The 62,003-nt window shown below is 33.8% G+C and overlaps 3 protein-coding genes across 4 annotated transcripts; 1 reads left to right on the forward strand and 2 right to left on the reverse strand.

Annotated features, from left to right (window-relative positions):
* Positions 1 to 18,588: 18,588 nt before the first annotated feature.
* Positions 18,589 to 29,540, reverse strand: LOC129002545 (homeobox protein bagpipe-like). The gene is made up of 4 exons (XM_054430426.1): positions 29,384 to 29,540; positions 21,365 to 21,518; positions 20,064 to 20,270; positions 18,589 to 18,749 (listed from the first exon to the last, which is right to left on the reverse strand). Exons 1-4 carry the CDS (start codon positions 29,538 to 29,540, stop codon positions 18,590 to 18,592), a joined length of 678 nt encoding a protein of 225 aa, XP_054286401.1. The 3' UTR covers position 18,589.
* A 9,004-nt stretch (positions 29,541 to 38,544) lies between these two features.
* On the forward strand, positions 38,545 to 52,955 carry LOC128989912 (sideroflexin-1-like). Of its 2 annotated transcripts, none has more exons than XM_054412054.1 (9): positions 38,545 to 38,613; positions 45,279 to 45,436; positions 46,461 to 46,631; positions 47,497 to 47,595; positions 48,392 to 48,467; positions 49,340 to 49,425; positions 49,995 to 50,122; positions 50,730 to 50,914; positions 52,309 to 52,955. In XM_054412054.1, exons 2-9 carry the CDS (start codon positions 45,282 to 45,284, stop codon positions 52,366 to 52,368), a joined length of 960 nt encoding a protein of 319 aa, XP_054268029.1. In that variant the 5' UTR covers positions 38,545 to 38,613; positions 45,279 to 45,281; the 3' UTR covers positions 52,369 to 52,955. The 2 variants fall into 2 exon arrangements, with proteins under 2 accessions (XP_054268029.1, XP_054268020.1); XM_054412045.1 differs by lacking the exon at positions 38,545 to 38,613 and adding an exon at positions 41,659 to 41,796.
* A 100-nt stretch (positions 52,956 to 53,055) lies between these two features.
* LOC128989904 (uncharacterized) lies at positions 53,056 to 56,738 on the reverse strand. The gene is made up of 2 exons (XM_054412033.1): positions 56,557 to 56,738; positions 53,056 to 55,329 (listed from the first exon to the last, which is right to left on the reverse strand). Exon 2 carries the CDS (start codon positions 55,318 to 55,320, stop codon positions 53,854 to 53,856), a length of 1,467 nt encoding a protein of 488 aa, XP_054268008.1. The 5' UTR covers positions 55,321 to 55,329; positions 56,557 to 56,738; the 3' UTR covers positions 53,056 to 53,853.
* Positions 56,739 to 62,003: the final 5,265 nt, after the last annotated feature.

Here is a 62,003-nt window from a genome sequence, read left to right on the forward strand (position 1 = left end):
TGTATGAATAAAAGTTCTGTATTTCAAACGGTTAGTGAAATATGAAGAAAGTGAACATTTGGCTGCCATTTTCCAATACGGCAGCCGTAGCACACGATTACTTACCGTCGTCATACTAATATTGTTACGTACGTATTTCTATTATAGTTTTGCTGTCTCATTGCTTTATTTCAGAAACATTGTTTTAATTTTTTTACTTCTATATTTTTCTGTGAGTGGTTTTATTGAAATTTCCCAGCTTCAGTTTGTGTTGTATTTTACCTACATTCTTACCAGAATACAGATCCCGAAACGTTGTAAATACTTGGTTCTGGTTGTGATTGAAAAAATGCTCAATATTCTTTTATATAACAAAAACTATTCTTATTTTCGTTGATTAACAATATTGTGTTTTTATCCATACATAAATTTTCAAATAAGTTCCTACACCTTTTTTATCTTTTCAAACACAATAAACTCATTCAACCGCTGAATATTGCAGCGTTTTCGTTGAATCCAACCCGCAAAGTTAAAAAATACAACACAATATGTCACAGATCCAGATGATGGTATTGTTGAATGTATAATGTTTCACTATTGACGGGGGTTGCGAACAGATGAGGGCTGCACGGATAGTTGACCCTGTATTGTCAACATATGCTAATGTGACAGAGGGTGTTCAAATATCCCTCTTTTAGCATTAAATGAAGGGGGGTCAAAATATCTCTTTTTCATCAACATCGGTTAAATATGTCCTGACCCATATTAGTGTTGTCATAAACTTCATAAGTAGATTATTTCATGTTGTTGTTAATTACTTTTTCTGAATACCCTACTGGAAAAATTGATGTAAATTTTTTCTTATAAGACTTCTCAAAATTCAAACCTGAGTATTAGTTGAATATCATGTTTCGCGTTTATGTTTAGATAAAAATTAATAAAACTACTATGAATTATATACTTGCAAGTTATACATACTGTATATGCAAGTTCACTGCAAAAGGGGTTAACAGTAACTATACAAGTCTGTTTGTAGACTACCTAAATAATAAAAATGTTATTTTGTTCAGAATACAGGTAAACTGCTACGGGATACAGTATAAAGTTTTTGTCTACCCAATTCCATGCACGGTGGTAAGAGCACGAGACTTTGGTCCAAGAGGTCCTGGGTTCAAATCGCATAAAATCACCATTTTTTTCTTTTTTGTCCTAGGACGCTAGGCACGAGCCCGGAATTGTTTTTCACATTACGTCAGGCTAGACCTAGGGGTTACGGCACTATCACTTAGATACAATCCATTGGTGATTTGCGGGATTTGAACCTGGGACCCCAGGAACCGAAGTCCCGCGCTCCCACCACTAGACCAGCTCGCTCCCCACCAAATCACCAATGGATTTTATCTAAGTGATAATGTCGCAACCCCTAGGTATAGCCTAAGTAAAACAATCCCAGGCTTGTGCCTAGCGTCCTAAGACAAAGAAATTCCATACAGGCTGTAAAATTATAACTATAGTCCTAGATGTCGAAATTGAAATATTCCTTTTTAGCTTGTCAACTGTTATCATTATTTGATTTGTACGTTTTCTGTAGCATGTAATGGTTATTTATATGTGTTGTCTTCCGTTTTCGTCTATTTAGACGTAATGATTGTTCCGTGTTGCGATTGATGTACTTCAATGAAAATATTCTAGTTTTAGAACATTTCTTTAGAACATTCGGTTATTGGGTCTGTCGATGATTGGAGTGTCCAATCGGAATCGATCACCACTTACCATCTTTTATATTTATTTGCCATCTTGTGAGTCAACAGTATAAGTGTAAATATATTATTACAAGTGTTATTTGACGTAGGCCTATTTTTTGTGCTTGCAGGTAATTTAATAACACGTCTATGCTGATCAAGAAGTTATTTAACATTTTTTCCTAAATACAAAAATATTGGAAGTTTTATAATTTTTCATTTTTGTCCATTTGAGAAGGTCAATAATCATTATACTGTAGACATTAAAATAACGAAGAAAATAAGACAGATGTTAATAAATGGTAACAACTTGGGATTGACCCCATCGGGTTGGATAAAATTTAAAAATAAAACATTTCCATGATGTGTCTGACAAAACAACATGGCTGGCGAAAGGCCTCGCGAAATTAAAAATAATTTATTATTGGTGATGTTTTTATTTTTAATTTTAAAGAATCTAAATATTATTTTTTACGAATTTATTAAACTACAATACATATAACTAAGCAAATAACCTAAATAAGTATAAATAAGATTTAACTAAACAACTTATAACTGTGCCAAAATTGGTATCTCAGAAACTATTACATTTTGAGAAAACACTAAATGGGGAACTAATTATTTTTTTATGACATTCAAAAATATATATTCAACTTTCTAAAAAAAACTCTTATGGGAACCCTTATACACTATACAGTATTTTTTTAGAATGTAGAGGTTATTTTAAAACTTGTTTATTCCTTACATTTTTTTTTCTAAAGCTACTCGTTTAGGAATACAGCGTGTTATATTTGTTTTTAAAGTTGCTTTTTCAGTACATTCTGCATCCTGTAGCTCATAAATGAGTAAGTTTAGAGAGGAAATGCAACGAATAAATTAGTCTTATAAAATTGCATCTATTTTTTTAAATACAGTCAGTTATCAGAAAATACGTTAAAAATGTCGATTTCACTTTTTTCAAAAATTACCGCCAATAATGGTGACTAACTTTGGAATTTCTTAAAAAGTCCCATGTATTTTATGATGTTTTTAGAATTTCGATGTAACTAATTTATTCTTTGCATTTCCTCTGTAAACTTACTCGTTTAGGAGCTACAGGATGCAGAATGTACAGAAAAAGCCCCCTTTTTTCGAAATGTAACATGCTGTAGCTCCTAAACGAGTAGCTTTAGAGAAAACATGTAAAGGTTTAAAAAGTTTAAAAATTACATCTACATTCTTCACCATTGAAGAAAATGGTGGCCATTTTTTAAAAAGTAGAATTTATATTTTTGAATGTCATGAAAAAATAATTTAAGTTCACCATTTAATGTTTTTTTTTTCAAAACCTAATAGTTTCTCCAATGGTGGCACAGTTAAGTTGTTCAACCTGCTAACAAATATAATAATCAGTAGAAAAAAATCACACAAATTGACAAACTAGCACTAATTTAACACTAAAATAACACTCTTCTACAAGTATAAAAATTCAACTACTGCGACAATTCACCAAAAGAACTCGTTGCTAATCCAATATAATTCAACCTCGAACCCCTCAAATTACCGAATTCGTTTAAAGAATTACCAAATAAAATCCACGAAATTATAACAAGTTCTTTAACTCGATAAAGGCAATTGGTGCAAAAAGATCGAGAAAGTTAGAAAAAGGTTAATCCGGAAGGCATCGTTTTAAATTCGATTCGCGGGCGAGGGCGCTTTTCTTGTGTAAATTCGAAAGTAAGGTTTAAGTAAGGAGCTGATTACAATTGGAGATAATTGAGGAGGAGTTGAAGGGGGGACGATGGTCCTTAATTGGAAAGAAATCAAGTGAACATTTACAGTAACCGCCCTTACGCAGTACGACCCCCTCTCCCCCCCCCATTGGTGGGGCGGTGGTCACTTTGGAGAAGGAGAGTGAAGAGATTGTAGTAGTGCTATAGATTAAACATAGTTGTGGGTTTATAATCTATCAGATTTAGAAAATTTTAAGCTTACTTCCGTCCGTTGTAGAATTTTGTTGTAATTTTGCATTTATCGTAATTTAACCGACTTTCAAATGGTTTTAACAAAATAAAACTATATAATTAGAAACAAATGGTGTTCTCCCCAAAAATAACACGAATGCTACAACATAACATTTGCCATACAGTAAGATATACATTTAGTCTACGTATGTTAGCGCATTCAATAGTAATCGACATAAACACAACCTCAGATATTGCAACCTGCTGATGTTGAGATGTTTAGTACTAAATAAATGTATGGTAAACTAGCTTGTGGGCTATACAGGGTGAGTCTTGTAAGCTGTCCTAAACAGATTACAGACGAACGGCTTACAGAGATGAAACCTTTCCAACTAATTCATTCCCAAGGAACAACGTTAAAATATTTTTACCACTTTTAAAATACAGGGTGTTCGAGGATTAAGAATTTTCAAACAGAACGAAAATAAGTTTAGTGGTTTCCAAGATACATGGTATTTTGTAAATATAAATATTTTCCATTCAAATGGCTGCTATTTTAAAACAGATTAAGATAAAGGAGTTCTGTTTTTATTAACTTGTTCGTCTAGTCTAGAGCTTTAAAATGATGCATAACATGACATATGTTTACTTTTGAAAACTCTGAGATTCGCACCCAAGACTCCTAATTTCTCGAACATGTATTTAAAAAATTGTAAAAATATGTTTACGTGATTCCTTGGGTATGAATTAGTGGGAAAAGTTTTATTTCATCTCTGTATGTCAAGCCGTTTGTCTGTAATCTGTTTAGGACAGCTTAGAAGACCCTGTACAATGAATGTATATTATGTTGTTTACTTTTGAAACATTACAATGAATTGTATGAATTAAATTAATTTTTGGTCTCCATAGCCTTTACTAAATTATACTATTTTGCGATATTATAAGTACTAGTCCAATCAAAATAGAGCCTTAAAGATATAATATTCTTATTTAATTTTTATTTGCTCCAAATCTAAACAATTTTTTTTGTTTTTTTTTAAGGGAGAGGAGGGAAAATGCTTTTACGCACACAGGTAGCCAGCCTGTAGTGTGAGACTCCTGAATCTATCGCAGACTACTCACTAAAAAACCCCCTCTACTCTGTTGGACACAGACCTGGAATTGTTTGTCACATTACTTCAAGTCAGGCCAACATGTTACCTAAGCCCTCATGGCTCTCACCGTTTATGGCATTTGGATACTTTATGACCTACACCGCATCCCGGTCAAGGTCGAGCTTCTTGGCGCGGAGAATACCCTGGATGTAATGTGACACACAGGTCCAATTGTCCTCACCCTCCGTCATCATCGGTATGACCGTGTCCACCGACAGCAGTCCTACTAACTGTTGAGCCTCCAGGCGGGGCCTTTCCCAACGCTGGCAGTGGAAAAAGGTATGTTCCACGTCATCGGGAATGCCTGGGCAGTATATGCAATCGGGTGACACGGCTTTGCCCATCCTGAACAGGTACGACCGGAAAAAGCCGTGACCCGTCAGAAATTGGGTGAGGTAGAAGTCCACCTCTCCGCACCGCCAATCAAAACAATATAGTCCAGTCATATTTGAGAGATTACCTAAAACAAACTCTTATAAGTGTAAAACTTGGTACGTATATTGAATTTTACTTCCGGAATAACATAGTAAAAGTACTCGAAAAAAACTTGTGCTATGGCCGCCATCTTGGAAAATGGCATCCAAAGACCAGTTTTCCCCAGTTACTAAAAAACTATTCATCCTATAAAAACATTAAATGTAAAAATGTTCGCCAAAGAAAGAGCCACAACTTTTGTCATAAGAATATTTCAATATAATTAACCGTTTAGCCATAAAATGCAATATTTAGAAAATGAATTTGAATATATAATATGGTATTGTAACAAATGTTTTGATCAAAACCATTAGTAACGGATAATTAATAACGAATCAGCGATTATTGAGCAATAGATTAAACAGTAAACCAAAATGTTATAGGTCTTTTACCTAGTTTAATTTGTATATAGGGATGTTTAAAGTGCTGTTAATTGTATCTGTTAACAAATACACCACTCCGGAAATAAAGATTCCGAAATGAATACTAAACATTACTCCACAAATGAAAAACGTATGACTGAATACATAAAAATTGTACCTGATATAATTACAGGTAATTATTTATACTAATTTATAAAAAATCTTCCAAAACTGTTTTAACAACAAATTAAAAACGAGCTAGGCAAAACAAAATAGTGTAGTGTCACAATCAGTGCTAAAATAGCCATGATATCTGATGATGCAACAGCTGTACCAAAAGATGAGAATGACCAAACAAAGATCTACTGAGATGAGGTATACAGCCTATAAAAGTTATAAAATGTGTATACTGTAAATTAGTATTTTCCTAGTCGAGTTAGGAAAAGAAAAACTTCATCACTTTCCTCTTGATACTAAACACTCTCAAGTCTACAAGCCTATAGACTATCCAGAAGGGCCCTTGGGAATATTTTTTGGTTGTTGCGTATAACATAAATCCCTCAACGCCGTCAAGTGATCAATACAAACAAGGGCCCAAAACAAACATTAACACTACGAGTCTGGGACTACCGACTACCGCTATCCCCTCCGCTGCGGAGGTTTTAATACTTCCCGACCATGCATCTATATAGGCATCTCTCAGAAAACAACTTTTTTGTTCATAGGGACCCAAAATAGACATTTCCACCCAAAACTTAAACTTGATCAATTTTAAGGAAAACAATAATTTCCCCATATAATATAAAAAAAGGGGGAGAAAGTAAACATTTGTACCACTTTGGGAAAGGGTACAGATAAAAATTCGGATGTTGGCCAAACAAAAACAACCCAACACTATCCCAAAAGTAATGGACTGGTCAAAAGACTGATTCGCAAGTTTAATAAACGGTATCAGCAATCTGACACATACTTTCTCCCATCGAATCAGCTTGGCGGAAACTATGGAAAGGAACTATGAAGAGGACCAGTTTGTTACGCTAAAATTTAGCGTAACAAACTGGTCCTCTTCATAGTTCCTCTTCATAGGATTGTACAGCTCCAATTTAATTGGAGCTGTACAATCTTCGTAAAACAATAAATAAAAATGTTAAAAACAACATTGCTTGGAAGAAAAGTGCTTTAGTACAATTTAAATGATTGTTTAAGCAACAGCTGTTTTATTACTGGTATTTTTACTTTATGTTTGTGATGTTATGTTTTAAATTGCCAAATAATAGTACCTATATTTCATCACATGGACCTAAAGTGACTCTTTTTCACCCAAGGATCGAGGCGAAGCCGAGGTTGGAAAATGAGCGAGAGTTAAAAAGACACTTTTTGCCCGTTTGGTGAACTATATTTTTGTCGTCATATTGCATCATTAATAAACAGACTAAGCTAGAAAACAAAATAATTTGTATGTAAAGATGACCTCTCTAAACGACTTCCAGCTTGTTTACAATTCTGCTCATGCAAATAAGCAGCTGTTTCGTAAAATCAATCATTTCGTCTATTACGATTGTGTTACAGTACAATATACTCTCGATATGTCGAGCGATCGACAACAATAGGCTAAAACCTTACCTAATAAATCAATCGATAAATAATTTCGATCGATACGATTTCCAAAAAATTTACAACTGTTTACAACAGCTCCCAACTTTTTTACTCCCAATAGAGTAAAAATGCTACTTTAGACCCGCAACGCATGCATTAAAAACGACTGTTTTTGCTGCAGTATGACGCAAAGAATTATTTATATTGAAAACTATTAAAAATGCAATATACTTATACTTAGTCTAGTAGTGGTGTCCTTAAGAATTATGTCTCAGCATTTCAATTAAATTTTGTAACGCACATTATTTTTAAACAAAATAATCCACACAACCCATGTTTTCACCTCCAATTACGTTCGTGTGAATCAACATGTAAACGGTCCATTAACACAAATTGAATAAAGTCAAGAGGCAAGACGTCCTCACACGGAGGCGACAAGAAGTCGAGCAATTTGCATTCAGAAGTCGAATAAGAGAGCAGAAGTCAGGAGCCACAAGTCGGGGAGTTGAAGCATTCAAAGAACCGAAATGTGTGACGAGTTAGGCAAATCGGGGCGAATAGAAATTGAAATTATCCTCGGGCAGTTTTAACACTTGAACGTCGGTGAGGGGGGATGGTTGTGCTCCATCTTACCTCCTTTGCCAACTCTTTCTCTGGGGACTATTTCTTTTGGTATATATGTATATATATATATTTTAGTAAATTGTTGATGATAGTGAGTTTGTGTTATTTAGACAGCTTAGAAGTGATTCAGGACATTTTGACGATACAATGCTTACACAACTGTAAAAATTTTGATTTGTCTTATACTAATTTCTTTTGTCCTAGGACGCTAGGCACGAGGGGTTGCGGCATTATCACTTAGATACTTTCAATTGGTGATTTGGCGGGATTTGAACCCGGGACCTCTTGGACCGAAGTCCCGCGCTCTAACCACTAGACCAGCAATGTCGGGGAATGGAAAGTATCCTAAATAATTTGAAAACAACAAATATTTTGTGATTTAAAGAGGTTTTCAAATAGCTTCTGTAATGAGTGAAATAGCTTTAAGCGAAAATGTACGTTGTGATATTCCTATGGTTAGTACCTACACAAATTACAACTGTAAGCAAAGCAATTGTAAAATATATGAATGGTTAATGTGCACCATAAGTAATGGGAAGGCCGCTGGTTCAATCCTGTGTTATGTCTGCAGCTTGTGATAGTTCGAAACTGCTTCAATTGCAATTGATAATTAAGGTTGAAATAAGTTACCAGGTTAAAACTGCTGAACATAGTCGGTGATAAGGCTTTGCGGACCAACATAATAAAGAAAAAATACACTTCGATATTAAATGTATAGCTCTTTTTGGTACTTTGAATAAATTACGACAACCTTTATAGGTCCTTATTTATTTGACGGTAACAACCATTTACAATCCTTATATATAATACGTGAAGGCGATTTCTACAAAACACTACTCCTCCGTTAATAATGGACGGATTTTTACAAACGACGTGTCAAAATAAAGTATTTTTTGTGTAGACGCCCCCTTTCACCAATTCACGTAGTAAAAATCCTCGGGCTTTGCCCCACAGACCATCAAAGTTGGAGTTTCTCCCATAAGATTAACATGGGGAAATCTGAATATTTAATTGGAAACTTTGTCCCCACTAATTTGAGAGAACGGCTGGGCGTAGAAACTTAGTAGAGGTGTCAAAAGAAAGGTCTTGGTCTGTAGATGAGTTATCAAAAGAAAAACTAATCAAAATCCTTTAGGACTCTACCCCAGAAGCCTTTAAAGATCCCTCCACAGAGTTGTTTACATTTTGGCCATGTGAATAATACTTTTTAATAAAACAGCTGTTGATTTTAAAATTGTATTTCAAACAACACACATTTATTGGGAGTTAGTGAATTCTACCAAATAGGTATTTGCAATGTTATTTTACGATTTGACTTTCTTCTTTATCATGGCATGTTTTGCAATATAACTTTCCTTTACGAAATCTGTGGAAAATCCTTTTATCACAGCAATTCTTAATTTATTTATTATTGAACTATGTTATATCTATTGTACGGGTTGGTGTCTGCCTTTTTTTACCACTTTTGCCTACATTTTATCATATTATTCTACACACATCAAATATTTATGTAGAAATATCTGCTCTTATCATGCCTAATAAAATCCAAACATAGAAACTTAGTCTAAAATGGTACCCATCTTGACAAATTATTTGCACCTGCCTATATTACGGACTTTGGCGCACTGGGTTGGTAACATTATTGAAAATAACACTACATTTTGGCTGCAAAATATGGTACAAAGAGAAAATATGATTTAAGCAGCTACTGTCATGACAGAAAGTTCATATTCCTTTAAACTAGATCACATAATCCTTTATAAGATGCGTTGATTACCAATATGTAAACGTCAATATATACGTAACAGCCAATTTACAGTATTTTTGTTTTTTCGAAATGTCCCTTTTGCATTATATGTTGCCTATGAAGCCGCACGATCATATGAACGAGGAGGCCCCTAACAGTACAAGAATAAAAGCCAACTTCACTTCAAGTATTCCACTACACCTAACATTCCGTAGAGAGATTATATTGACAAATTTATGTTATTGATAAGGCTGAGACAACTAACTGACATCTCCCATGTCAAGAAATTCCAGCTTTAACAGTAACCCCACAATCAATAATTTCTCAAAACTAAGCTAAGGGTTCATTCATTGGCACAGAAGTACGGTATGAACTGACGCGACGTGACGAAGGAACAATCAAACTTACGCTGTAGTGGATATACCCCACTCCCTTTGAAGTTAGAATATATGTCTTCCCAAAAAATATTTTCTTTTGAAATAAATCATATTACACTAATGAAATCACGAAAGTGTTTAACTACAAAAGATCCATCAATACCATTTTAATACTATTCAAACGTACTTCCAAAGGAAGATACCAAATAACATAGGCTACTAATAATAACTCCGATGACGTACGGTATGGGGAATATTTTATTCATTGAATGATCAACCAAATTTGGCAACTAACGCAATTAATATCATTATTATTTTTACACTTATTACTCTTTAAACAATGTTAAATGCTCAAAATATGTATATTTCACCCAATTTATCGCAGTTAGATGAATTAACGTAAGCCTTGAAAGTAACCGTCGATTTCGACGGGTTTCACCTAGTAATATGCTAATATGCTATAAATTCTAACAAGACAATACGTATGAAAAATTTGATGGCTAACATTGGTTTTGTGCGTTAACATCATGACATATTTTTACAATAGATAATAATAAATGTATGTATAGTGTTAGTACATGCTTAACTACACAAAATATAGATATTTGCTTAATGGCTACAATATGAAAATTGAACATAGTGATGATTGCAATACATATAACAAGACAGACAAAATAATTGAGAATTGACTACAATGACATTAATACATGCAATAGTGTTGAACAAAACAAAAGAGAAAACCATTGAGAAAGCAACTGACATTAACTAATTACATGTCTCCAGTAACTAGGATTTCCACAATAGCTCATTTACAGTGACTTTGAAAGACTTATGACTAGAATTGAAGAAGTCTACTTGTGGTGCAACTACATTCCCTAGTCTTTGGATGCGGACCATAGTGAAGTTCTGCGCATAGTTTGTACTGGAGTGCTGTCTACCAAAGAGGTCCCTGGATCTAGTTGCTTTTGGGACGTGGAAGTTTATCCTGCCAAGCAGTTCACTACAATCCACCAGTCCATTTAAAATCTTGTTAAGGAACAATAAATCCTGAGTTTCACGTCTGGACAACAAAGTTGGTAGATTCATCTGAACAGCTAAAACATCCAAAGAAACATCCATGAAGGCAAATCCAAGTCTGAGTCCAGTTGCAAGAATCCCTATGTCCAGTAATTTCTTTAATACGTTTTGTTAAGTTGGGATAGGTTTTAGGATTCCTTTAAATGATGTCTTCTAATTGATCACATCTTTTCTTTTCCTCCTGGAACAAATAGTCCCAACTATTGTATCCTGTAATGGATATAAGAGACAATTATATAAATTAAATTAAATCAAGATGGACAGTAATATTCTTCATTCAAGAAACTTGAAAAAAGGAACTGTAGCTCCAGATGCAATGTGATGTTCCCTAAACCCAGTTTAAAGACTTTAATTGCCCTTTCAAAGCTCTGCAAATTTGTACTCACTACTTTTTTTAATGTTTGAGTTCTCATTATTTGTCATTGTATTCTGATTTCTTTTTAATCATTGATCGGACTGCTTTAGTTTTATTAGCTGTATGTGTAATTAGTCATTTACCCTATAAAACTATATTTACCAGCTTAAATTCAATTTGAAAATTCAAAATTGCGATAAATATTAACGGTACTCCATGAATATAAAAAAACGTTTATTTTAAACACAAATATTTCACATTATTCACATTTATTTCACACCTTACATCTTCATACATTGCCGTAGGCCTGTCTAAAATCATACTACCCTATTCTATAAACGGGTCGCTTAGACTTGTACAGATTGCCCTATTCAAAGAAGCGACAAAGAATCTTCCTTCTCTCTCACTACTGAGAGCATGGTGGAAGGAAAAAACATGTACTGAGAGTTCCCTCACCGTCTCTCTCTAGTCAATTAAACTCGTAGTTTAGTACTCGTGATCTCTTTGCTGCGATTGTTTTAATTGTTCGTACGCCATTTTGTTTAGACCCACTTCAATGTTAATGACGCATTCAACATTTCAACACACTTCGTGGATAATTTGGATGACTTATGTTTCATTTTAGTGTTTAGTGTAAAATTTGCAAATGTTTAGCTTAAATTATTTACTGTGTGCAATAGCCTATACTTGCATAAACATTGTTTTGACAGTTTGTTAAGATTCTAAAATAGCATAAATGTAATATTATTAAATATTTATTTCACTCAAGATTAAGATTTGATAGGAGAGAACCAAGTAAAATAAATAGTATCTTATCGGAGCTATTTTCACCTTTATACATTAATCTTCGGTCTGATATTTGCTCAATACTAACAACTGATGTTTTCCTTTGTACTGTATTTTGTAGTTTTTTAGTTTGCTATGGATGGCTTGTTATAAACACATTCTACAAGTATTCTGTTTACCTTTTCCTTGTTATTTTGTTACAACCAACATGGTTACCAAGCAACCCATAAGGCCAATATATTCTTTATTTTCAAATTAGTTGTGTAGTGAAATAAGAATTTCCTGGAGGTAGTGGCAGTGGTCAATTACGTTTATGGGCTAGAAATAAATTATTTACAGCATTTGAAGAAATTAGTCGAAGCCGTTTTTAAGATATTGGTGCAAGCAAGCAAGTATATTTGCATACAAACAAACATTGCTCATATAAGAGTATGATAGGATACGTGGTTAGGATTTTTTTTTAGTTTTAAAGGTCAAAAGACTAGTCATTTGCCAACCTGAAGCAATTATTAAAGTTGTAATTTTTTATATAGATAGTTTTATATTTCCTAAAATGCAGTTTATTTTTATCAAAACCTAAAAATAAAAAAAGTTAATTCTTAAAAAGAAGTAGAAAGGAAATAATATCTATCTAGGAGGATTCGTTATCAACAATTAGGCATATATTCAGAGGTAACACTTTGAATATAGCTAATAAAGTAAACTTTAATGAAAGTAAGATATTAATTGAAATATGGGTAGAAAGTAACCAATCTTATTTACTTTCTAAATGTAAATAACATTTTTATGAATTTCTGATCAGTTATTTATCATTAAAAGGTATTTTCATATTTTCTGTTCGACAACTTCGCATTTCATGGCACAAGATATCTATTTCCCTAACGTTGTTCAATATATTTTAAACGATTGCATGTTAACTAAACGTTGTATTTACTCTCAAAAATTGGATGTTGTTTTACTAGGTTAAAGCTATTACTGTATACACAAAATTATTAGCTATTTCAAATCGTTTCCTATCAGTATCTAAAAAGTTTCTGAGAAGTCAAAACAGTTTTCATATACCCACCCGAACACCGTAGAAGGTACTTTTGAAGTGAAAATTGGGAGGTGGTAAGATTGGTGAAGAGTCAATCATTATTGATGTAACTCGAAAGGAAAGCAGAAGAAGAAGATCTGATTGGGAGCCATTTTGTCGCCGCAATTGGCCAATCTGCGGTAGCGGCTGCAATACTTGATCAGATGGCTCTTCCTTCTTCTTCTCTCCATTATCTCTGCCAATTTCTTTCCACACACGTACATTCTCTAATGGAACTAGCGAGTTCGATTAGCTTGTTAAACTTTGAGAGTCTACAGCTTAGGGCATTTCGATTGACGTCATCAAATGATCTAGATTAGTGAAATGCGGCAAAAACTACCAGAGCTTGATTTATACAAATAGGGTTTCCCTATGGTCTTCTGTGAAGAATTTGGGTAATTTTAATAAACTACGAAATTTTAAGTTGAATTGCCAGAGGGAGTGGGTCTAATTCTTCTTGTAGTTTAAGCGATTTTAGGTCAATTTTATTTTGTATCTTAAATCTATTTTTGTACGAAAAAGATATTCGATAAACCTAAAAAAAATCCCTTCTAAAGTTCAGTAAGTATTGTAAGAAGATCATGAATTTTTATTACTAATTTACAATTAGTTTTTCTTTAAAGTTTCTTTAAACTAGAAAACGATAGACACAACGGCCTCAAGAAGCCAAGCTTTAAACTTTAAAATATCTTATAGCTTGGAAAAATGATTTGTCTTTCTTAACCTCAAAATTCTACTTTGCTAAAAAACTTAGATCCAAATAGTTTTTAAGCTAAAGTCATACTTTTCTCTACAGTTTATCAATCTTTTCAAGCCCCGCATTTCCCACGAACTCTAGACCCCTACTTTATTTAAGTATCGGAGGAATTCCAACAAAAACAAGAGCTATAGCCATCGCGGAATGTGTCGTCGTCACTTCATCAAGTGGCAGTGGTGCGGCCTGCTGTATATCGGCGACACTCGACTATTAGCCACTGCCTGCTTGATCACGTGTTGACACACACGCCACGGCCATGCTAATAGCCTCTCCACACTTCTTCACTTCTAGACCAAAACATATCTGCACTCTTTATAAATAACATTAAAGTGGGAGTAATATAAGTCGCAGTAAATAAATAATGAACGCTAAGTTTTGTGGCTCTACAGTGTACCGTAATCCGTTTTAGCGAATTCCCCATATAGGGAATAAGCTATTACCGTAGGTCTCATGGTAAGACCTAGACCCGGGACCGATTTACTTTTTCGTTTTGAGGTCCCCAGAGGCCAAAAACACCATCCGTTCAAATTCACATATATATATTTATTTATATATTTATTTATATATGTGTCCGTTAGCGCGATAACTCAAGCAAAATTGATCCGATTTTGATGAAATTTGGTACAAACGTGTAAACCTACATTTATTCGAACGAGTTCGCGAACCAGCATAATCGGACCATGGGATCAGGGGTTTATGGGGGGTTTTATGGGGTAAAAATGGGTTTTTCTCATTTTTGACCCTAAAAACTTTAAATTTCTAAATTTCTCTCTAGACCATTTTGAAGAGCTTAAAAACAAATAATGTAGTATATTGAAGTGTTTTTGAATGTCCATTGACTACGGAGAAAATTTAAAAAATTTAAATTTAAAATTCCCATGTTATTCTTATGGAGAATAAATAAACTGTTCTAGTTTGCTTGTTTATGGATATATTTTAATCAAATTTGGCAATTTGGTTTATTTCATACTAAGCTATCAATATTTCAATTGAAAAAAACACACCTCAACATCTTCCCCGTAGCAGCAAACCTAACTACTCACTAAAATTAATGTTATAGGAAATAAATCTGAAAATTTATTGGGAATATTTTAACAGAAATCAAGCCGGGTAAATGGAAATTCGCTTAGTATGCAGGTTTGCTGCGACGGGGGTATTTATCACTCATTTGGCCTGGTAACAAATAGTAGGCCTACGGTACGATAAGACCTAAGCCTCAACATCCAAAGTGAAAGCTATTTTTTTACCGTTCAATATAGTCCCTGTATTATGTAGTACATTTGGCACTAAGATCTGAAGACGAGGTTCTAAGGCTCGAGGTAGTGTTTGAATTTCGAGACATATCGAAAATTGTTCACCATTTACAATAATCGTTCGTACAAGGAGAGAACGCGATTTATTGACTTTACTAAAAGCAAGTTTCGTAACACAGTATCCTTTGGTAACCAGAACAACAACATTTTAAAACACTGTGCAGCTGGATGACGTTCACTTAATTATTTTAGACCAATATTGTTCACATTTGATCATCAATTTGAGTTGTTAACACTGCAGTGAGATTGTTAAGTTTGATGTAGGCCTATCTTCAAAATGTGTACATTTAGAAAGGAAGAAACTGTTTTTTACACAACTATTGTACAGCACAAAGGCATAATAGACAAATCACAAAACTATGGTTTTTAAACCCTTTGGTTGGCGCTTTTATGTACAAAAAATAGTCATATGCGTATGTTAAAAAATTTAAATATGCTTTAGGGTTTCGACGTTGTATTATAGATTATATTAAGTGCAGGGCTAAGTTTTTTACTGCTATCTTGAAAATAGAGCCTGTAACAAACTGAGGGATACATTAATATCTTCTTAGGCTTTCGTGGCCAGTGTAATTTCTCTGCTCGGTGTCATGCGAGTTCATAGTGGTAAGTACATAGATAGTTTTTGAGTACTCAAAGCCCACAAAGTCACCAGTAGGTTCTTTTCATCAAACAATAATCTTCTTCATGGTCCCGTTCAGTTTTGACAGCCCTGCTACTGCTGGTGTTCTAGGCTAAGCAGCAGGCTGGTATTCTAGCAGGTAGGCTAAGTGGCTCAAGTGGCCTATTCCCATCTTAGTGTTGTGCGTCACTGGCCACTTGGCCACTTGGCCACTTATCTGTCTCTACCTCAACCTAGGAACACTCAAAGGCCGCAACTATCCTATAAGACTACGGATTTAAAATAGCTAGAGGATTGACATCTGTTATAGTCTGCTTATATCAAAGGGTCCTACTTAATCGTCGTGGAATGAATGTGTAGTATACATTTCGAAATAAATTGTGTTCTACCAAGATCATCTAATGTGTGTTTTACATAGTTATGTTAATTTTGTAATTTAAACAAGCATAGCTATGTTAAAATCCTTGATACGGCCTCCTTGGAAAGCAAATCTTATGCTGAATTTTCTATTGGCGTATGAACCATGTTGGGTGGCTCGAATGAAGTGCAGTCGGAAAACTGATTAATTTTACCACTTATACTTATCATAAAACCAAAATCCAGTTGCAAAAGTTATCAGCTAACCTAAACCTACATTATATTTCAAAGTAACTTCATTTTGGCTTTACTTTACACAGATTGCAGTTTTCACTGTCTTCAATTGATAATATGTGTTCCCAGATTTGTTACGTTCGTATATCTTTATCCATTCACTAATCAATTTGTTCAAAATAATCATTTATTAAGAAATGGTCACTTCAAATGGTGGCTTATCGGAAATAAATCCCATGGGCTTGATCATTTTTATTTACATTATGTTGGACTGGGACATGTATTTGGAAAAATCAAGTGCCGAAGAATCAGATGGACTGGTCATATATTAAGAAGAGGCGAAGATTGTAGACTGGGAAGAGTTTTAAAAGGAAACACTACAGGAAGGCGACCCCGGGGAAGACCTAAGGTGGTGGAAGCAAGTGCAAGAAGATTTTGAGAGAATTGGGGCAACGGAGGATGATGCAAAAGACCGGTTAACTAGGTGAAGATTTGTTGGTGCGGCCAAATATCACCTCCGATATAAATGGCCCTGGGAGTAAGTAAGAGTAATATTGGACTGGGAGCATCACATTGGCGGCTCCTGAGTTAAAATTAAAAGCTTGCATGAACTATTAAGAAAAATGCGCTGGCCTACGAAGTTTTGTTGAACTAATTTGATTGTTTTTCCTTACTAGAGAATTTCTCCCATAGGAAAATAGTTATTTACGTTAGTGGCTAGGTAACACCTAGACCTGGACCTGGAAGGGACCAAATACACGATTAGTTCAAAGGTATTAGTATATGCTAGGTACACATTGTATCCTATTTCATCATTATGAAGGATTATTCAATTATTGTATGTTTCTTGCATATGGTAAACCTTGAGATTAAATTTATAAGCCATTGGAATTTAACTAACGACGATTCCTGACCGTCATAGGTTTGTGTCTCCAAGATGTTTCTGTTAACCACACACACAATACTCTATATTTATGTAGATGCGTTAAATGCAGGACCCCACAGTTGGGTTTAAGTGGTGTAAGTACGGTAGTGGGTGGTCTAGCAGTAGCACGTGATATGCCAGATGTTGTTTTGTTTACTCTATGTCAACTCATCTTCAGCCGGATTATTTGTTTTATGAATCATTAGCTCTTTACGGCACCCCTGATTGGGGATTGCTGCCACAGTTAACTGATTTCCCTGAAATCTCATCACCGCTCGGGAGAAACAAAAACAAATTGTGCAGGATCCTGTTTGAGTTCGTGATTTTATAAGTTGCCAGAAGTTTTAAAACGCGCTTCTATATTTGGTGGGAGCTCTGAATAAAACATTAAAATCCTACTGATATTATAAGTGAGAAAGTCTGGATGTATGGATGGATGAATGGATGGATGAATGGGTGGATGTTTGTGACAAGTAAACGAGAAAAATACTAAACAGACAGGGTTGAAACTTGGTATGATGATAGTTCAGATTCCCAATTAATATATAGACATAACGAATTATGCCTAGTATTGAATTATGTCTAATAATGAATTATGTAGGTCCAAAGAACACTCGAGGTTATATAAAATTTGTGTATTATAAAATAGTCATAAATTAACAGGACTAGAACCATCATTTAACTTAACTTTAAGACATCTTGTACATTCTTAATTAACACATTTTTATTGCAACAAACAATAAACTAAAATAAAGGTATAATATAAAATTCATCGTAATTTTGACTTTTCGTCCTAAAAAGTGAATAATTTTAGAAAATAAATGCTATAGTAGAAGAAATATTAAAACAAACACTGTTTATATTAAACGTGGAGAATTTTTAAAATAATTACGTAAGATAAGTAAACAAATCACATACCTCAATATACATTACTATATTTCAAAATTTCTAAATAAAGAATTAAAACAAAAACTAAAGGAATCACATGGGAACATTTAATAAACCGTGTTTAAGCTAAACTAAATTTAAACACTTTTTTGAATCATGGTAAGTGCAACATTCAAACTAGATGATACGTAGTCTGATTCTAAGTCTAGTCTACAGCGAAAGGGGACGATGGTGGCTCCAGCGTATCCATGGTGTCTGGCAGGGGATTGGAGGTGACGGCTCCTTGGAGGAAGGGGTAGTAGTAGTAGGCGGGCAAGGGTAGCTGCAGTGTCTGCAGGGGAGATGATGGGAACATGCCTGCCACCCTGCAACATGCAAAGGAGTTAAGGAAACGTAAACATTGGTAGTGTGAAAACCTATATTGTTGGTAAAGTAAAAAACATTTGTTGAATTGTGATTGAAACTGGTGCCATGATCTGTATTTTATAGCAATCCACAGATTGCCCTCAGTAACTATATTCGTTACAAAAGTAGTGCCTTTTCCAGACTGTGCTACATTTTGTATTAACCATGGTATAATGTAGTACTTAGCCTGTTTGCCAGGTTGTACCAGGTGTGATTGAACATAACTCTACTTTTTTAGTTGAACTTGAGCAGAATATAACAAACAAATGGATGTTCTATTCTGTTCAGTCTGAAGTAGGCACAAATTTTAAATGAAAATAATTAATTGCTTGGAGTAATATGTGGCTGCAGCTGCGTTTGTACTACTTTTGATATTTTTCGCAGTCTTGAAACTATACAGTTCCATTCTAATCTTCCAGTTATTTTGTTGATTATTTTTCAGATGGACATAGAATAATTCATTTGTCTTCAATTTGACTATTTCCTGTATAAATTCGTTAAATTTTCATAGGGATTGTATATTATCATATAGAAAAGGTTAAACTTGTGAGCACAAAGCATTTTTTTTACTGAGGACATCGGAACTCCCTGATAACCAAGTATCAAGGAATTGAAAAGAGATTAAGAAACTCATACTGTTAATGAATAGCTTATAATTCGTATGAAGTTAATGTACTAAGTGCTCTCCATGAAGCTTTTGAAACAAATCTATGATAGAGATAAATGTGTCTACTTCTTGAGACAATTTTTTACTCTGTAGATAGGTGCATTTATCTAAAATAAATCGCAATAGAATCGTCTACATTGTTTCAGAAGAAATCATATGTATCAGGTAATGATGACAAAAATCAAAGGTTCACCAGAAAGTGTTTAAATAAATCAAGTTTCACGAAAATAGAATCAGGTTTTTAATTACTCTTTTACCAACGAATACCAACAAGTTTTGATATACTTTCAAAATCAAATCTTATCCGAGCCAAACAATATATTTTTGACAGTTAAAATGGGTTTATTAAAGATACATTTAATGCTCCAAAAAAAAAAGATTGCCCAAATGAGGGAAAATCACAGCTATTGAGGATTCGCCAGAAAGCGATATTTTCTATGATAAATGAATGACCACGAATACAGAGTTACTTCTATTCTTTTACTTAAGAATACCAACAGGTCCTTACAGAAGAAAATCTTATTCGGGCAAAAATAACCTGTATACTTCAATTCATCATGAAAGTCATCATCAAAGGTAATTCAAAGTTCATCCGTAGCTCATGTACCTTCCATGCCCAGCGGTCACAGGTCTGTCATCCCTGACTAGCACTTTGACCGCCACCCTCTTCCCTGGCCCGTCGGCGAGCAGCTGTCGTCTCTTGGTCTTGTACCGACGGTTCTGGAACCAGATCTTCACCTGGGTCTCGGTCAGTCTGAGGGAGTGAGCGAGATCAGCGCGCTCGGGGCCTGACAAGTAGCGCTGCTGGTTAAACCTGAAACCATCAATTCGTGACTTTACAAAATAGGCTAGGAGTACTAGCAATCTGTACTACTTGCACACTAGCTGCTTGCTGAATGGCAGGGGGCCTTAAGCCATAAAATGGTCTCAGTGGTTTCTGCAAAATGCAAAGCAACAGTACGCTTAAATATAAGTTAGGATTTTTGCTTGCTATAGGTCAATCTTACTTGGATACTTGGAGTATTCCCACTAGTATTGCATCAGCGACGTGGTCGTCAGGTCTTTACTATACTATTGCCATGTAAAACTGGAAACCCAGCTAAAGTATAGGGTTTTACCATTACACCATACACAGTACACAGTACCATACACAGAGTATAAACTTCCAACCCGATGTAAAATTGGAAGCCAAGAAAATATATAAAGTTCATGACCATCTAACCAGAGGGCACAAGTGTATTGGGTTAAATATAAATTAAAATCCATCCCAACAGCTGATTGATTTATCACTTGACACGGAATATTGACATTAGTTGGCAGATCATCTCAACAGGTTGCACCACTGTTTTGGCTTAACATTTTTACATTGGATGGGAAGTCAACAATGTGTATACTGTAGTCAATAGTTTTACACGGTAGGTAAAATATTTTCAGTTGACAAATTCCCGCGGTCTTTCCTCCGTCGTAGTTTAATTTGGAAACGTATTCACCAGTCTGTTTTCTTGAACAATCTTCCCAGTTAATCTTTGTAGATTTTTTCCTTCAACCTAATGGTACACTTTTGTTTGTGACCATCAACACACCTTTCCCTAATCTAGCATCTTAGTGATAGGATCTTCTGGGACAGATTTTTCTTCCTGCTACAAATACTTTATATTCCCATATTTTCTCCGGTGTTCGTGGTATATTTAGTGGGGGATTAGGGGAGGAAAATAATAGGTGGATTAAGAAAAATATTAGACGGTTACCTCTAAAGACTGGAAGTGAGATCATAGGGATTGAGAGCGGAGAACAGATAGGAGTGAAGGTAGATGTATGGATATATGCTCTACAATAGCTATACTGCCAAATATTGACTAACCAAGTGTGCTATTTTTACTTCGGAGTGAAGAAGTGTAAGGTACGTACCTTCGCTCCAGCTCGTAGACCTGCGAGTGCGAGAAGGCCGCCCTGGATCGCTTCTTGCGGCTGGAGGAGTCAGGGTGCCTGGGGGCAGTCATGGGTAAACAGGAGGGTCGTAGATACAGCAGGGATCCTGGACCTGGAGTTCGGACCATCTCCTCTGGAAATTTGAGATCACAACCGTAAATCGTTTGATCTGGTAATTCAGAGCAAGCTTATTCTAGTAGTAAAGTAAACCGGTTCCTGGACTATATCCTGGGCTGTTCTCGATTGGTATTATACAGGGTCAGGAACTATATGGTTATGGGTTCACTGACTACTTTTGAAGATTACTACATTTATTATGTCTCGTAACACTTGACAAGGTTGTACCTTGTTAAATTTGTCACCAGTTTTAGTAGTTGTTTTTTTCTACAAAAATCGTCGTTGTTGATGTGAGCCACTGACAGATCCTGTTGATGTTAATTACTGATCATATAATACACGATCAGTACAAACTGATGGAAAGACTCATTGTGAGCTATGGCAAAAAAGATAGAAAATACATTTTTACACGATTGCATTATGTGACTGACTCACATAAGTGCTATAAGTTCTTTTTTAGTCTCAAATCAGCTGTGTGCATGTGCATTTAGATGGGATGTTTACTTCAGTATCAAATAGTCAATGGTTGAAATCTCCTCTTATGTGTGTAATTTTCAAGTCTTGAACTATTACATCTAAATATGATGAAATGTTTAAATTTTTTTTGTAAGCCATTACAACAGCAATCTACTCTCAATCAGTCGTTTGTGTTCAACATCAAGGCACTCAAGAGTTTCGAACATAACATCACTCATCAACACAAGTTCCGGATTTCACAAAATATCCAAGGAGGCAACTTGCAGAATTCACATCTAGATCTAAATCACTGATACAAAAGTTAATTCAACTCTATATCCATGCATCGGAAAATGGTGTTAGTAAATTTGAGTTGGTGAAACTAATGTACGATATCATCAGTGTAAAAGGTTAAGCGTATTTAACGTTGTATAAGAGTTAATAACTTAAGAAAGCTATGCATTGGAATCTGAATATCCTATTAGTTAATATATGTGATCTGAAAGGCATTCGATAGAAAATATGATTGAGCAAAGGAAATTGTTGTCTGTTTTCAGATACAAAGTTTACTAAAATGATCACTCGAGTTCAAATTCTAATCTGAACTGAAGAAAACCTGAACTGATTAATCTATCAGATTCATCTGATAGAATCATCATTACTTTAAATAAAATAGTTCTGGTAAGCACAGAGGCTTAGATTTTTGTCTTTAAATTTCAAAAGTATTCCAATTTGTACTATATATAATATTTTTTAAGTTTATTACCGCTATTATATTTAACTAACCGCTATTTATTATCCATCCCAAATAGATTTGAACAATTGTTCAGAATTTTTTGAATTAACTTTTCAATCACAGAACATTTCTCGTTAAGAATTTACCCATCGGAAGATAGCAATTGTTTATACGACAGGTAGTTTCATTAAACTTGTTTAATGCATATCCTTCCTGGACTTTTAGTTTCCAGTACATGTATTTTGTAACGAAACAAAGAATAAGTTCAACAAATTTAATTCATTTGGTCGATCCGATCTAGTCCAACATTTTCACGATTTTCACCATCGATCAACCAGAGTAGGTAATCTAAGATCGAAAGCTCTGCTAAACCTTACAGAACGTAAACAATTAACGACTAAAATAAGCGAAGTTAAGTAGTTAAATCTCGCAAACTCTCCCACCAATTAACTCGCAAGTAAAGTTTGTTTGTGCAAGACGTAAAAACAAACTGCGCGAAGAAACCGGGACAGGTCAGCCAACTGAACAAACTGATCGTGAGTGACATTGTTGTGAAACAACAATGAAAACGAGGACCGGAAGTTTAAGTCCATTAGAGCCATCAGCTAATGCACCATCGTCCATTGATGGCGGGTAATATGGTAAAAGCTTCTAGTCGTTCCTGGCACCCATCGGCACCATCGGCACCGAAGTTTGACGCCTTCGAAGAGAAGAGTAAGAGACAAATGATTGTATCATAGTCTCTGAAATAACAATTTCTGATTGTCCATATAAGCAGATCGATAATCTTAAACGCAAACCACCCTCAACACAAGGGAGAGGATCAGTCAAATTTTTGCTTCAAGAATACATTGCAAATGTCATTTATCTCCTTTTTAATGACTTGCATAGAATTGAATTGACTTTGTTAGAAAAAAAGGAAAAGTACAAAGAAAGAAAGAATGATCAATTGATGCTATTTACTGACAAAAAGGTGACGACGTTAGAGAATGCAAGGTAGTTAGGTCTTTTTAAGAAATTTTTAAAGTGAGTTTGGTATTATTTTACATCAAAAAGTGTAAAATTGTCAAAAAATAATAAATATGTTTTTTTATTAAAAACTAAATTTAAAGTTGAATTAAAAGACGCATACAAATCGTAGACCATATAAGGTACAACTTAACCAATTTTACTTGTTCTGATAAATAGCGTACTAGTTTAGTTGTAGTAGTGGATGGAGAAAACTGTAGATAATAAACCCAAACAATTTGTTCAGATTATGTAAGAGAATAGGATCGATTTAAAGGTTTGTTGAACGCCATCTTAAATAACTACAATAGCTACAATAACTACGATTGAGTACAATTTTGTACAATGTTATCGTCCCAACTGTGTATTGCAAGTAATACGAATTTTCAGTTATTACTTTATTACAACTTACTGTTCAGTTTTTACTGACATTGATTGAAGGTTCTAAAATTCCTTTGACTAGCAAATACAACATATTTCTTTTATTATTTGACAATTTGAATAATATGTATAAAAATGTCAACTAATATTAGTTGATTTGTGCTTGTACTACATCTTCTTCAGAGAGAACTTTATTTTTTTATGTTCTAAGTTTAGAACATTCTAAACTTTAGAACTTTAAGAACGTTCTAAGTTTAGGTCACTCCGTAAATCCCAAAATATAACTTGATAGCTTATAATTTATTTTTTTAAATCCATTTATGCTGTTTATTTGTGCTCTCGGAAACCTGTTAAAAAAAATGTAATATTTATAACTCTTATTAGGGATGGTGCTTTAATAAAATTGAAGACAGCCTCCTTATCTACGGTAGCCTGCACGGAAAGAAGCCTTCCGTACGGAAAGAATGTAAAGGAAGTACAGCGCTTTCTTTACAAGTAATTTAAGTTCTAAGTTTAAGTTCCAAACGTAAGCTATAATTACTCTAATATTATTATTTTACTTACTCAAGTAAGAAAAAACTTACACTACGAACAAAGGCGTTTTATTTAGACCCAAACAGCATTTATAATGCATTAATTATATATTTTATAAGATACGTGCAAACTTTGTGACCAATAAGGCATGATTTATTTGTATTCATACTTTCTCCCACATATAACCGAACAAAACAAGCATCTGTGAGTGAAAATTCGAAAAACTCTTCACAATTTAAATCTATGCTATTAAATTCAAAAAATGGCAAAAAGAATATCCTTACATTTTGTAATTTCAATTCAAAAGTCCATATTTCTTTTATATTTTTGAAATGTCAATGAATAACCTACAAAATATTTCTTTAAAATATTGAAAAGAAATGCTGATCAGATACGTCAATAATAATGTTGTTTCAATTTAAAAATGTAAAACAGAAATCGGCAATGTCTGCTGGACAATATGCGCCATGCGTTACATAACCTAAGCCCACAAAGACTTCAGAAGCGGGGCTGGTGGCTGGTAGTCTACATTACTGGTCAAATGTATTTAACAATCGCAATGGAATTCAAAAGCCTTTCGCAACATTCACTTTGATAACTTTTATTTACAGTATCTAAAGATGTGATACATACAATACAATCAATGTAATTTTTAAAGAGATGTCAGCACAATCCTGTAAGCATTTAAATTCAGTTATAACATTTTTTCTTAAAACATATCTTCTGATACTTTGTTTTAAATTGAACGTATTGTTTTCTAATAGGAACACCTACAGTTTTCTTGCCCAATTTGATCAGTTGGGAACTGCAACTACATCTTTTTCGTATCTACCTCGTTCTACTGTATTTCTGTTGTTGCCTTAAAACTGTTTCAATTTATTGTCCTAATATACATGTTTAGGCCTATATATCTTTGTGCAGTGGTTTAAGATGTGGACTCTTCGTCAACGCTTAAGAATAATAATGGGAAATGATCAAGTTCTTTGAAGGATTGAGACCGTGGTGTCATTGTAAAGAAGTATTAACAATCTTAAAGCTATATTCCACTTTGATGGTAATTAGGTAATTTTTTAATTTTGTATGTAAGAGATGCTAGAGAGAAATGTTTAAATAAATATTCTACGAAATAGTATATTTCATCACTAGGGCCTAAAGTGACTCTTTTTGACCCGAGGTCAAGTTATGCGATCGAGGCGAAGCCGAGGTCGGAAAATGAGCGAGGGTTAAAAAGATACTTTTTGCCCATGTGGTAAACCATATTTTTCGTCATATGCATCATGAATTAACAAACAAAGGTAGAAATCGAAATAATTGTTATGTAAAGATAACCTCTCAAAACGACTTCCAGCTTGTTTTCAATTCTGCTAATACATAAAAGCCGCTTTTTATGTATTTTATTCAATCATTTCGTCTATTACGATTGTGTTACAGTACATATTACCATTGACTAACCATCGATATGTCGAGCAATTGACAATAGGCCAAAATAGACTTTACCTAATAAATAAATCAATAAATAATTTTTGATCAATACCATTGCCACAATTGAAATTGACAACTGTTTACAACAGCTGATTTTTCCTCCCTAGAGACTAAAAGTGATTTTTACTCTCTAAAAATACTATTTTAAGAATTAACTGCACAAGAAGTTTTCTTTACAATTGTAAAAAATCTGATATTTTACAGCAATATAATAGTATGTAATCATAATTGGGGGCGCTCTTAACCGTTAATTTAGACACGCAACGCATGTATTAAAAACGGCTGTTTTTACTGCAATATGACGAAAAATGCGCTTTTAAGTTTCGGCTGCGTGGTTGAAGGGATAAAGTGTTCGCACGGTTATTAGAGAGAGGGCTACCAGTTCAATCCTGAGAAGTGGTTTTTGAACAGTTCTAAACTGGACCAGCTGTCCTTGATCACTCAGGCCTTTAATAAATGTTCCTTGCTATAACACCGGAGCACATGAAAAGAGCCCGAAATTTTAATCCTCAAAAAGGTTCACTAATCTTAAGCATGGAAAGAGCCCGGGTCTCCACAGGAGACGCTGACTATAAAGTGTGTGTATAATATAGTAGTGTTTTAGTAAATAGTGTTGTGTTTGGTTCGGTTAGGTTAGGTAAAGACAGACTATATCTTTTAGTAATGTAAATATCTTTGAATAATATAGCCTATATTTTATTAATGTATCTTTTAACAGTGTATCTTTTAATATTGTAAATAATTTCATGTATTTCAACTGTGTTATTGGTTCTTTCTCCTTTGAAGACCCGTTGTGAAAGTTCTAGAAAGAGACCGGGCTCTTTTCGTACTGTCCTAAGAGGGACCTTGGAGGTCCGAGCGCTTTTCAAGCGTCTGCCTGAGTTTTTGGGCTCTTTTCATGTGCGCCCTATAACACAAGCCTGTCTCGGCCAGTAAAAAAGCTATCATCTGATCCACATTCATCCTTCACTCGACTTCTCCTTAATATACCCACCCGGGTCTCTTGGTGTCGTATAAATATAGATTATAGACTGACGAGGAATCTCATATTTTTCAGTAAATGGCTTGAAACAATTAAACAAGTTTTATTGTAATATTGTTCGGTTAAAGCTATGTTTATAGAGTTTTAACAATCTCTTTGGCCCATTGCAATAATAGTTTACTTACAGTGTATTAGAAAAAAACGTATGTAATAAATGTAACTAAAAACTGGAACAAAGATTTTAGTACAGTAGTTACAGTAACATTTTATTGTTGTCTCTTTGAAATATTTTAAAGTATAATTTTAATAAATAGTTCTATATTTAAAAGATTTTAACCAACCTAAAATAATTAAAATGATTCAATAGGCAATACATCCTTTTTTTATTCAATCTTAAGCAAAAGATTTTAAAAGACAAAAAGTTATGGATTTACTTGAACCCGTTAATTAATCTTCCACGGTATTAAATTTGAGATTCATTAACAAAACCTATCATGTAATAGATATGTTAGGTCGCTTTTAAATCATAACAATTCGGATAAAGGAATTTGTTCAGTTGCATTCGTTGCATCATGTGATTTTCATTGCTACTTATTAATTTACCTATATTTCTTACTGTTTAAACTACCTTACATTAATTACAAATTGTTTGATACAAATAATTGTTATGAAACTATCACATTCTTCCCATTAGTATTTATTCGTTTTAAAACTAAATTATTGGTTGAATTTCCTACTTCTTGACATAAACAGAGAATATATTATTTATTAATATTTATCCAGGAGTATCAATTGCCCAAAGTAAATCCCTAATAAAAAGTAGTATTATTTCTAGGTTTTATTTCGTCCGAAACAAAAAATTATGGAATATTTTAATAAGTATAACAATAAAATATATGTTTAAAATATATTATTTTGTGTGACTGGTACCCCATTTTTTGAATAAATGTTTTGAAAAAAAATAACTAACAGGCTTACTAAACAAATGTATTTTTTTGTCGTTAAAATATGTATAGATATTTTATCACTAAAGTTGTTATGAGATTAAAATCCCTCCAATGATGTTCAACTGATCTGAATGTTTATGGTTTTATAAGATTAATACGATCAATAGTCCTCAGACAAAAAAGGCTGATAATTTATTGCTGAATGTGTAGCATTGAGCACAATTTGTAAATTCCTATAGATTTGTAATTCTCTTTTTGTTACTCAAACAATTCATTTTAGTGAATCGTTGTAGAATAAAACATAGTGATCCAAAAATACACGATAGCTTTTAATCCCAGGTGCATTTTTCAAAATTGTTTTGCAGCTTAACATGTGGTTAAAATAAAATAAAGGAAATAATAATATAAAATCATTTTTTTCTATAATCTCAAACGAATTCGGAGTTAAATTCAACTAAAGAAACAGGATTTAAAGAATTATTTCTTTTACGTTAAAGTCTCTTTAGGTCAAAGTTACCAAGAGTATTGTTTATTTTCTTATTTTATTTATTCTGTTTTCCCCCGGAATGTAAAAGAATTTACATCCATAACTTGCTGCTAATCCTTTTCCAGCACCACCATTAATCGTGTGTATCTTAATTTTCCTGGCGTAATACACAAAAGAATCTAAGAAAAAACGTGAACATCAACATGTAAATGAATGTAATGATAATCGACAATTTGTTTGATAATGGATTGGTAGAACTGTTAAAATTGTAATTGCAATCTGTAGTTTTTACACATAGAAACTCCATATAAATAAAATTTAAAATAACCTTTAGCGACGTATAAATATATTTTAGATTATTTAAAATATCTTCCTATCAAACAGGGGTTTCCCAAGATGTGTTCAGTATGCTCTATAATGTAGAAGAATTCCTCAGGAAATAATCTTTCGACTTTCTACCGTATCTTCATAGAAAATTTTTGTCTTTTCTAAACATGAAGACATATTTAAAATTTAAAGTTCTTGTCTTGCTATTCGAAATGATAACTCAATAGTCATATTATGTCAGAAACGATCTATTTTTCAACAACAAACTAAATTCTTAAAAATAATTTATGATCACTTAGACCACATCCGGTATACTTTAAAATGAAAAAAAAAAATTAGGAAATTCTAGAAGTATTATAATCTTGAACAGCTATAAGTAAAAAAAGAACAATAGGGTGTGCAAACGTTTTTAATAAATAATTTCATAAATAGTTTTGGTTTTAAATTACATGTTTAATGTATCTTTATAGGATTTTAATTTTTATATACCCTAAAGAATGGTGACACGGTTCAAATATTTTTAATTCGACTTTGGTCTTACCATAACGGATCCTTTCAGCTTTACTGGACATGTCTAGCGCTTGATCCTGTGAACTCCTGGCTTGATCCTTAAGGATGTCTTCGATCGAGAACGGTGTAAGATTCACAGAACATCTTCTCTGTGGACTGTCTCTATCTTCCGGTTCCGTTTTGAACATTTCCCACCAGAAACTAATCACATTTCACACCAAAGTTCGAAAATAAAATTACAATGCGAGCAAAGTCGGTAGAAAAAATGTATTGAAGAAATATTTTTACGTAAGTTTTGTTTCGTCCTCAAAGTCCCCAAACACTTAGTTTATCCCGGAGAGTTCCTATATTCCCGGATCCCGAGGGAGAACAAATCGTCTGCTCTAACAAGCGTGGCCCGATCAGCTGTTTAGTGTCAGCAGCTCTTTACCGTCGACCAATCAGAAGCCGTTATTTCTCCCCTCCCGCCAAAAACGAGACCTCCCCGCCAATCACACTGCCGTTGCTGTTCAATTACAAGAAAATGTCTTTGAAGACGAGTTTATAGGTTTATGGGTTCGATACTGAGAAACTGTTTACGACTTTCGGATGTTTTCTGTTAATAATTGGTCTGATTTGTGTTTTGTACCTCGGAGATTAAAGGATAGGTAAAACTTTGTGATTAAACAGAACAATTATTATTTATTTGCAAACCGATCTGTTTTCGCACCTTTGAGTTGGAAGTATTTTATTACAATTTTAGCTATACAACTTAAAATGTATTGATAAGATTATTTGATTCTATTCTTCCCAATACATTTTTGAATATTAAAATCATAATGTATTTTTCCATCATACTACTGGCACCTTACTTAAAAAGTGGAAGCATAAATGATTATACTGTATTAATGAATTATAATACTTCTTTATATTGTAATAAATATATTTATATATCTACTGAATGTATAATTATCATAAGCTACATCATTATATTTCTCCTATGCATATATTTCTCCTATCTTCGGTTGCAGCGCTAAATCAACAAAGCTTCATTGAAATTTATATAAACTGCTTTGCAAAAATCTATATTTGATGTGGTGTTTAATTTCTAAGCTAATGAATTCCTCCTAAAACCATAATAATGCACAGAGAAGTATTGTAATATTTAAATATTCAAATATTCCTAGCACTTTATAGCACTTTGGCACTTGTTAGTCCTTTAGCTGGTGGTAATATATAAGGATTTTTACAGTTGTTTTTATTATTAAGTTAGCTTAGATTAGTATGGCGTAAAATGTGGTTACGTCACTCATGCAAAACGTATTTACCGGACTCGTATGGTAATCCCGCGTCCGGTAAAAACCTATTTTCAGGACTAGTAACGTAATACTATTTGGAACATATAATTATAAATACAAATGTTCTAATAGATGGTATGATAAACAAAAATAATGGTAAAAGTAAAATGTCCACAATAATAACATTTGAAATTTAAGGATTTGTAGGCATTTCCCTTGAGTAAAATAATTAGGAAAACTTTTTAACTCTCCTATTTTTGACCTGAATAATCAGTATACCTAAACTCAGCCTTCTAGCTAGTCTGGAAGTTGGTGAATTAGTGATGAATCAGTGAGTGAGTTAGTGAGGACTTTTACTTTTATATGTTTAGTCGATGTTAAGAAACCCAAGAATTTGCAAACATTAAATCCTAGGTCGATCATCCTTACCACAACAAACTATACTCTGTTCTACATTTACTTATGGACTGGTTTCACACCAAGAAGTGTCGCGCGATTGTTGCGGTGTTGCCAGTGGCGACATGATCACGTGACCTCATCAGCTGATCATTGTTGGCCACGTGACCACCACAGGACACCAGCCCCTGTAATACGCTTAAATAAACACTCCGGAATACGATTACAGAATCATTTAGTTCCGCCCGACGGCAAGAGCGGTTAGGGGAATAAGAGTGATTCTAACGAAAGTACCCTCAAATTGTTCTATTCATTCTTCTCTTTGAAATTCGAGTGAATTGGTGTTACATTTCAATTGGTATCTCCGGTCTTGTGCATTATGACAACAAATGTTAAAGCATAAACGGCATGGATCATAAACATAAGCAAATGATGTCACAGGCCCGAAAGTAGACTTGTTTAATAACATATAAATTGATTTGTCAAAAATACTTAAACCAAACTGTTACGGCTAATAGTATTGACATTTGGGCCAGTGGCGTCATGTCTTTATGACATGATCGTCAAATCGTCTAGCCTTATAATCGTCTCCACATTATAAGCCATAGCGTTTCTGTTCTATTATTCGTAGTTTTGACACAGGGCGAGTTTATGTGTGTTTAACGAAACTACAGTATAAATATTTAAAAACCCATCACATTAATAGGGGAGAATTACCGTAGAAGGTGTTATAATCTTTTATGTATTATTGGTTGAGTCAAGTGGTATGCCTACCTATTTTTAGTAGGCTTTGAATTAGGTAGTAGCTTTGAATGCCACAAACCGCAATGGTTGGGCGAAACATAATTGGTGACATGTAGATTGGAAACAGCAATAACAAATAATCGTAGGAAACAGTATTATACGATTATATTCATGTTTTTAAAAAAACAGGTGCAAAGTAGAAAATATTAAATAAAAACGAGGAAAACATTTAATGATTTATCATTTAAGAGTTCTTCTTGAAAGGTAGCGGCCATCTTGGATAATTTCAAAGAGCTGCTGAAGAGATAATTATCATCCAAAAATATTTTTCACAAACACCAATGTAATTACAGTTTAAATATCTAGGAGATTAGAAAATTTTATTTTTAGTTTTGAATTCATTGTTTTCCAAGGGAGTCCATGGAATCCAACGGCCATCTTGGATTTGCCCACCATAAGGGCATTGTTAATTTAGTTAAACAGCCGCTGAAGAACTATTTACCATATCAAGATATTTTTCAAACGCCAAAGTGATTTTAATTTAAATGTCTAGTGCACGGTGAAATTTAAAATGTTCTTTTTAGTTTTAGCGAATTTTCCATATAGGGAATAAGCTATTACCGTAGGTCTCATGGTAAGACCTAGACCCGGGACCGATTTACTTTTTTATTTTGAGGTTCCCATAGGCCAAAAACGCCATCCGTTCAAATTCATATAAATATATATTTATATATTTGTCCGTTATCGCGATAACTCGAGCAAAAATGATTCAATTTTGATGAAATTTGGTACAAACTTGTAAACCTACGTTTATTTGAACGAGTTCAGGGGTTTATGGGAGGGGGGTTATGGGGTAAAAATAGATTTTTCCCATTTTTGACCCTAAAAACTTTAAATTTCTAAATTCATCTCTAGACCATTTTGAGGAGCTTAAAAAAACAAATAATTTAGTATATTGAAGTGTTTTTGAATGTTCATTGACTACGGAGAAAATTTAAAAAATTGTAAATTTAAAATTACCATGTTATTCTTATGGAGAATAAATAAACTGTTGTAGTTTGCTTGTTTATGCATATATTTTAATATAATTTGGCAATTAGGTTTATTTCATACTAAGCTATCAATATTTCAATAAAAAACACACCTCAATATCTTCTCCGTAGTAGCAAACCTAACTCCTCACTAAAATTAATGTTATAGAAAATAAATCTGAAAATTTATAGGGGATATTTTAGTAGAAATCAAATAGGGTAAATGGAAATTCGCTAAGTATGCAGGTTTGCTGTGACGGGGGTATTTTATATATTGTTTTATGAGTGAGAACGTCTAGCCTCTAAGAAAAAATATTCACAAATGAAATCACTGGCCAAAACCTGACATATTGAGCAATAAAAGTGCGCAGTAAAAGATTCACAGTATTTACAGTTCAAATTTTCAAATGTATTTTACAAAAGTGGGACATTTTTAAGAGTCGTTTAAAGTTTTTGAGAGGAGGCAAGAAGCCACTTTGCTGGGTCAGGCGCCAGGGACGATTTTGAGCGGGCGAGGGGGAGATATTGGCGGTAACGTGAACTGTTCACCAAACATCTCTAGTGGCTTGAGTGAATACCACTTGTGTTTGTTTGTGTACTCCATTTCACCCCTTGGCCTCACATAAGACCAGGGCATCCTTTATAGTAGGACAGGTGTCTCACTACTGTACGCTCTACATATAGTTGTGTACTCCATTTCACCCCTTGGCCTCACATAAGACCAGGGCATCCTTTATAGTAGGACAGGTGTCTCACTACTGTACGCTCTACATATAGTTGTGTACTCCATTTCACCGCTTGGCCTCACATATGACCAGGTCATCCTTTATAGTAGGACAGGTGTCTCACTACTGTACTCTCTACATCTAGTTATGTACTCCATTTCACCCCTTGGCCTCACATACGACCAGGCCATCCTTTATAGTAGGACAGGTGTCTCACTACTGTACGCTCTACATCTAGTTGTGTACGCCATTTCACCCCTTGGCCTCACATACGACCAGGCCATCCTTTATAGTAGGACAGGTGTCTCACTACTGTACGCTCTACATCTAGTTGTGTACTCCATTTCACCCCTTGGCCTCCCATACGACCAGGCCATCCTTTATATTAGGACAGGTGTCGCACTACTGTACGCTCTACATATAGTTGTGTACTCCATTTCACCCCTTGGCCTCACATACGACCAGGCCATCCTTCATAGTAAGCCAGGTGTCTCACTACTTTACGCTCTACATCTAGTTGTGTACGCCATTTCACCCCTTGGCCTCCCATACGACCAGGCCATCCTTTATAGTAGGACAGGTGTCTCACTACTGGACGTTCTACATCTAGTTGTGTACGCCATTTCACCCCTTGGCCTCACATACGACCAGGCCATCCTTTAAAGTAGGACAGGTGTCTCACTACTGTACGCTCTACATATAGTTGTGTACTCCATTTTACCCCTTGGCCTCACTACGACCAGGCCATCCTTCATAGTAAGCCAGGTGTCTCACTACTGTACGTTCTACATATAGTTGTGTACGCCATTTCACCCCTTGGCCTCACATACGACCAGTCCATACTTTATAGTAAGACAGGTGTCTCACTACTGTACGCTCTACATATAGTTGTGTACTCCATTTCACCCCATGGCCTCACATGAGACCAGGCCATCCTTTAAAGTAGGACAGGTGTCTCACTACTGTACGCTCTACATATAGTTGTGTACTCCATTTCACCCCTTGGCCTCACATAAGACCAGGCCATCCCTTATATTAGGACAGGTGTCTCACTACTATACGCTCTACATCTAGTTATGTACTCCATTTCACCCCTTGGCATCACATACGACCAGGCCATCCTTTATAGTAGGACAGGTGTCTCACTACTATACGCTCTACATATAGTTGTGTACTCCATTTCACCCCTTGGCCTCACATAAGACCAGGCCATCCTTTATAGTAGGACAGGTGTCTCACTACTGTACGCTCTACATACTGTATGGTTGTGTACTCCATTTCACCCCTTGGCCTCACATACGACCAGGCCATCCTTTATAGTAGGACAGGTGTCTCACTACTGTACGCTCTACATACTGTATGGTTGTGTACTCCATTTCACCCCTTGGCCTCACATACGACCAGACCATCCTTTATAGTATGACAGGTGTCTCACTACTGTACGCTCTACATCTAGTTGTGTACTCCATTTCACCCCTTGGCTTTACATAAGACCAGTTGTTTTTATTATTTAGGGTTAATTTCATGATGTGTGCTTAACTGTTTGGTTATATAACTTGAGGACGATTTTTGCTTATGATTAAATCGTTTTATCCGGTTAAACGTGGCGTTAAATGACTGAAATAACAATAAACAAATTTTAAACAAAAGACAACCTCTAAAGTGCACCAGACAGAACTGACAACAAAATTGTCTTCAGCTGTTCCATAAGGATGAGAAATCTAAGGGAGTTGTTATAGAACCATGGAACCATGGTTATAGAACCATGGATAGCCATGGTAACACTCTATTTAACTGATTGGGATGAATGTGTGTCGTAAACCTTTAAAGTAACCGTCAATTTCGATAAGCTTCACTTATTTTTTTTTATAAAAAATTAACGATGATGAATTACAAATAACTTAAAACCCATTGGGTTTAGAGAAAATGGTGATAACCAAATATGTGTATATATAGATGCTTTTTGTTTAGAAAGCTTTTTCCCGTATCGCTAATAATAAAGCCACTGTAGCCAAAAATACAGAAATATGCTATCATCTCCCAATATGGTGGCTGCAGCAAAGCTTCAATTTTAGTGGACTTTAATGTTCAAAAGGAAGGTACACCCAACATCTGTACCACATTCCTTGCTTGAGCCATTTTTTTTGTCAAAACGTATTTTTATTGTACTAGTATAATATTAGTACAATAAAAGTAATATAGAATAGATAATCTATTCTACATTACGTGTTAGTACAGTAAATTATTTCGTTAGTAAAATATGCGTATCACTTACAATCATTAAGTTGTTTGAACCACAAAGGCTTGGAGAATAAATGGAGACGAGTACACCTAATTCTACAAGTATGTTTTTGTATTGCTCCTTCGGATTGACGACGCAATATGAGTACAACTACTAAGTAGCCTAGCTGCATAATGAAGGCGTCGCGTAGATTACTATGTCTACACTCCTTTTATCTATGCTATTAGCAATATACATTACTGTTTATTTATTCTATGCTATTAGAATTTTTTTTAATAAATTCCAAATAGTTCTACAACCTTCATCTCAGGTAAACATTGAGAATGAACGGTTTTAAAACTGTGTTTACATGACAAACGTTGCTTGATTTTCAAAGCTTGAATTTTGTTCTGTTACTGATGGTTAACTGAAAAATAATAATATGACAGGTATACAATGGAGTTGTCTGCTAGCAATATTGTATATAGTTAGCATATTTGTCCAATACTTTCCAAAGTCAATGCTAAATCTAGTTCATGTAAATGAAATGTCTCCTTACAGTATACAAATCCAATGGTATATTTTTTTGTTCACGTAAAAATGAAATGGCTTTTGAAGTATCTAAAGTCTAAAGTAATTATCTTATCTTAAATAATGGTGCACCATCCTAATTTCCGGTGACACTAATTAGTTATTCATTTTGTAGTAAATTATGCTCAACTATATTAATTAATTGTTCTTCCCTTTTGTTCTGTTTGTAATGTGCTAGTTAAGATGATTCGTTGACTAACGTATGTAACGACTCTTTTGTTTGCCTTTTTATTGTTATCTTGCAAGTAATATCATGGCGAACAATAAACCCATTAGAAAAATATCCCAGTAGAGAAGTATTTTGAGTCCAAATTTTAACTAATAGTAAAATGTATTGATTAGGTGGTAAGATAAATATATTTTGAACTAAAGCTGATTTCTGTTTATTATGACATGTTTTAAAGTCTCCTATGTCACAGTTTACATTGAAAAGTGTTATGCTACTACATTTTACATAGTCCTTTTATTACCAACAAAAATTCTTAGTATTCTATATTTATTTATCACTTTAAGCATACCATTGTAATAAGTAATAGATAGTTGGTTGAGTGGTTAAACTGCTCATTATATACAAAGGTAAACAGGGCTGTAATAGCTATTTACCTTACAAGTGTAGTAAGAGCGTTTTTACATCACGCAGGTGAAGGTTGTGCAACGAGCGGAAGCGAGTTGCATAATTTACCTAAGTGATGTAAACACGCTCTTGCGTAACGTGTAAAGTACAAGATTTTACCTGACCCGAAAATATACAGGAAGTCATGAACAATATTTTTCATTATCCATTTCACTCATCTTCTAACAGTAACGTTAATTTACAAACAAAAGCTAGGTTAGGAAAATTATTCAAAACATAACAATAAAATTCAAGCGCACAGCTGATTTCTAGCGTTGAACGTCGTTGGCTCCATAGAGGTATATTTTTTAAGTTAATCACTTAATGTTATTTAAATGGGTTTCATTACCTCACCGAGTGAGATTTTTTCAACTTTACATCACTCGAGAAGTAAAGAAGTTGTATACACCACGCTTGGGATAGGGAAGTTTAACATGGCGGGTTAGGTAAAAGCTCATAAATGTTTGTTCATCATATATTTTTTCTGCACAACTTCAAAATAAAACTATTTTAACCAAATAAAACTGTGATTATAAACTATTGCTATTGTCCTCTAGTATTATAAGCACGCAACCAAACACTTAAATGTCAACCTCAAAATGGAGTGAAAGATACAGGAGTATAATAGAACAATTAATTTCATTTAAGTAAAAGTAACTATGGAAACTAAAAAGTTATCACCAAAAAAATTCAAAAGGCCAGCTGGTAATAGTTGCCATCAGCCACGGCCACCTTTAACTCCAGGCCGCGGCCTGGTAGAATTGGCAACGTCGCAAGTAGTGTTGTTTATAGCGCCAGACGTCCATAAGATAACGTGGCAGACAGATGACATCAGCTCATTAATTTGGGTATTATTCATTTAAATTTATATTTATGAACATAAATGTATTAAAAGATTGAAAATAAAACCTATAAAATTGAAAACCAAAACAATATAAATTTCAAAATCTATTTCTGTTCATTTAAAGCGGAGTTAATATTTTTATAGTAACCAAGCTTTCGTATTCTTAAAAAATACACAATTACCATTAGCTACCTCCAAACAAAACAGCTGTTACAACACTACTTGCGACGTTGCCACTTCGAAGGCCGTGGCCTGGAATTAAAGGTGCATCAGCACCCTTGCAGTATCCAAAGTCAATGGTGTATCCGTATATCTTTCTAACGGGTTTAGCCCTAGATAAAACATAGTTTAACTTATAAAAGTGAATTCTATGTTACAAAGAAATCTTAGAATTACAGTATTAAAGTATGTTTAATCTATGGTAGAGTGTTTGACAATGCACAGAAAACAACTAACTTACTTCCCTCCCCTTCCCCATAATGCACATGATTGCAATATCTTAAAAAAGATCTTTCTAAAAATTCATAACAGAACGATTAAACATGTGATCAGCTGTTTGGCTAATAGAACGTTAACCGCTTTAATTTAGTCAGGCAGAAATAATAATTGCATACTGTTAGACACTGCATTCGTTTATAAACATATTCATTGCCTGTTTGTAAACAAATACAGAATAACCTCCAGTGTAGAAGGCCTTGCTAGGTTAGCTGTTTTCAAGGTTAGGTTTATATTTTATTCTATGGAGTTTCGTTTGAAGAGTATACTTTGGTTTGGCATATCGACGGTCAAGTTTGAAGCCAGTATTACCTTAGCTAGAAGGTAAGTGCCCTGTAGAATGTCTTGAATTTTGTCCAATATCAAGGATTCCTTTTATTGGTAATATTGGATCGGTGTTATAATCGTACCCGAATTGTTAAACGATTTCTGACATTTCATAGAAACTTTCAGTGCGAAGACAGTTTTCCTCACTTAAAATTGAAAACTTTTAGCGTTCCCATATAGGGCATAACCTATAACTGTAAGTTTCGTGGTATTAGACCTAGACCCGGGACCGTTTTACTTTTTCGTTTTGATGTTCCTAGAGACCAAAACACCATCCGATCAAATTCATATATTTAATTTATATGCGTCTGGAAGGTAAATCCTGTAAATATCGTCCGATTTTAGTGAAATTCGGTAAAACGTTAATCCTAGTTTTATTATGGGAACGGGAGAGTTTAATGGGCGTTTAAAGGGAGTTAAATGGGTTAAAAAGTTGGATTTTCCCTTTTTTTTATCAAAAAAGATCAAATTTGGCAGTTTCTTTCCAAGTATTTTTTTTAGAGTATTATTGTATTATTTTCTAATGGTAATGGAGGAAATTCATTTTTTTCTTTTTAAATTTAACAACTTAACAAACCACGAACAAAAACTATAAATTTAAAATTCCTTTGTTTATCTTAACAGAATAATTTTATTGTTGTTGTTTCATTGTTTATGGATATCCTTTGATTGGATTTGGTACATGTATCTATTAAACAAAATATCGTTTATGATATTCCTTGTACTCACTTAGGAGCAAACCTTTTTGTGATTTCTACCTTTTAATGGTAGAACAGATTTCAACCTTGTAGTGGGTGTCTCAGCCTATCAGTAAATAGTTGAAGTAGTAGATTGTTGCTATGCCTTTGTCTGATAATGCAGCAAGCCAGTTCAAGCCACATGATGTGTATGGGTCATAGTAAGTTTTTCAACCAACCGTGATGTAATTTTTGCTTGTTTTTACGCAAGAAAATTTCAGAGACATGTTTTTCTCTCATGTTATTAATTTTTTTGGTAACTGCAATACTTTTTAGTACATAGTAAATTGTCAATAATATAAATTAAAGTAATTTATTATTGTTTATAGGAGTAATTTATATGTTTTCGGTTAAAACGTAATATCACTATTGACAACATAATACGTTTTATATTAAAACAAATGTTTTAAAGTTTGTATAGTGTTTATTTGTCTTGTAATGATACCCCATCTTGCCCTCACTGCAGGGCAAGATGGGGTACTTGGTAAACTATACATAAAAAGTTGTTTATATATAAGTTTTTAAGCTAGACGACTAAAAACATTTATATATACTCTATAAAGACTGAAGTTTAAGTTTCAATATCAATTAGGAAGCTTTCCAAAAATTATTAAATGCTTCAGTACCCCATCTTGCCCCACCTTCCCCTAGTCGCTTCTGCATCTCAAGCACTGCACCTTCCGGGCCACAATACTATAACACTTATGACTACCATATTTCTTAGGAAAGGGTTATCAACACAACTGTGAACTGTTAAGTTTGTAGAGGCGATAGATCAGAGTTTAACGTCGTGTAGATATTATCAACACAACAGAAAATGCTTACAAGTACCTGTTCATTATGACTTTCCCGAACCAGATTTAGCTCTTTTTTCCGTTTACTTTTGAATTTTTTGTTTCAATCCCGTTATAACATTTAACTTATGAAATAGGTTGTTGACAAGCTAATGGAAGAAAGTATGTGTAAGATTGCTGATACCGTTTATTTTCAGGTAATACATGAAATAAGGTAGGTACACTTTTGTGATGGTCGTGATTAAATTAACTTTTACTAAACATTTTTCAAGTCAAAATATCAGAAAAATTAACCAATATTTGTTATTGTTCTTTGTTTTTGTGTTTTATTGGTGTATGCCTGTTTAACAACAGTTTTATATATTTTTAAATAAAGTGGCTATATCAAAATTTGATTACAGTGGAATAGATTAATATACAGTGTGTAAATTAAGTCTGGCACACATTTTTTATCTTTTTTTCTACAGTAGATAGAAGAAATCAATTTGCAGGACTGATTGAAAACAAATGTTAGGCACTTTTTACAAATTTTGAAAATAAAAATTCCCTTAAGGGCAAGGGGGGGTGGGGGGTAACTAAAAATTTTCAAATGACAACCCCTATCTTGTGACCCCTCATTTTAAAGGTCATTGGAAGACCTTAAGTTTTAAATTCAAACCAGAGAAAAATTTGAATAATTTATTATTATTTTTTACTGTCTCTGTCTCTATCTCTTTTTTACTGTATTACTGCCTCTGTTATACTTATTCTATTTCAAAATTCTACATTAAAAGCTGGTCTGTTCATATCCAGCTATGTCTTCCTTTGCTTTAAAACTAGTTCACTAAACAAATTGCAAACTACCTATGTTTTCTATTTTTAAATTATGTTGATAATCCTTTTTTAGTCTACAGTCATCTGATAAAGTGGGCTTCCTGACACTGATTATAGTGCAGAAAGCTGCTAAATGCTGTATTTAATTAATTTGCCACACTATTTTTACTTTTGTCGCACTCCAATATTCCACAACAACGCAAAACAGCGCGCTTTTATAAGGCACGTAATACGCGTACGCTTGAAAATAAGTCTGCAACACTACGACTACGATCAGCTGTTGTAGTGTTTCCCATTTCGTTCAACGCTTGGATTTCCCTTAACCTAAAACGTGTTGTTTGGTGTTTTGAAAGACTAATTTTATAATAACTGTAGGAAAAATCTAATGTGTAACACGAGTGCAAATTGCCTAGTTACACAAATAACTATATTATCTTCTTGTCTCATCGATTAAGAAACCAAGTCATATATAAGAGACCAGGAAGGACCATACGCAACAATGGAAACAGCTGATTTAATATAACAATGTTCAAATACATCTGGAACTCAATTATCTTCAAAGCTCACTTGGCTGCAGTCGGAGCGCAACGGGAAAACATAATAAAAGGTTCGGGACAAAACGAAGTGAATTACAATACCTGTCGGACAGGTTCGGAGTTTGTGAGAAGCTAACCTCAATCGCAGTGGAGTAGTGACGTGGTTCACATCGCACCGTCGCGAAGACGTTCACATGTTTACATAACTTGTGATAAACGTTTTAATTGTTGTCAGTTATCAGCTGTTTTGATGCCACGAGCACAGTGCCAGTTTGTGCGTCGCTGTAGTGATAGACTTTGGTAAGTTGTTGTGAACTAGATTTTTTAAGATAACTAGTTTAGTTTGAGTATTATTTGTTGTTGTTGTTGTTTTTTTTTATGTTTATACGGGCTTATTCGCTTTTGTTGTTTAATTTTAATTCATTCTATGTTCATAAAAAGCGATAAGTTAAGTAGGCTATGCTAAGGTTAGTTTGTTATTTTTATTTACCAATTTCTTTGTTTTACAAGATGAAATTGACTTGAGTTTCTTTAAATGGGCATTTTTTCATACTGTGTAAGAAATATTCCGGAGGAATAGAGAATAATAATATTATTGTTAAAATAATAAATAAAATTGAATCAGCTGATAATAAGGTCACTGACCTTTTTATCATAGGTGACAAATTTTCTAAGTACATTAAGATACATAAACTTAAATTGACTCTCAAAATCGCTTGTTTGGTCATATTTTGATCAAATTTGGGAAATGCATTCATTTCATACTAAACTATTAACATTTTACAAAAAACACCTTCTTACCCTCCCTGTTGCAGCAAACCTTAGTACTCGTTAAACTAATGTTATTTAAATAGGGAATAAATGTAATATTTCTAAGGAGACATTTTAGTGTAAATCCAGGCAAATGGAAATTCGCTTAGTCTGCAGGTTTGCTGCGGCGGGGGTATTTTTACTGGTATTTATGTTTAAGATTCATATTATCTTATTGCTTTAATATAACAGTTTATTTTGGAAATTACTTACATGTTTCTAAACAGTGAGTTATATTCTAGTTAAGTAGATTATGTACCAGCAAAATTTTAATTTTTTAATTTCTCAGATGTTAATTTTTCAAAAATATACTATGTGATTTTTGCTACGACACCAAATTTTAGTGGTGTAAATAATTACTATAGATTGAATTTTAAATTTCAAACTCTTCCTTTCTTCTATCAGCAACACCATATCTTCGAACTTTGTTAGTATATAATCTGATTCAAATAAAAAGACTTTTTGACTAGAAACCAATTTGAAAAAAATATTAATGTGGTAACGCAATTGTAGTTGTTTTATCAAAGTCCAATAAATTGAATACACCATAGTAGTATGTGTGAGCAAATATATTTTGTCCATGATTACTGCATGTTATTATAGAGTCAGTTATTTGCATAATGAACTGTCAGTCATTTCTCATTTCCCATTTCTCCTTGATTGGTATAGGAGCCATATAGGTGCCTATGATTGATCCATAATATTCGTTGTTTCCATGGTAATCTGTAGTGTTCTGTGTAGGTGGTCTCATAAACGGTTCAAGTGATTGTTGAAAGCATGACACCTTTTATCTTAACTAAAATTTTCTGCTAAGCCTACTCCACGGTTGTTATTGAGAGAAATCAAGTTAGACATAAACTTAACTGAAACTAAATTAGTTACAGTAGAGGTGTATTAGGTTAATTTGAGGTTTGTTTGTGGGATAATAATTATCTTATACATTTGTTTTGTATTTACTGGTGCTTCAAGATAGGCCTATGTATGTTATAGTGATTTTATCTGTGAGAATTTTATGTAAGTCTACTTGACTTTTAATCCTTACATAAATTAATGTAAGACAACTATGGAGTTTATTATTTTTTACTGTATTAAACCCTTTCTAATATCATTAATTGATTCATAGTTTGATTTTAAACCAGTAAAAAGGCTGTTATGCATATTGTTGTGTGCTTGTTTGGTAGTATATTGTTAAAATATTTGTATTTATTTATTTTATTTATGTATTACTGATTATAACTTTTCTCACAATTGTTACTCAACTATTCTTATTGTTAAATGTAAATTCATTATTATCCTTGAATAAATTTCAATGAAAGGATTTAGAGATTTTAGGATTCAAAAAAGTGTTAAATCCTTTCTTAAATCTCATAGTCTTTATTTGAAAATTACAACAAAAAATTCAAACTATTTATTGCTGATGTAGTAGTCAATTAAAATTCAAGATCAGATAGTTTCCCTCAACTTTGACATCTTATCTAACATAAGGTTATTTAATCTTTCACGCTATGAATGAATGGCTATTGGAATGGAATTTGTACCATCTGTTTTAATAGTAAATTTTCATTTAGCTACAAGAATCTCTTCTTTTAATTCAAGGAATTAAAAGCTTTTTGTTTTTCTGTCTTAACACAGATTTAAAATTCATTATGTTTGTCTGGGGAGCGAGCTGGTCTAGTGTTTAGAGTGCGGGACTTCGGTCCCTTAGGTCCCGGGTTCAAATCCCGCCAAATCACCAATGGATGGACCAAGAGATAGTGCCGTAACCCCTAGGTCTAGCCTGAAGTAATGTGAAAAAAACAATACCGGGCTCTCGTGCCTAGCATTCTAGGGGAAACAATCAAGGAATTAAATGTACTTACAAAATTTTACTGGGCAGTTTTTCAATGTTAAATCAGGAAGCAAACAGTTTTCCTTTTTTGTGTCTTTCAAAACTTTTAAACTACCCCCGGTATCTGTTGTTATTAAAATATTTGGATAAGAATAAAGAAGCTCTCGTGAAAAAAATAGGAAAGAGAAAATATAAAACTATTATCAGGATTTGTTGCTCTTAATCCAATGTACTATCTAGGTTAAGATGACACCTGTCTATCGATTGTAGGATTTGTCTTCATTGTTAGATGTGTACTATCATCCATCATAGTACATCATTTTTATGTATTTTAGTCTCTTTTGATTGATCTGATATATATATATTTTGTAGTAACTGGTGCACTTTCTATAAGGAAATTTTGGTCACATTTTGTCATAAACAAAAACAAAAACTACTCCCTAATCTAGAAAGCATACAGCATCAATGAGTGCCCTCCTAAATCTGTTCAGGTACTCATCTAATAAGAGTATCTACCACTTCACTAAACAAGATATAACAGACACCAAGTACTTTGTTTACAATTTAAACAGAATACAAATATGCAATACGAATGCATGTTGAGTGTAAAATGGAGTGGATGATCTGAGTAGCTTTGTTACTGACTAAGATCAGCTGTTTATTTAGCTATGATAGTTTATTAGAAACGATCAATTACAGCTGAGTTATTCTCTATTAAAAAGCTAATTACTTTTTCTCAGGATTGAACTAATGACCTTCATCTAACTTGAGGTGAGCATAGTAACCACTCAGCTGCACAGCTACTTTTCTGGCTACCAGACTGCATTTTCTTTTTATTTACCCCGAGGTGGATGCGCTCTCCTCAACCAATGGAGTACCACTATGAAGTATCCTTATTCTCCTCTTACAGTTAACATCCTTAGACTGTCAAATCAATGTCTCCGGGTGATGACCCTCTTCAGTTGAATAGTAGTTTGTCCTGAAGATGAATAGTTGGTGCTACACATCCAAAATTTCTGCCTCTAGTATCACTCATTCAATGACGCGGTCACCCAAAGACCTAGATTTGACAATCGTCATCTTGGTCCTTAGACTGGTTTCCTTTTGCAAGTATTATTCACTCCAATCCTCAATGTTGTTTCAGAGAATGACTCTGCCAAGGGTGAACATTGATGAGCCTCGCTGGGACCAAAGTACATACTGGGGAAGAGCCAAGTACTTCTTCACAACAACCAACCCTCTCAACATATTTTGTTCTGCGGCTGAACTAGACAAAGCTAAGGCTATTGTAGATAAGTACAGGTAAATATTCTGTTATACTTGTACAGACTCTACAATCATAAAACTACTAGGTACCTACTCTTTATATTCACAAAATCAATGTTTCACTCTATTATATTTTCTTTGTTTGTACTGATGAGTACAGAACCTGCCATTTGTTGAAAAGGAAAGGGACTTTAAAATAATTTCATAGGGGGGCTTGGGCTATATAGTTCTTCTTGGGGAATATTTTCTTAACATACCAGGCTGTAAACTTGCATATTGGGGCAATCTGGAGGACACCAAAGAGGAGTTCCTCACCATGCTCATTACTTAGTTTAAAAAAAGGTTTTCATATATTATTCCACGTCAAGGGGCTTTCCCCTGGATCTCCCATATATATATTGTTTTTCTGGGGTGCTTCATATTGAAGTAATGTAATTGCAAGTCAATTTGGAAATATTATTATGGTATAGACCGATGTATCCTGACTGAAGTTCAAGTTGTAAAAACTCATCATGGTGCCTGCAAGGGGAGAGAGGTGGGTAGCAACCTTCATCCCCCTGCCCTTGAGAAAAACTAAATTTAAAATTCAATATGCAGGGTTAGGTTTTAAATGAATTTTATGGACAAATAAGTATGTTTAAACATAATTCCGGCTTTGCACAACCGACAATCAATTTTTAATGTGTTTTATAATCACATACAACTTTTTGTGGAGGAGTGCCTTTTCCTCTGACCTATCGAACTGAATACTGGTTTACCCTCCTGAATAAAATTCCTGTGACGCATGAAGTTCAACCAAATGTTGATTATCAACAGTATCGGTAAAAAAATCACAGAAATAAAAAACATTTGGAAATTCTGTTTCGGAAACCAAGGTGAGGTATAGACACATACCTCAAATAGAGATGATAAGCAAGATTCTGCAGTTTATGTACCTCAAGTTTGAAGAGCTCTGAAGTTCAAAATGGGACACATAACAAAGGCTATGATGCTATTGCGCCTAGGCAGGGAAAAGGTTCACTCTTTTGCCATCAAATCAATAAATGTATGAATGTTTCAGAGCTGGCGAGCCGCTGGATGGACATTCCTTAGATGATGTATACAGAGCCAAAGAGTTGGTGGACTCAGCTTTCCATCCAGACACGGGGGAGAAGATGATTGTCATCGGAAGAATGTCTGCTCAAGTTCCCATGAACATGGTCATCACTGGCTGCATGGTCACCTTCTACAAGTAAGTCTTATAAATCTTATAAGGGGTTTGGGATATACTCACCTAGTTAATTTTGCTTTGGGACTTAGGCTGGAAGTGATAAAGGGGAGAGGTGGGGCTAAGAAAAAGGGCCCACTATTTTTTTGCAGGTTTAGTGCAATATCTTTCTACTATCAGTATGAGCCTTATTATGCGCGGTCAATCAAGTGGCTTGTCACCGTGACTGCCCAAAGGCCACTTTTAGCAGACCGTTATCATATGGGGCTTATTAAGTGACGCGACAGCGGTGGCGAGGCACGCGACAGTCACCGCAACTGGCCAGCCATGGAGCTGTGGACATGGAGCTGGCAGCCAGTCGCCCCCCCTTGCTCCTGGTGCTGAGCCCCAACAACAAATGCTAGCCTCTCCTTAGATGAAATACAATTATTCACATTCTTGTTGGTTACGGATAAGTCCACCGTCTATTTTTTATAAAAGTTCATCAAAAGAAGGTTTTGACATCCGGAAATATTAAAAAACCTTCTTGTCATCCTCCCTGAGATTATCATAAAATGTGGAAAATACTCCATTTCAAGGTCTTTTTGTAACGGATGCACTCCAATACTTTTGTTTCCCCTACATTTACGACGCTTAAGTAAAAGTAGAGGAAATATCTTATTCACTTGACGACTATATCATTAACACTGAGAAACTAAATACAAGTCTATTCAGTCAGACGCACAACCTCGCCACACTTGTCGCTACCCCTAACCACACCTGTGGCCCACCTCTGGCCACCTCAAGCGACTGAGAAGTCGCTGTCCTGAGCCACTCATAAGACTCTATCAGTTTAGGATTGGTTTATATTGGTTTTGAGGTTGTTTTTAAGATGTACCTAACTTTGTAGATCCACCCCAGCTGTGGTGTTCTGGCAGTGGGTGAACCAGTCTTTCAATGCTCTGGTTAACTACACAAATAGAAGTGGAAAATCTCCTTTATCTGTTGAGTAAGTATTGTGCATCATACAAAATTGATTGTTTTACCTTGGAGAGTTTCAGTTCAAGCAATAAGAGGAGGCAAAAGGTTTAATGTCTGGTCTTCCAACACATTTTAGAATTTGATTTTGGAAATCTTAGTATTGATATAGTATTTTTTAAATCATGCACTATGGTTAATGGTAGCAAATTAATTAACTATCGATTACAAATTCTTCACCACAGTGTATGAGTTTCTTTAATGGAATACATTATATCGACGTCTAACTAAATAATTAATATAGAAATTAGATGATTACTAGCACTCACATGAGATCTTCTCTCTTTTTGGCTCTTGGTTTGCAATAAAGTTGTATTTGTAAGCATGATTTTTAATGGATTAACTAAGTAAAGGGATATTTTTTTACATTTACATTTACTTAATTCCATGATTTATTTAGCTAATTAAGAAGGCATTGTACTAAGAGTAAAGTGAGAAAACTATAAATGATCAAAAATAAACAGCATATGTAGTATGGTTGTAGTTTGAGACTGTGCTCTAACAAAAAAGACTTATCATTAATGTAAAATCTATTGCCCCTATGTTGTACGGCGACTGACTGAAAGAGCTATATTCGTTTTTAGTGCATACTAGTTTCAATTTTCCTTTTTTCCTATAAAACGCTAGTTTTTGCAACGCCCGCGTGTAACTCTAAATCTGAACACAACCCTGCATTTACTGTAGAGTGTAGACGATAATGAAGCTGTAAACACTGAGCATATTATCTTTTATAACTGAGCAGTGAGTGATGCGGGTCATGTTGCTAGACAGCTGGGCAAGTCTTACGTGCTGGCTACTGGAGGAGCTCTAGCAACAGCGCTTTCCCTCAACAAACTGGCGCAGGTAAGCCAATCGTCTCGTACGCAAGGAGAAAATAATTTCACACTGGTTAAGATAAGTTTATCACCAATCAGCTGTCATTGGTCATAGGGTTTAATCCTTTCTCAAGAAACACCTGATCTCAGTCAGTAACAAAATTACACGAATCTCACTCATCCAAGCTACTTTCACCTTACATTCATGTGCAGATTAAAATACACACCCAAGTCGCTGGCTTAAAGAACTCGTAGTGCTTAACACTTGTATGCATCTTCTTTCAACAACCGCTTATTAGTTTGCATTTCTAGATACAATGTTTGGCACGGAACAAACATCAGTTGTAGTCTTACCGAAAAATACATTGCAACGATATATCGAGCCAGCGCGACTTTCAATTATGTGAGTTTTAATGGGCATATCGGACTGGTTGACACGGTTGTTATTTTAAAACAAAAATGATTTCATTTGATTTTTCATACGATTGAGGCATGATATATCGTTCCTTGGCATTTTTGGGATGAAAATTTATACTTTTACCGATTTTTATTCCTGCGCACTACGCTTTGCCGCCGCGACGAGCCTGACACTTTTTGCACATACCTAGTAAAAAACTTTGGCACTTTTCGGAAAGTACCAAAATAAATCTCTTGCACCCAAAGGGTGATGTGACAGAAATTAAAAGCTAAAGGTGATCAGTTATACCCTTTCAGTCTGATATTTCAACATAAGTCTACTGTACACTACAGTACAAACCTGCCTTGTTTCAATCAAAACTATTTTCAAATTTTGTTTGATTAGCAAATGTTTAGTTATTTTGTTGGTTTATCTGAAGTAAAAATTGAGTGAAGATATTAAAAATGTTACCAGACTCTCATTCTAATCTATTTCTTCCTTAGAGGGGGCCACCACTTATGGGAAGACTGGTTCCGTTTGCTGCTGTGGCGGCTGCCAACTGTATCAACATTCCTTTGATGCGCTACAGGTCAGTCGACATTAGATTTTGTACATTTTCAGTTAACTCTCTGGATTCAGCATTCGCTACATAGCTGTCAAAAGATCTTTTTTGAGAAAATATTTTTTTTTACTTGAATTATGAAAAAAGAAAAAACTAACCATACCAAAGTTATATACTGCAGTTGTATGTGAAAAAATTATTTTTGAAATTTTTACTGACCAGTGTTGATTCTTAGAAATAATAAGAAATGTTTGTTCTCTACTCTTCCTAAGAATACACAAATATTCAGCACTGGCATTGTATGCATGACTTAGGAATTAGGTTATACTTTCACAGATAATGTTCACCCTGAAGGAATTATTATGTTTGATTTATATACCAAATTATGATTTTATGCCCTTTGAATCTGATTTTATCAACTTCATAAACAAATTTCTCAACTGTCCATATTGCTTTCCTCTTAAACCAACAATACCTAAATGTAAATCATGCGACTATGACTTGAATCCAGAATCCTTCAAACAATATATTTTGTCTTAAACTATTGAGTCCAAACTGAGTGATATGATGCAATTGAGTCTGGTTTTGTATAACAGGGAAGTAGAGAACGGAGTACCAGTTTATGACGCCAACAACAATCATCTCGGAGACTCTCAGACAGCAGCTAAGATCGGCATCGCAGCAGTTGTATTCAGTCGCATCTTTATGGCTGCTCCTGGCATGGGTAAGGGCTAAAGAAATAGTCAAGATATTGTATTGGATGAGGAAATATTCACTCCGTTTGAAATTTGTATGATGATCAATATTTAGAAATCACTCCAACAAAGACAAGTTTAGTCTTTGAAACATATCCTAACTTAGATGTGCATTCAGACCACATTTAAGAAAGGAATTGAGGTCAATCAGGAAAACAAAATACTCCAGATGTGCGTTTGGTTTGTGGAGGCTTGAAACATAAATTGCAGAAATAGGTTCATGACTAGATTTTTCAATTTTTATTGGTAACTAGCTGGTTATAGTGTTTGCCATGAAATATGGACGTAGCTAATTTGATCCAAGCACCTAGATGTTATTTGTCATTAATAATGCTATCTAAGAAAGTTCTCATTACTGTAGATATTAATAATACCAGGGTGTAGACTCTACCTTAAAAACCGTCAACATCATAGAAAAAATTTAATTGGTCAGGTCGGGGAGGATTCCTTTGAAAACATTTAAACTGTCCTGCCGTTAGAGACATTGACTAGGACTTCTGGAATCATCCTGGATAATCAAATTAATAGTTTACGAGTATAAAATATTTTGCATAATAACACAAGATATTTCTGTAGTATTTACTCCGGTGGTGATGAATTCACTGGAGCGGAAGGGGTTGCTCCGTAAGATCCCATGGGCCAATGCTCCTCTTCAGCTCCTTCTGTGTGGATTCTTCCTAACATTCGCCACCCCAATGTGCTGTGCACTCTTCCCCCAAAAATCTCCCATTCAAGTTAGCAAACTTGAGAAACCATTACAGGTAAGAATATCAAGACACATAATAAGAATCTTTCCTTTAAAAAGTTTTAGGTAATTTCAATTCAGTTTGGTATCGTTACAGTAATTAGAAATACTGTAATGTGAAATATAAATTGTGTTACAGTCCGACATTAACAAATATCAATTGTGTTTAAGAAAAAATGTTTATATTTTCTCCTGTTTTAGGTTTTAGTAATTGATACCTTTGAAAAATGTGGTAGCGACTAAAATGCAGTTTTAGGAAATTGAAATCTACAAGAGTTGTACTCGTACTTAAATCAAATAGAGCTCCCGTCGTGGCCAAGTGAGGTAGCTCTAAACTGAGATCACCGTCATGTTGTTTACTTCATCCACTACCATTCTAGATTAATCCTATTAATGGTCTAATAGTCTAGTCAAAGCAGCCAAACAAAAAGTGAAGAAAAATCTAGCCTCCTAACAAGTCTTAATCATGTTCCATGATAATATTTCTGGTTAAAGGTGCCAACCACTATTGGAGTCCATTGCCAGTTGCCAGACGTGAATGAATAAAGTGTAAGAATGTTAAAAAGAGGTGGAGGGTCGTTAAAATTTGAATGATTTCTTGCACAGTGTAGGCCGGCTGTGGTCAATTATTAGTCTCGTTTGAGGCAGTAACCAAAATTAAGAGAATTTTGCATGCGGATCGCGGGGTGACTTTCCAAAGCGATAGGGGATCTCTATAAGACTAAGGACTAGGTAAACCCGAGTTGTTTTTAAACCTCCAACCAGCAAGCAATCATTCATAAACTTCAACCATTGTCTAAATGGAAACTGATTACACCCACAGCCAGCCTAATTGTGTAAATTTCTGCAAACTCCATAAGCCACTGAGGCGCATTACCTAAACACATCTTAGCTGAGAAGCATCTTAACACTTTTCTGTATACACACCTGTCAACTATAGGTCGGCCGCTTAGAAAACGACCTCCTCCAGCATTGGTTTAGCATTAGCGCGCAGGTCGTTTTCTAAGCGGCCGAACTATAGCAACTGATTTCAATTGTGGTTGACCCCATATTCCTCAGGAACCTAAAGCTAGAACTTGGCAGGAGCTCCTATTTTCCTTCACAACATTTACGGCTACTTTGACAAGACTATTCGTCCTATAGTAGTGGGATTCACCTAGAATGACAATGGATGAAGTCAAGAACACGCCAGTGATCTATGATTTAATCTAGCTTGCTTGGCCACGACAGTAGATACCTTTAGTTTACGGACAACCCTCATATATAATCAAACTGTTACAGAGCTTAAATTTTAAGTGGAATGATATTGAGTTAGCCTTGGATCTTGAACAACCCATTTTCTCCAGTGCCGAAGTTGTCTCTTTTTTAAAGAGTTACAACAATAACTTAAATAGTTTTGTGGTTTTCCAGGAAAAGGCCAAAGATCTGGATCCCCCTCCAACAGTAGCCTACTACAACAAAGGTTTATAAACTTCACTTTATAAGTGAAACAATACTAGACTTCTAGTCACATCAACATTTCTTGTAAACAGTTAGGCTATAATGATATTTGTTATTAATTTAATTGGTATTTTTTAACTTTTTTTCTACTTAATCATCACATAAAGTTAGGGTTTGCTTAGAAAATACTTGTTGTATTTTTTATGTAACAGTGTGGAACTTTTGTGTTAAAAATGGCCTTTATTGATATTATCTACTTAGTCTCAACTTTTTTGTTGTGGAAGTAAAATCATTCCAATCTAGAAGAAATGAGACACTAGACTTAAAGCACAAAGTACACAAAGTAATAGCCTAAATTCTTTTACTTCTATCTTGGACCTGGGACTTAATTAAGAGCCATAAGAAGCAGTCCATACTAATACAGAACATTCCAATACATTATCACATAAATGTGTGGGTAGCATAACATTTTTTTTTTAAACAGCTTACATGTGTAGAAAACTTGTATACAAATTTAAATATTTTAAAATCTTAAAAAAGAAGACTTCTGTAAAGAAACTAAAATGTTCTTTCCAACAAAAGATCTGTGTATCCTGTGATTATTTTTGAACAAAATAAAATTGTTTGAATTTGTGTTGTCGTTGGCATTCATTCCTTAATTAAGATAGTTTCTTCAATATTAAAATTCCTTGGTTTATATAATTAAATTTTACAAAATATGTTTTGTAAACATGGTATATTTCTTTACATATCACTTGTAAAAAAAATCTAAATTAATCACACACAGTATACTTATCACAGAAAAGAGTAATTTCCATACTTGTTCACAATTGGTCTGCTAAAAATTAGTTTCAATATCTTCAGGGTTGGTAATAAACACTGCAGTTTTTAAGTCAGTGGTAAATAAAATGAGTTTTAGAACTCATTTCCCATTCAGAGTCATTCATAAATTTATAACAGATTACCACCTTTCCACGTCTGTTATTTAAACATCAGTAGTGCCTACTATTTTGTAGATTAAACTCACATTAATAGCCTGAGACTTTTGAAAAATGTACTAAGATGTTAGCGGTCTAAACCTTTCCAAGGGAATGATGCGAACAGATCCTGACAAGTATTTCCAATGTCATTACAAAAACAACAGATCCTGACAAGAATTTTGAAAGTGATTGCCAAAACAGCGGATCCTGATAAGTCTTTCCAAAGTCAATAAACAAAATAATCCGAAAGTAATATAAAAATATAAGCATTCTGATAACTTACCAAGGTCATTAAAATACAACAAGATTAAGCAACGTTGACTTACAATAAATACAAAAATACAGTAATAGCAACCTGATACTTTCCAAATTCATAACCACATCAGATCATCTTTCTGAAGATACAACAAGGAGGATAACCAGACCAAAATGTCTCCTTTGAGTCCTTTAAAAGACAGTAGTAAAATGACTGAAGCCCTAAGCTCTCTGAAGTCATTTAGTCATTAGCAAAAGCTTTTCAGTCTAGCCAAGGGTATTACCAAAATGAAAGCAACCTAATGTTCTTTCCAACTGCAATTGCAGTCTTTGTTATCAAAGGTTCTATTATGTGGAAAGCAGGACAATTCGCCTCTGCGACTAAATGCTCGAACATCCTCATCTTCTGCTTCACATTCCAAACCTCAAAGATCATCTTGTTGCTGGACAGGTAAGGACGAGCACTGATCGCGACAAAGTACGGAGGTATTGTGATCACTTTGTATACAGAGTAGAAGTACAACAGAAGGCTGTCCAAGTGGTTGTTTATGTTTATGATTTTGACACTTTCCCTGCTCGGCTGGACCAAGTAAGGATCCATCATCTGATACTGAAGGCCAGAATTGGGACCGAAGAACATCCTTGTGTTGGTATCCAAGATATTGAGCAGATTTCCGGAGTGAGTGCTGTAGATGTGAAGCTGATGAAGGAGATGGGATGTAGCTACAAGGCCTCCAGATATTGCACACCAGTCCACTTTGCCTGATATGGTCATGTTGAAATTCGTAAAGACTTTTGACCTCAAGCTGTAAATTACAAGCTTGGTTATATATTTGTCGTACAAATATATAGAACACAATAACATTTTAGAATTAGTATCTGAAGTAAGGTAAGCGCTGCAAGAACGAGTTTTTAACTTGTTTTGCAACGCGCTACAGATATTTTCTTGAGCATATTTCGTCTCAAAATTCATATTCCAAATGTGTAAGAAATTCTCTTTCATATCTTCAACATAAGAACAATACCCTATGAGCAAATGGTCGGCGGAAAATAAAAAATGGCCTTTTGAAAATGTTGAGCGAAGCCTGTCTCGAACAGCAATGAAGTCATCGTCATTAGCGAGATCTACATAAAGAGATTCTGAATCTGTATAAAAAAACTTACTACTTGGGGCAAAACCTGTTAATGGTAGTTTGAGGTGAAAGACTTGCACTAAGTAATAAAAGTCGACTATGATAAGTTTTCCCCCGACTATATCCAGGTAGCTTGGGGCTGCTGTGATATTTCCAACAGTCGCGTGAAGTTGAGGTTCGGCCTCCACGTTCCAAATTTCAGTTCTATCTCCGAGGTTGACTAACAGCCAGTGAGTACCACTCTGGTCCATTTTTAACGTACAGTTTACCACAGGTGATGGAAACTTCATATTCTGCACCGTAGTTCGTCCTTTACTCCAGTTGCGGAAGAGGAACGCTCGTCGCATCAGGTGTATCCTCCATGGACAAAGAGGTTCTAGGGAGCCGACACTGAAGGGCTCTGTAAACCTAGGCTTCACAAGGTTGGTAGTGCGCTGAAGATATCCCGCCACGAGAGGGTCACAGTGCCTGCGCCAGAAGAGGTCTAGGTTGAAAGCCTCGCGCCAGCGGATGCTGACAGCTGAGCAGGCAGACAGGTCCTGCACTGACAGGTAATTGGCCAGGACCTCCAACACCTCCAGCGGAAACTGGGACAAGTCCATGGTCGGCTGCATTTCTGATACCTGCAAGATATGGTTTGACATTACTTTGATTGGAAAAATTGTTGTAATGTATGCCAAATGGTTATATCTACCACGAGACTAAATTAAAGAAATAATGAAAAAATATTAGAAAAGTCTGAAAAAGTCCTTTGGTTACCTTATATGAAAATTATAATATTTACTACAGAAACAGAATTAAAATTTCTCTAACAGTGGATGGGTTTATATCTTTAACTAACGATTATTGACATAGAAAAGCTAAATTGGCTATTTGTATGGATAAAAATAGTACGCAATAACATTGACAACATTGTTTATGGATTCACAGGCAGTTTTTAAACGTTTAGAGAACCATTTTAGAGTGAAATGTCTCTCTGATATGGATTTAGAATTTAAAAGTTTATATAAAATCACTCTAAAATGGTTCTCTAAACGTTTAAAAACTGCCTGTGAATCCATAAGCAATGTTGTCAATGTTATTGCGTACTATTTTTATCCATACAAATAGCCAATTTAGCTTTTCTATGTCAATAATCGTTAGTTAAAGATATAAACCCATCCACTGTCAGAGAAATTTTAATTCTGTTTCTGTAGTAAATATTATAATTTTCATATAAGGTAACCAAAGGACTTTTTCAGACTTTTCTAATATTATATAACTACATATTCGTGGTTAAAATAAATCCATAACTGCACCTTCTACTATTGGAGAATTTAGTGAATGTGTATCTCAAAAATATGGATGAATGAAATACAATGTTTTTGTAATTAACAGGAATAAATAAAAATGTGTCGATTGCAACTTAAAGTTTTGCGCTTATTCCAAATTATTTTCTGCTTTTCTGACATACTTAACTTATTGGAATTTGTGTTTGTAGGCAATTTGTTATTACTGATGTACCTAGGTTATATCATTTCCAAAGTGACATAGCGGAAATTATGCAGAGGTGAATAACACGGTACTCTCCTATATTACTAATATTATAATGTCGGAGTGTTATAAGAATCAGGGGATTGGTCCATTTAGTTCATGGTTCATATAAACTCTTAATTATTCTGTTATGTCATAATTCCAGTCAAAAATTCAACATTGCTAAATGGTTGACAACAAATTATAACACGTTTCTACCAAAAGTAAATATAGTGAACTGTAAGTAAGCATACTTTAGGCCATGATTTCCATGCTATTCAACTTGTAAATATAATCTTATAAATACAGATAAATGAATAACTGAATAAGTAACTTACTTGAAGTGTTTCAAGAGTCAAGTATAGGCATCAATCAATCATTGTAAAGATGACAAACACGGATAACAATTTTGAAAACTGTTCTAATCCGAACAAATCACAATAAAGCTTGTTGAATTCAACATTTTCACTAGTCAAGAGTATTGTACTTGTTCTAAAGACAATACAAAACAGAACATTGACATAGAAGCTGGTGGTACTATTTTTACCAGAGTGGAGCTAGATGCCAAGCAATTCGGCACTTCTACGCAATCACATCACATTAGCCAATTACAGTGCCAAATATCAATGGATTTATTGCATAATGTTGTACGCTGACTTAAGAGACAGTTGTAAACAGAAATATTTACTAATGTGTGATGAAAATTTATAAAATATTTACAATTAACATATAAAATTAATACACATAAAAATAAAAATGTTTAAACATGTTTTTACGTTTCAAATATTTTCAGTTTCACTCACTGAATAAAATCTGTTTGATATTAGTAAAGTATAAAGAATTTATATAAGTTGGTTTATTTAATGAAATGGATCACTAAACAAGTTTACAGTCCTAAAAATAAATTATAAAAGATAATCCTTTAAACAATTAACTGTTCAATTTGATGATTCTTTTTTCCATTTTCATCTCATTACTTTTCACTACAACCTAAATATATAGAATACAGATCACTGATTCATTATTGTACAATTATTTTTGATTTAAAATACAAACCGGTCAAAGTCAAAATTGTATTAATGTAAAAATGTAATAAAGTATTAACATTTTACTTTGTGCCAAGCGTTATAAATAATTTTCAATAAAATGTAGACCTGTTGACTTGCAGTTTTTCTTAAAAAAATAAATTTTTTAGTCAAATTTATATTAATTTTTACTAGATAAACCACAAAAATGCTGACACAGTTCACACCTCAAAGTTCAAATTCAGTTATATACATATAATTAGTTCAATACAGTGTTGTTATAAAAGATGAAAATTAAAATATTAAAATACTAATGTGAATAATTGTCAAACTAAACTAGTCAATGTTATCGGTTCGGATATCCATGTTAAATATAATGACAAGGAATTAATAAAAATAATTCAAACAACATTTTACAAACAATTAATTTAATCACAGCATTAATTCTATCAACAAAAGCATACAAATTAAATTCATCTGTAACAATCTTAAAAGCCTACAATAGAATACAAATTCTAACAACTGTACAACCACTCAAACAATATAATTAAAAAATTAGTAACATTGATTATTGCTTTATAGTTAAAAGATTTATAGAGTAAAAACAATGTTAATAAAATATTTTTAAACAATAACATTAAATACCTAAAATATTGACATTGTAAATAATATATCTTTATAATATCGATACAAATTTTGATTAAATATCTTATGGCACATTTTGTATTCAAGACTTTTAAGACAATCTGATAACAATATAAAAGTCAAATTTATTAAAGTACGTTATACGTTGGTACAGTATAATTTGTATTTGAAACTCAAAAAATTAAATGACTTTTGGTAGTTTCCTAAATAATATTTTTTTTTTATGGATAAAGAAATAGTATATAATATACTCAAATTGTATTTGTTATACTCAAATTTATTTGTCTTTCTTTATCAAAAATAGTTTATCACAACAAACATTTGATAGGTAACCTTGAACTAAACCATCTAAAGAATAAATTCTTCCAGTTTCTTTTTTCAAAACTGTACTATCCTAGGAAAATTTGCAACAAAGACTATTCTACTATGAGTATAAAATCGATTTTATTCTCAACTGTACGGTAGTGTACAAAAAATTATGCAACAGATTTTTTTTATGAGTTTAGATTCATACTCTCCATTTTATAGTACAAAAAATATCAAATAGTTTCAAAAATCTTTTTTTAAAGTTTATGTTGTTTACTACAGTTGGTTTCATAGTTTTATTTATATGAGTAAAGACAATATTTATTGTAAAGTTAAATGAAATAGAATCAACAAAATTTGTTTCCAAAGCTAAAGAAATTTTCATACTTAACACACTGCAAAACTTCTCTCTATGGACCCATCATAAGAATCCTTGTTATTGCATGAACATAATAAAACTAGTGTTTAGTTTGGTATTATAGTACATTTGAGTATTTTTAGCAACTATTTAACAAAGGTAGTTTTAAAAAGTGCATCACTGAGGTAACAACCATTATGACTATGAGTAATATAACCATCAATATAAAAGTCATTCAGTGTGGTAAAAATATTTTCTCACTTAAATTATTGTGTAAGATAAACCAAGTTACAGTATCACTTAATATTCGGTTACTGATGAATTAGGATGATTTAGCTTCTTTTAAATGTTAATTTAGTTATTATTAAACTTTTAAAATGTACAATGCTAGAAGTATAAAGTATACTTAAATTTGTAGTTAAAACTAAAAAATTATTATGTGTGCTAAATTAACAATGCAGTAAAGTAAAAACATATTTGGTGTTGGCACAAGTGTTTTTGGTGTCCTTCCATTACCTTGAACAGTGATCTTCAATTCTACATATTAATATGTAGTTTTGTTTGCAGTTTATTTCTTTGCAAACTGTTTGTTTTTCAGAATTCTAACATTATTATCTTTATTATGAATAAGTTGAAATCTACTAAAAACTATGTGCTACTTTTAAAATGTAATAGAGAGCACATTAAAGTTAATCGGTTGAACTTTTGCTTAAAGTTGTTTGGGCATATGAATACCAAATTAATTCAATACTTGGTCAGCAATATTGTATGTTACATTTTTTTAGGAAGTATTTAATACTATTCACAGAACATTCATTAATGAGACAATCTTAAAAACGAGTCATCATATTTTAATGAAATTTTTGGAATATAACATGGTTTGTCCCAATATTTACAAATTTTAGTATTACCACTACAAATGCTTCAACTTAAAAAAAACTAACTATATTTGGATTTAACCAATCTAAAATTTGTAACATTATATTAAAACACAATATAGGCTACATAAGGCACTAATTTTGTAGCAGTACATATTATGCTAATAATTCATGAAAATGTGAGCAAAAATATAAGGCCACTTTGATCAAATAGTAATAATGAGAAATTTACAGAAACAACATTGCTATGTGCCTACCATAAAGGAGGAAAAATATAGCTGGAAAATGGTTTGTGCATTCATTATATATATTAGTCTTATTAATTTTTAATTTAAAATAACCTGTTAATACAAATAACATAAAATATATTAAAAACAAACAATACAATAATTCATTTTAACACTGTACAAAACTTAAAACAACACATAAATCTAACTATATACATCAAACATTTGTAAAAGATTTTCCTGTATTTATTAGCACCCTGTTTCACAAAACAAAACAAAAATCCTTAATGAATAATAGAGGAGTTATTAAATATATGTTTCTTCATTCCTAAAATATTTAGCTCATAATTTAAACTAAGTTTAGCTAAGGAAAAAGTAATTTTACAGAAAAGGTTTGACAATTCAATGAATGTATCAATAAAGCTTCCTTAGATGATTTGTAGGAAATAATGTTTTCCTACAGTTGAGTTACCTAACAATGTACATGTTCTCTCACTGATTTGAGAAAGCAAAGTGGCCAATTCGCTCATCAATGAGACAATGTTAACATTGTCTCACTCTAAATTACTTTGTCTTTCACGCACTCCAGATTTGCAACGTGAAGGCACGAAATAGTGAGCGCGTAACATGCAGACAAGGTCTTATGCGCGCGAAATACGTTGGCATCACTGGCTGTAAATCAGCTGGTCAGCTGGTTGTACTGTTGTATCATTAAATGTAATATTAACAGTTCACTTCTGTGTAAAAAATACGTCACGTTTCTTTACCAATTTATTTGTTTTATGGTAACTGTAGGAAAAATATAATGTGCAACTCGAGTGCAAAGTGCAATTGCCTCACTCGAGAAATTATTCCTCACTCGCCTACGGCTCGTGAGTAAGTATTTCTCCCTTTGCTCACTAGTTGCACAAATAACTATTTTTATGCGTTGATAATTTTAAGAAACCTTTGATTATACTTTTTCATACCTGTATTTTGACACTATTTATGTATGTTATATGCTACTTATAAATAAAGATTATTTGAATTTGAACTCAAAAAGACGAATAGTTAAGCTAACCTTAAGGACTAAGGTATTTGTAAATAACAACAAATTGTTAATGAGCAAGAAGATATGAAACATAAAATTGTTGATTGTTTCTTAGGAGGTTAACGGCTTTTAACTTTCATTTGCCCGTCCACATGAGCCTTAGGATGTGTGTGGAACATAAGCAAAGCAAGGACTTAGTAAAAGAATGAAACATATCGATAATTGATAGATATTAGTGAAGACATCGGGACTAGAGGTCAAACCACATAGTCTCTGACAGGAGTTCAATAGTCAGTTGCACTACCAAATGAGTCATTTACTTGCTTACACGTCTTCAAGTACACTTGTCTTATAAAACATTCTGATCTTTCTCAAGGCACATTCAAAGGCTAAGCAAAAGTGTATTATAAGTCATTACTACCTTGTTTTCCATCAAATACTGTACCTGCCAATTAAATACCTTTCAAAAAGAAGCTTAAAGACTAAAGATTAAAGTTTATGTTTCATATTATATAACATTATCTTAAAATCTGCTAACAACATTTTGTGTGTGTGTTCAAAATGCAAAACAGCAAGAAAATATGTATTGCTATTGGATTCTTAAACTTGTATGATACTTCAATTGTATTTGCTGAGCACTTGGTATTGCTAGGTTGAAAAATTCAAGAAATTTGTAGTTTGTAGTTGCCAAGATGTGTTCAGAGTTGGCAATCCGTTCTTGGCCAATAAGTAAAAAACAAAACAAAAAAAATGGACTAACGTCAACACTTGATAATCTAACACTTGAGAGCCTGCACACTTGATAATCCTGACAAGTAAGTCCTCGTCCAATATCAGTACAATACTGGTATTTTGTTATAGTTGTGATAAGAGTCTGGTGTTTTTTAGCAGTGGTGTCCACTGTGTACGCCAAATATTACTGTGATTTGTTTTTTGTTAGTTTGTTTGTCAATTTAAAAGTGTATTTGACTTTCCATAATTTAAACTTACATAATACAGATAAAGCTAAATTAAATTTTGAAAATTGTGGCTTATACGAATGTCTAGCCAGTGCCATTATTACTTGAAGAATTACAGGAAGAAAAATACCTAAACGCTTTTAGGGTTTAAACCCATATTTGTTGTGGGTGTGCTGGAAATTGAGCCCATCTTAATAAATTAATATTCAGACCTTCAAGATATAGCTTTGTGCGAGTTTCTAAGCTTAGTCACAGAGAAGTAAGATATAGAGAATACAAGCTTTTGGATGCACCTATAGCTCTGGTATGGTGGGGCGGAAATGTACTTGTATCGAACGATGAAGTGTTCTGGCTAAG

The sequence above is a fragment of the Macrosteles quadrilineatus genome, unplaced genomic scaffold (assembly GCF_028750875.1).
Source record: "Macrosteles quadrilineatus isolate MER2022 unplaced genomic scaffold, UCM_ALF_1.0 Scaffold_1__1_contigs__length_201487025, whole genome shotgun sequence".
Taxonomy (NCBI): Eukaryota; Metazoa; Arthropoda; class Insecta; order Hemiptera; family Cicadellidae; genus Macrosteles; species Macrosteles quadrilineatus.

Excerpts from the sequence above, each read along its gene's own strand:
- LOC129002545 (XM_054430426.1), bottom strand. The coding sequence starts at position 29,540 with ATGTTCAAAACGGAACCGGAAGATAGAGACAGTCCACAGAGAAGATGT. Across the intron at positions 20,271-21,364 it reads GTCTACGAGCTGGAGCGAAG|GTTTAACCAGCAGCGCTACT; the intron begins GTACGTACCTTA and ends TGATGGTTTCAG. Across the intron at positions 18,750-20,063 it reads GTGACCGCTGGGCATGGAAG|GGTGGCAGGCATGTTCCCAT; the intron begins GTACATGAGCTA and ends TGCATGTTGCAG.
- LOC128989912 (XM_054412054.1), top strand. The coding sequence starts at position 45,282 with ATGACTCTGCCAAGGGTGAACATTGATGAGCCTCGCTGGGACCAAAGT. Across the intron at positions 48,468-49,339 it reads CCCTCAACAAACTGGCGCAG|AGGGGGCCACCACTTATGGG; the intron begins GTAAGCCAATCG and ends TTTCTTCCTTAG. Across the intron at positions 49,426-49,994 it reads ATTCCTTTGATGCGCTACAG|GGAAGTAGAGAACGGAGTAC; the intron begins GTCAGTCGACAT and ends TTTGTATAACAG.
- LOC128989904 (XM_054412033.1), bottom strand. The coding sequence starts at position 55,320 with ATGCAGCCGACCATGGACTTGTCCCAGTTTCCGCTGGAGGTGTTGGAG.